This window comes from Typha angustifolia, chromosome 6 (genome assembly GCF_048772165.1).
Source record: "Typha angustifolia cultivar Huaian chromosome 6, ASM4877216v1, whole genome shotgun sequence".
Classification (NCBI taxonomy): domain Eukaryota; kingdom Viridiplantae; phylum Streptophyta; class Magnoliopsida; order Poales; family Typhaceae; genus Typha; species Typha angustifolia.
The window spans coordinates 7,201,513-7,258,938 of record NC_133244.1 but is presented as its reverse complement, the minus strand read 5'-3'; the positions used below and the strand labels follow the sequence as shown (position 1 = coordinate 7,258,938).

Here is a 57,426-nt window from a genome sequence, read left to right as displayed (position 1 = left end):
TTTTAAGGGAAAAAATAGAGAAGCTTTTAGATTAATTTTCACGAGCACAAAATGCTCCCTAAAACACGATCTAATGAATGAAGACTAAATACTAAATAAATTCAGAAAAAAGAAAAAACTTTGCTAAGACTTTAAAAGAAGAAAAGAATTCAGAGATCCTAATAATAATCCATACGGTAGAGTTCATGTGAGAAAGACAGAAGAAGAAGTCATGAGAGTTGGGCATCTACTAAAATAAGGGCAATTTACCCTAAGGGTGATTATGAACTATATCAACTATTAGGTTAAGTTAATTAGAAATAAATTCTCACGAAATTACATTTTAAATCATTTGATTTCTTTATGTATTGAGATCCATCAACATCATTCCAAACTGGTAGGACTCCTCTCGTTATAACATTCAGCTTGAATTTTATTTCTGGTCAAAGCGGCTGGTCGTTGGTTTTGTTTGCTGACGATTTTGCACGACTCGACTGAACTTAGAAAATTTGTAGAAATGTGGGAAAACTTGGAAAAGTTTGTAGAAAAGTGGGACAAAACTTAGAAACGTACTATAAATTTTAGAGGCTAGGTAGAATAAAGTTACAGACAAAGAAGGAGGAGGAAGCCATGGAAAAGAACAGCAGAGCTCAGAGATGGTCTCTTGCCGGCATGACGGCTCTCGTCACCGGAGGCACCAAAGGAATCGGGTATTTTATTTTTCTTCTTTTTCTTTTGTCCCCCTCATTAATCTTATTATCATTCACAAGTGTTCATAGCAACATTAATCTTGTAATCGTTTATAAAAGACTAAGAGAAAAGAGATTGCAGGCATGCTATAGTTGAAGAGTTAGCAGGGCTTGGAGCTTCAGTCCACACTTGTTCACGGAACGAAGCAGAGCTGAAGAAATGTTTGCAGGAATGGGCAGATATGAATCTTGTTGTAACTGGATCAGTTTGCGATGTCTCCTCTCGAGCTGAGAGAGAGAGATTAATGGAGAGGGTCAGTTCCATTTTTCAAGGGAAACTCACTATCCTAGTAAGTTCTCGGGTTATTAAAACTTCTTACATATTTAGATACTGTTACTAGACTCAATTTGCAAATTAGTTATAACAAGAGTGGCTCATTAAAACTTTGCCTCTCAATTTGTAGATTAATAACGCAGGAACTGGCATTGTAAAACCGGCTCTGGATTGTACTGCCGAAGAATACTCCTACTTAATGGCTACTAATTTGGAGTCTTCCTTCCATTTGAGCCAAATGGCTCACCCTCTTCTCAAGGCATCAGGAAAAGGGAGCATTGTGTTTATCTCCTCAATTGCAGGGTTGAAGGGTTTCAAAAATATGTCCATTTACTCAGCAACCAAGGGTAGATAAATAACTATAAGGCAAATTTGCATATAATACTTTATTTTTTAATGAAATTATAGTTTAGTGTCTATATTTTTACTACTTATAAATCAAGCTATATGATTTAGTAAAATACGTGTAAAAAATATTTTGGATTAGATTTGAACTAACATTATGACAAGATTTCATTACATATAAATATTTTATTTCTAAAATACTCTTAATATGACTTGATTGAGGATATTTTTATAATTTATAGTACAATTAACGTAACTTAGAGGTTTGATTAAGTTCAACCGACAGATCTAGTAACATGGTGTTTTTTTTTTTACATATTTAATAAATTATATGGCTCAATTTGTAAATAGTAAAAATATAAATTGTAAATTATAATTTCGTTAAAAAACATAGTGTTATATGCAAATTTTCCTAACTACTGATAGCATAGTTTTATTTATTTTTTTATATGAAACAAGATTAGCACGAATTTATTAGTTCTATATTTATAATTATATCAGGAGGACTAAATCAACTCACAAAGAACCTCGCATGCGAGTGGGCAAATGATAGTATTCGAACAAACTGCATAGCACCAGGTCCCATCACAACCTCCCTATTGAAGTCGGTAAGATTTCTCATTAAGATTAAATATATTTTGCTTCATTCTACTATCTTAAATTTTTAATCTACATTACAAGTACTATTAATAGAGACAATAGAATAACTTAATAGCATTGCTTCTATTAAATAAATAAGTAAGTACTCAAAGAGAAAATTCATGGTAGCTTTGACTCTTTGTGATGCCAACAAAAAGAAATGATGTTAAGAGGATACAATAGTTTTTATCCAAAGTAGAGTAGTTGAATTATATTTAACCTTGCAAATAAATATTGTATGTGAATTTAAACTTTCTAACTTTAATCCAGGAGGTATTTCCTAACGAAGAGATCAAAGCGAAAGCAGTGTTACGTATTCCTTTGAGGCGTGTGGGTGAGCCGGAAGAAGTGGCGTCTCTCACAGCTTTTCTTTGCATGCCAGTTTCTTCTTATATAAATGGTCAAGTTATTTGTGTTGACGGAGGTCTAACCATTTATGACTCATAGAAATTAGTAATAGGTGTAAGATGATGTAGTTGTAAACTGTGCTTGATTGGTTAACTCTTCTGCGTAGATAAAGGTCGAGCTATTTGTAACTTCTAAATAAATAATACGAGCTAGGTCATCATGTATGTTAGAGTGAAACCCAATTCAAATTCTGTCTCTAGTGATGATCGATGCAGATATAATGATATTTGATATGATGCAGAATAAAATTATTTTTTAAAAACTTACATTTTAGACCTTTATACAATCCAATGCCCCTCTAAAATCTACCATCTTCCCATGTGTTTACATGCCAATATTCATTGCACATTTTGCCCTAATGCCCCACTGCAATATTTATATCAATGGTTATTATATGGTACAAACAACTCTAGTTATAGAGAAACTTTTTATGTCCAATGCGGAAGTAATTAGCACTAATGACATTAGTGACCAGTAACACAAGTTAAACTATAAGAGAATTCTAGAAACCACATCCTATATTTTTTTTTCTATATTTTTATTAACATTCTGTATTCGAATATTTTGTAACATGACCTCTTTTCTATAATTTTTAAATAATGTTCTGATATTATTTTGACTAACTAATATTAATCCTATTACATATATATAACTTTATTGATGAAATTACTAAAATATTCTTAATTTTTTTTATCTAATCCACGCTAGCCAAATCAAAATTGTCTTCCCCAAAATTAAACAAACTCTTATCCAAAACTAAACCATTCCCTACTAAATTCTAAGTACTCTGTTTCAAAACTAAACTCTACCAAATTAAATCTAAATTCTCTTCCTCAAAACTAAATTCTACACTTATAAAATTAAAATCTTTTTCCCTAGGAGATAATTTATATATTTTATAAATTACTTAGTATATCTTAATAAAATACTTTTTTTTGCTGGTACACTTCTATTTAGTTATAAAATGCTAAAAAATAGAGTGTTAATCAATAAATAGAGAATATATAGTGTGATTTGTAGAAAAATATCATTTGTTAGGTTTATTTGTACTTATGTAATTGGCAAATTATATTTCAAAACATAATTTATATTCATATAATGTGTCTATATTTTATATATGAGCATATGCTTAAGATATAAGATATTTAATAAATAATATTAAAGTGAAAGATTAATTTTGAAATCAAAGTATTCAAAATGATTTTAAAATCGTTATTGAAATGCTTAAACGGTGTCATGATAGTTGAAGAAGTATGCAATTTTACATAAAGGCACAGGAGAAACACTCTGCATTCAAATGTTTAGTCCGTCGTTTGAACATTCGAATGCACATGGGGAGCATTCGAACGCAACCCGCAGACGTTCACACATACAAAGATTCATATTTGGCCGTTTAGCGTGTTCACAAAAGTCTACAAAAGTCTCACTTTATCATATTTGTAGCATTTAATTCAAGCATCATAGAATTGTTTTAGTGTCAACATTTGGGCAACTCGTTAAGGGCTCGAGAGCATTAATTGATGGACGTGTAATTAAGACTCCAAGATTTAGGTTAGAGCCTACGCAATAACTAACTAACGCACACTAAAATTTAATCTAGATTAGTGCGTTGTTAAGCATGCCTTAATTGGTCACCAACAAACGAAAGGATAAGAGGAAATCATTCTCGAAATCAATCCTCCCCTCTCCTAAAGCTAATCAAATAATGTAATTTCGAACCCAGTTTGGTTTGGGCAGCGCATGTGTAAAAGGATTAGAATGAGAGAATTGTGTGTTTCACTAAAATGAATCAAGTACATAAATAGGAGGAGATTACAACAATCTCTCCTATAATTAAGCTTGTCTATCCAACATATTAGAATAGTGTTGCTATATACAAGGAAAGTAAATAACAAACAGATTAACCAAATCAATAATAATAGTAATAAAATTTGATTTTGAAATTTATTTCCTGATTTTGATATTTCTTTCCAATACTCCCCTTCAAGTTGGAACCAAATCTGATTTCAATATTTCTTTCCAACAAACATCATTCTTAAGTTGGAATCAAATATGTTTTCAATATTTTTTTCCAACACTCCCCCTCAAGTTGGAGAGTGGATATCCTACACGCCCAACTTGCGTACCATAGGTATAAATATTTCCTTTCCCAAAGGTTTAGTTAACAAATCTGCCAATTGATTTGCTGAGCCAATATGCTTGGTAATTATTGAACTATCTTGAATCTTGTCTCGAATCTAGTGACAGTCCATTTCTATGTGCCTTGTGCGTTCATGAAAGATTGGGTTTGCTGCTATATGGAGAGCAGCCTTGTTGTCACAATATAAGGAAGCAGGTCCATGGTGAATAAGGCCTAAGTCTCCTAATAGGCATCGAAGCCATGTTAACTCACAGTAAGCTCCTGTCATTGCGCGGTATTCCGCTTCGGCTGAAGATAATGATACAGTTTTCTATCATTTTGATTTCCATGAAATTAGTGAGGACCCAAGGAACACATAATACCCTGTAGTGGACAGTCTAGTGAGAGGACAATCTCCCCAATCTGAATCACAGTAGGCCCGGAATTTCAAATCATTTTTTAAAGAAAAGAATAGACCTTGACCTGGAGCACCCTTTAGATATCGAACAACGCGTAAGGCCGCCTCCATATGATGTCTTCTAGGTTGATGCATGAATCTACTCAAGACATGAACAGAATAAGTGATATCAGGTCTTGAAACTGTCAAATATATCAGGCGGCCCACCAATCTTCTATATCTGCCTGGATCTTTAAGCAATTCATCTTTATCTGATAGTTTTAAGCCTCTTTCCATAGGAGTATCCACTGGAGCAGCATTTAATAGACCTGCATCTTTGATTATTTCTAATACATATTTTTTTTGTGACATAAAAAATCTCATTCCTAGATGCAGAGATTTTTAATCCTAGAAGATATTTCAACTCACCAAGGTCTTTAAGATTGAAATTTTTATGCAAATGCTTCTTGATGGTAGCAATACTGTTTGGATCATTTCTAGTGATCAAAATGTCGTTGACATAAATTAGGAGAATGGTAAAGGACTTGCCTTTCTTTTTGGTGAAGAGGGAGTAGTCGGCTCGTGATTGTATAAAGCCAGCGGAAGTGATGACAGAAGAAAACTTTGAAAACCACTAGGGGGAGGCTTGCTTCAATCTATAGAGCGATTTGTGTAGACAGCAGACGAGATGTTCCTCCCCTTGTCTCCGAAGCCCTGGTGGTGGAGACATGTAAATTTCTTCAGTCAGGTCACCGTGGAGGAATGCATTGTGGACATCAAGCTGATGAAGTGGCCAGCCCCTGGCAGCAGCTAAGGCAAGAAGACAGCAAACAGAAATAATTTTTGCTGTGGGAGAGAAAGTCTCGTGGTAGTCGATGCCCTCCATTTGGGTGAATCCTTGAGCAACCAAGCGCGTCTTATGTCGCTCTATTGTGCTATCAGAGCGACGTTTGATCTTGTAAACCCACCGACATCCTATAGGTTTCTTGCCAGCCGGAAGAGATGTCAGACTCCATGTGTCGTTGGCAGCAAGAGCATCTAACTCAAGCTTCATTGCATCACGCCATTGAGGGTTGGTGATAGCTTCATTGTAAGAGGTCGGTTCTCGCTCTTGACTGATAGAAGCAATAAACGATTTGTGTGCAGGTGTATAGCGATGATAAGAAAGGTAATTGGTCAGTGGGTACCTTGTCCCTTTGCGCGAATCTGGAGAGGAGAAGGTGACTGGATCAGAGGGAGGATGCGTGACGGTAGAGCAGAGGTAATCGTTGAACCTCACAGGTGGATTAGATTGTCGAGTGGAGCGGCGGAGAGGAACATTGGTTTGTGGTGGTGGATCGGATGTTCCGGTAGAGGGAATGGTGGTAGTATGGCAAGGTGGTGGTGGCGGGGAGAAGGTTCATGGGTGAACAAATTTCAGGTGGTTGTATGTGTGATGGTGGTGGTAGAGTTGTGGTGGAGGGTGGTGAGGTGGGTGGGTTAGGTTCAAATGATGGTAATGTGGTTGAGTTGGGTTCAAAAGAATGGTCATATGGGCTTATGGGACTTGCATCATCTCCCTTTGATGGGCTTGTTGTTTGGATCAAAGGAAAGGGTAGAGAATAGGTATTATTTGGAGAATAAGGAAAAATATCTTCTTTAAAATGGACATCTCTACTTGTGAAAATTTTTTGTGTTAATAAATCAAAAAGTTTGTAACATTTTTGACCTATCGGGTATCCAATGAAAATGGAAGGTGTAGCTCGGCAGTTAAATTTATGAGAGGTATGAATGTTTGTGGCATAAGCCAAACAACCAAAAACTCGTAGATGGGAAAAAGTAGGAGATTTTGAGTAAAGAAGCTCAAATGGTGTCTTATCGGCTAAGATTAGGGAAGGTAGCCGATTAATGATATGAACAACAGTAAGAACACATTCTCCCCAAAATTGGGAAGGAAGATTAGCTTGAAATTTTAATGCTCTTGCTACTTGAAGAATGTGACGGTGTTTGCGTTCCACAACCCCATTTTGTTGAGGTGTGTATATGCAAGAATGTTGAAAAATAACATCGTTATCTTGAAAAAAAGAACGAAGAGAGATAAATTCGCCATCATTATCACTTCGAACAGTTTTGATGCGAGTTTCAAATTGAGTAGAAACATAACTGAAAAAACGTTTTAAAAGCAGTTATGTTTCATCTTTATGTTGCATCAAAAATATTCAAGTAAAACGTGAAAAATCATCGGCAATGGTAAGAAAATAATGAGAACCAGAAAAGGAAGGATGTCGATAACGACCCCAAATATCACAATGAATAACATCAAATGATTTAATAGAGAAAATATTACTGACATTAAAAGGTAAACGGCTTTGTTTGGCAAGTGGACAAATAGAGCAAGATTTATTGAAATTAGCAGAAAAATTTTAAAAATTTCAATTTAATAGTCCACTAAAGCCTTGGTCTCTTAAAGGAAAGAGATCACTAAAGCCTTGGTCCATTGTATTAAATCAGTAGAGATTTAATATGGGTAGACTTATCTGAATTAATTTAATATAATAGTCGTGTATATTTAATGGTTGTGATTTATGCTCAAAGTTAGTTAAATACAAATTAGTCTCTCATGAATCATGATTGTTCAAAATGAATGTGATGGGAGCTAAGTAGATATGCATGATTAAATGCGAAAGGGAAAGAAGATAAGCATCACATTGCAGAGATGTGAAGCTTAATAAGACCTTTCAACTACTTGGTGGTGGTCACTTCTAAAGACTTTTTGCAAAAAGAAATACTTCAAATCAGAATCAAGCTAAATGGTTAAACTGTAATTTAGTAATTCTTAATCCCTATAAACATAATGGATACTGTTGTGCTTAATTGAGCCGGTTTGATTATCTAATTTTAGATAGTTTACTCTTAATTGTCTAACACTCGGTAGATATTGGAAGAGGACATTAGAGTCGGGCATTTACCACAATAAGGACAATTTACACTAAGGATAATTATAAAATATAAAAATTATTAGGTTAAGTTCGAAATAAATTATCGTGAAATTATTACATCTTGAATCATCTAATTTCGCTACGTCTAAGTGATCTGAGTGAGAAGGAAGGCATGGAGAAGAGCTGAGAGAGAGAGATTAATGGAGCGGGTCAGTTCTATTTTCCAAGGGTAGCTCACTATCTTGGTAGGTCAGAAAAAGTCATAGAAATTATATATTTGATTTTTATAAATTTAATCCATCCATTTCGCTTTCAGTGGGCAAGTACCATGTTGATGAATTAAATTAATAATAAGTGTAAATAACTTAATATAATTGAGTAATTAACTAAAATTAAAGGACAAACTATGATTTTTTTAATTCTTAGAGAAGTGAGAGTGTCGAACTCTGGAGACTCATACAATATAAATTTCTTTAACTTATTGTGCACAATTCCATTAGTGATAAATTAAGAGTATTTTAGATTTTTTAATTATTAACTGTTTAAAAGTAATAAAATATTTTTTATTTCGTTAGCTTCAGTTATGTGAAAATTACGTAGTATCTTTTTTTGAGATATTAAAATTAAAATATAAGGTGAAATGAAAAATATCCATACCGTACTACTGTATGTGAATGATAATAGTATTTAAATTTCTCAAAGTGTTCTTAGAAATCCTTATTTATTTCAATACCATTACTGGACTGAACTTGCAAATTTTGGTATTTGAGAAAAGAAGCTTCTCGTAATACTTTGCATCTTTGCAGATTAATAACGCAGGAACGTCCATTGCAAAACCGACTCTGGATTGTAATGCCGAAGAACACTCCTACTTAATGTCTACTAATTTGGAGTCTTCCTTCCATTTGAGCCAAATGGCTCACCCTCTTCTCAAGGCATCAGGAAGAGGAAGCATTGTGTTTATCTCCTCAATTACAGGGGTGATGGCTTTCAAAATTTTTTCTATTTACTCAGCAATCAAGGGTAGGTAAATAACTATTAATAACAAAGTTATATATATTTTTTATGAAACAAGATTAGCACAAATTTATAAATCATAACTTTATGATATTATATAGGAGCACTTAATCAACTTATAAAGAACCTCGCGTGCGAATGGGTAAATGATAGCATTCGAACAAACTGCATAGCACCAGGTCCCATCGCAATCTCGCTATTGAAGTCGGTAAGATTTCTCATTAAAATTAAATATGTTTTGCTTCATTCTACCCTCTTAAAATTTTAATTAAATTACATTATAAGTTTTATTAATAGAGACAATAGAATAACTTTATAGCATTGTTTCTGTTAAATAAATAAATATTTAAAAGATCCAAAGTAGAGGGGTTGAAATGTATCTAATTGTATAAATAAATATTATATGATAATTTAAACTTTCTAACTTTAACTTAACAGGTGTGTAATGACGAGGAGCTCCTAGCAAAATTAGTGTCACGTATTCCTTTAGGGCGCGTGGGTGAGCCAGAGGAGGTGGCGCCTCTCACGGCTTTTCTTTGCATGCCGGTTGCTTCCTATATTAATGGTCAGGTTATTTGCGTTGACGGAGGCCGAGTCATTTATGACTCTTGAATAAAGAATACGTGCAAGATAATAATAGTGCTAACTTTAAAATTTTAAATAAATGTTCGAGTGGGTCATTCATTGGACACTATTACTCATCAATAATATTTCGTATGTCACTTTTACTCTCTTGTTTCATAGGCCAATGCATTGATCACATTACATAATTGTCACTCAATTATTTTTAAAATATTATATAGCCACTGCATTCTTTAATATAATATAATTGCCGATATCATATCATCTTGTTAGTTAAATCTAACTAATTATTTTTAAAAAGCTATTTTACCCTTGCATAAGTTATTTAAAATAGTTATATACAAGAAAGAAAAAGTTACTTTTTATAAAATATGTTCACTTTCTTAACTATATATTAAGAATATTCGGTCATATTCTACCTAAAACAATTCTAAAAGAGCCGAAGGACTCCAGTGGCAACCATAATATTTTATAAATATAACGGAAACTATAATATTTTAAAAAAATTTGGTAGTAATTATGTAAGAAAAAGTTCAAATATTATTTGAAACTTACATTTTGGCCCTACATATATTCCAAATGGCAAATTTTTTTTTTAAATACTATGTTATTTTCTTTAACTCCTTTATAATAAAATCTTTCGCCTAAATCCTCGTTGCGTCTTCTACGCCTCCTCATTCAATCACTCTCGTCGCCTTTACTACTTCTACTGATCTCCTTATTGAAAGAGAAGAGAGAAGAGAGAAGAGAGAAGAGAGGAGAAGAGGAGAGGTTATTAGGAAGTATACAAACAACTCTGGTTATAAGAAAATTTGTATGTCCAAGGTGGAATAACACCAAAATAGCATACGGTAAACTGAAAGAACATCATTCTTAACAACTTAAGTTTTTAAATTAATTAATATAATTAAATAATTATCCATTTAAAAATTTTCTACACTCGGGTGTAGGCGGTGGTTTTATTTTCTGGGGGTGGAATTCGTGTCAGCTGTTTGCTTTCTAAGTAATAATATATTATTTTATTAAAATAATATTAAATAGAAAGGTACCAAATTTGATTGATAGACCGCAGTAGCTGAGAAATTGTGTCATTGACTTTTGGGCGTCACTTGGACAATAGTTGGAAAAATAATTGCTATTCTAGAGGCTGAGTTATAAGTTTGAGATGGAGACGAAGGAGACGGAGATGGAGACGAAGAAGGAGACGGAGGAGAAGAAGATGGAGAAGAGTGGCAGAGCTCAGAGATGGTCTCTTGCTGGCACGACGGCTCTCGTCACCGGAGGTTCCAAAGGAATCGGGTAATTTTTCCCCAAGTAATAAAGTGCAAAGTTATATATGATATGAATAAGATCTCGTTCAATCTTTTTTTTTTTTTTGAGACCTGATCCAAGCCGTTGCGTTGTCAAGCTGTTCTTCCAAATTAACCGCACTGCTGAGTTATCAACCGAATCAAGCCAAGCCATCAAACCACCCACCACCAAACTCATGACCTTCTTGGTCATGAGCAAGATACCTACCAACTCTACTAGAGTTGGTTGGTGATCTCGTTCAATCTAGGCATAAGAAAATTATAAAAATTTAAGTAGCGATAGCCTCACGAGATAAGATTTTAATGACTCTATTTTACATCAATCGGATGTCTAGATAAAAAGATATACTTAAAATACTATAGCAATATCAAAACGGGGTAGAACGGTCAATATTCGATGTTATGGCAGTTGTCGGAAAGTGACAAACGGTCGTACGACAGGGTGGCTCGTTGAGGTGATTGTGGCTGCAGGTTAAAGGTAAAATTAGAATTTCCAACTTAGATATACTCATAGGAAAATAAATGACTATAATTAATTTACTTCTACTCCTATATTTTTATTATTTATAAATCAAGTTCTATGATTTAACAAATATGTGCAAAAAAAATATTATTCTGTTAGATTTAAACTAATACCGTGAAAATATTATGTTAATTAAAAATATTTTATTTTGAAAAGACCTAAAATTCCCTTAGTATAAGTTATCGTTAGTTTAATTGGGTTGAGTTTATTTTAGTTAGGTTGAGATTGTATATGTCTTGATTGAGAATATTTTTATAATTTTCTTAGTATAAGTAATTTAATATAGATATTTGATTAAATTTAGCTAGCGTATATAATAGCAATGTGTTTTCTACGCTAAATTATAGGGCTTGATTTATAAACAATAAAAATATAGAAAATCTTTAAAAGAAAATAAATGAGCTACACATGTAGTTTATTAAATATGCTAAACTTAAACTAAAAAACAGAGAGGCTAGTTTAGGCCTAGTTATATATATATTCATAACTACTAGATTTTTGATTTAATTGTTTAAAATTTGGACTTGGTCAAGACTCGAGCTTGACTCAATTTGAGCTGAGTCAGCATAGTAGAAGCCTCTCGTATTTAACACATTTGTAGGTGTCCATAGCAATAGTAATCTTATTTTTATTTACAAGGACTAAGATTAAAAACCATACAGGTATGCTATAGTTGAAGAGCTAGCAGGATTTGGAGCAACAGTTCATACTTGTTCACGGAACGAAGCAGAGCTCAACAAATGTTTGCAAAAATGGGCAGATATGAATCTTCTCGTTACTGGATCAGTTTGCGATGTCTCCTCTCGAGCTGAGAGAGAGAAATTAATGGAGAAGGTCGGTTCCATCTTCCAAGGGAAGCTCACTATCTTGGTAAGTTATTAAAAGTCATGGGAATTTATCAAAAATATCATATGTTTTACTTTTATTATTATTCACACCCTCCCATTGTAGATGTTTATCAATTCAATCCATGCATTTTCCTTCCCGTGGACAGTTATTATATAGAGGTAAATAACTTAAATATCATTGAGTTAAGTATTTTAAGGTCACTAGAAAAGTTAAAAAGAGAACTAGAATTAAAGACAAATTATGAAATTTTTTTTAACAAGTGAAAATTTAACAACATAAGCTCCATTAGTGCTCTTTTAGATCTTTTTAGATATATTTTAATTATCAATATCTAGAAGTAATAAAAAATTATATATTTCTTTAGCTTAAGTTATGTGAAAATTAGGTCATAGTATTTTTGTTGAGGTGTTATAAATACCGTAGTGCTGTATGTGAATGACAATAAAAGAAAATAGCAGGGTTTGTTATTATTTAAATATCTCAAAATGTTCTTAGAAATCCTTATTTATTTCATTACTACTGCTGGACTTTGGTATTTTAAAAAAGAAGCAGCTCGTAATACTTTGCCTCTCAATTTGTAGATTAATAACGCAGGAACTGGCATTGGAAAGCCGACTCTGGATTTTAGTGCCGAAGAATACTCCTACTTAATGGCTACTAATTTGGAGTCTGGCTTCCATTTGAGCCAATTGGCTCACCCTCTTCTCAAGGAATCAGGAAAAGGGAGCATTGTGTTTATCTCCTCAATTGCAGGGGTGGTAGCTATCAAAAATTTATCTATTTACTCAGCAACTAAGGGTACATAAATAACTATTAGTAGCATAGTTGTATTTTTTTTTTATTATGAAACAAGATTAGCACAAATTTACTTGTCCCAATTTTGTGACATTATATCAGGAGCACTTAATCAACTAACGAAGAATCTTGCATGTGAGTGGGCAGAGGATGGCATTCGAACAAACTGCATAGCACCAGGTCCGATCACAACTCCGTTAATGAAGTTGGTAAGATTTTTCGTTAAAATTGAATATATTTTGCTTTATTTTACCCTATTAAATTTTAAATTAAACTATGATTACAAGTATTATTAATAGAGATAATAAAATAATTTAATAGGGTTGCTTTTGTTAAATAAATAAATATTTAAAGAGAAAGTTTATGGTAGCTTCGATACTTGGTGATACCCCCAAAAAGAATGTTCAGAGGGTAAAATAGTTTTATCCTAACTTTTCTAATTTTTAACTTAATAGGAGCTTGAAAACGTGGAGTACAAATCAAAAGAAGTGTCACGTATTCCTTTGGGGCGTGTGGGTGAGCCAGAGGAGGTGGCATCTCTGACGGCTTTTCTTTGCATGCCGGTTTCTTCTTACATAAATGGCCAAGTTATTTGTGTCGACGGAGGTCGAACCATTTATGACTCTTAGAAATAAGTAATATGTATAACTAAATGCAGACTTCATTCTGAGAAGGGAGCCCAATATCATATTAATTATGAACTTTGTATCGCATAAGCTAAACCGAAGCTTAATCCAAATCCTAAATCTGTGCACCTGCACTTTGATTTTGATTTTGATTTTTTTAAAAAAATTTGGATGTTACATCTACTACTCAAAGATAAAATTACTTTTAGAGAAAAGAATTTCATAGGTGGGCATTTACTACAGGGCTTTTGTACTTCAAAACTTAGTGTCTCTTTTAGTCACTTCTCTTGGGCCAAATTATGGACGAGGCCTAGATTAATTTAAGCAATCTTTTGGTTAAAATCGTGCCTATGATTTAGGTGTCTAGGAACAAACTGCATAGCACCAGCTCTCTCGTAACATTTCTTATTAAGATTAAATATATTTTACTTCATCTATCCTCTTAAATTTTAAATTAAACTACGATTGCAAATATTATTAATAGAGATAATAGAATAACTTAATAGTGTTGCTTCTGTTAAATTAAAAAAATAAATAAAGAGACTTTTTTTTGGTAGCTTTGACTCTTTGTGATACCAACAAAAAAAAATGATGGTATTCTAGTTTTTATCCAAAGTAGAGTAGTTGAATTATATTTAACCCTGTAAATAAATATTCTATGTCAATTAAATTTTTTTAAACTTCAACCCACCATATGTGCTTGTCAATTTAAACCCATCATATTCGTTTGGCATGCTAGTGAGCCGGAGGAGGTGACGCCTCTTACGGCTTTTCTTTACATTCCAGTTTCTTTTTATATAAACAGACAAGTCATTTGCGTGTAGCCAACTCTTAAAAATAAGTAATACTTTTTAGGTGATTGATTAAGATCACATGAAGAAGTTCGAGCTATTTATGATTCCTAAATAAATAATACATGCAAAATGATAATATATGTTAGAGTGAAACTTCGATTCAAATTCTAAGTCTATTGCTGACTGATGCAGATATGATGAAGATAAAAATTGTTAATTAAAACTTACATTTTTGACCTTAGTCTATCCATTTAATTAAGTGGTATTACTTATGACTAAAAATAATTTTTAAAAATAATTAGTGTAAATTTTACGGTAAAAAGGGGGTAAATTTCAATTTAAAAGATAAGATATCTATTTTTTGGATAATTTAACCTTAGTTGTCTAACCATAATATGGACCGGTGTTAGGTGCCAAATTCCTTATCCGAGTAGATATTTGTAGTGCAATTCACCCTCCAAAGATTATATATATATATATATTCAGGAAAAAGTCATTAGAGTTGGGCATCTACTACAATAAGGATAATTTACACTAAGGGTAATTAAGAAATATAAGAATTATTAGGTTAAGTTAGGGACAATTTCTCGCGAAATCTTCACATCTTAAATCAGCTAATTGGGTCGCGTATTGAGAATTTGAGATCCATCAACATCATCCCAAACCGATTGGATTCCTCTAGTCAAATGTTAGAACATTCAACTTGAATTTTAAATCTTGTCAAATGTTTGAATATATCCATGAGATCGGCAGTTGGTGACAATTTTTGTTTGCTAGACTAAACTCGGAAAAAATTGTAGAAAAGTGGGAAAAACTTGAAAAGTTTGTAGAAAAGTGGGACAGAACTTAGAAACTTACTATAAATTTTAGAAGCTAGGTGGACGACGATGGAGGAGGAAGCCATGGAGAAGAGCAACAGAGCACAGAGATGGTCTCTTGCCGGCATGACAGCTCTCGTCACCGGAGGCACCAAAGGAATCGGGTATTCTTTCTTCTTTTTTTTTTTTGTTTCTTTGTACCCTTTATTAATCTTGTTATCATTGTCAAGTGTTCATAGCAACGTTAATCTTGTAATCATTTATAAAAGACTAAGATTAAAGAGCTTGCAGGCATGCTATAGTTGAAGAGCTAGCAGGATTTGGAGCTACAGTTCATACTTGTTCACGGAACGAAGCAGAGCTGAAGAAATGTTTGCAGGAATGGGCAGATATGAATCTTGTTGTAACTGGATCAGTTTGCGATGTCTCCTCTCGAGCTGAGAGAGAGAGATTAATGGAGAGGGTCAGTTCCATTTTTCAAGGGAAACTCACTATCCTCGTAAGTTCTCGGGTTATTAAAACTTCTTATATATTTAGATACTGTTACTAGACTCAATTTGCAAATTAGTTATAACAAGAGTGGCTCATTAAAACTTTGCCTCTCAATTTGTAGATTAATAACGCAGGAACTGGCATTGTAAAACCGGCTCTGGATTGTACTGCCGAAGAATACTCCTACTTAATGGCTACTAATTTGGAGTCTTCCTTCCATTTGAGCCAAATGGCTCACCCTCTTCTCAAGGCATCAGGAAAAGGGAGCATTGTGTTTATCTCCTCAATTGCAGGGTTGAAGGGTTTCAAAAATATGTCCATTTACTCAGCAACCAAGGGTAGATAAATAACTATAAGGCAAATTTGCATATAATACTTTATTTTTTAATAAAATTATAGTTTAGTGTCTATATTTTTACTACTTATAAATCAAGCTATATGATTTAGTAAAATACGTGTAAAAAATATTTTGGGTTAGATTTGAACTAACATTATGACAAGATTTCATTACATATAAATATTTTATTTCTAAAATAACTAAAATACTCTTAATATGACTTGATTGAGGATATTTTTATAATTTATAGTACAATTAACGTAACTTAGAGGTTTGATTAAGTTCAACCGACAGATCTAGTAACATGGTGTTTTTTTTTTACATATTTAATAAATTATATGGCTCAATTTGTAAATAGTAAAAATATAAATTGTAAATTATAATTTCGTTAAAAAACATAGTGTTATATGCAAATTTTCCTAACTACTGATAGCATAGTTTTATTTATTTTTTTATATGAAACAAGATTAGCACGAATTTATTAGTTCTATATTTATAATTATATCAGGAGGACTAAATCAACTCACAAAGAACCTCGCATGCGAGTGGGCAAATGATAGTATTCGAACAAACTGCATAGCACCAGGTCCCATCACAACCCCCCTATTGAAGTCGGTAAGATTTCTCATTAAGATTAAATATATTTTGCTTCATTCTACTATCTTAAATTTTTAATCTACATTACAAGTACTATTAATAGAGACAATAGAATAACTTAATAGCATTGCTTCTATTAAATAAATAAGTAAGTACTCAAAGAGAAAATTCATGGTAGCTTTGACTCTTTGTGATGCCAACAAAAAGAAATGATGTTAAGAGGATACAATAGTTTTTATCCAAAGTAGAGTAGTTGAATTATATTTAACCTTGCAAATAAATATTGTATGTGAATTTAAACTTTCTAACTTTAATCCAGGAGGTATTTCCTAACGAAGAGATCAAAGCGAAAGCAGTGTTACGTATTCCTTTGAGGCGTGTGGGTGAGCCGGAAGAAGTGGCGTCTCTCACAGCTTTTCTTTGCATGCCAGTTTCTTCTTATATAAATGGTCAAGTTATTTGTGTTGACGGAGGTCTAACCATTTATGACTCATAGAAATTAGTAATAGGTGTAAGATGATGTAGTTGTAAACTGTGCTTGATTGGTTAACTCTTCTGCGTAGATAAAGGTCGAGCTATTTGTAACTTCTAAATAAATAATACGAGCTAGGTCATCATGTATGTTAGAGTGAAACCCAATTCAAATTCTGTCTCTAGTGATGATCGATGCAGATATAATGATATTTGATATGATGCAGAATAAAATTATTTTTTAAAAACTTACATTTTAGACCTTTATACAATCCAATGCCCCTCTAAAATCTACCATCTTCCCATGTGTTTACATGCCAATATTCATTGCACATTTTGCCCTAATGCCCCACTGCAATATTTATATCAATGGTTATTATATGGTACAAACAACTCTAGTTATAGAGAAACTTTTTATGTCCAATGCGGAAGTAATTAGCACTAATGACATTAGTGACCAGTAACACAAGTTAAACTATAAGAGAATTCTAGAAACCACATCCTATATTTTTTTTTTCTATATTTTTATTAACATTCTGTATTCGAATATTTTGTAACATGACCTCTTTTCTATAATTTTTAAATAATGTTCTGATATTATTTTGACTAACTAATATTAATCCTATTACATATATATAACTTTATTGATGAAATTACTAAAATATTCTTAATTTTTTTTATCTAATCCACGCTAGCCAAATCAAAATTGTCTTCCCCAAAATTAAACAAACTCTTATCCAAAACTAAACCATTCCCTACTAAATTCTAAGTACTCTGTTTCAAAACTAAACTCTACCAAATTAAATCTAAATTCTCTTCCTCAAAACTAAATCCTACACTTATAAAATTAAAATCTTTTTCCCTAGGAGATAATTTATATATTTTATAAATTACTTAGTATATCTTAATAAAATACTTTTTTTTGCTGGTACACTTCTATTTAGTTATAAAATGCTAAAAAATAGAGTGTTAATCAATAAATAGAGAATATATAGTGTGATTTGTAGAAAAATATCATTTGTTAGGTTTATTTGTACTTATGTAATTGGCAAATTATATTTCAAAACATAATTTATATTCATATAATGTGTCTATATTTTATATATGAGCATATGCTTAAGATATAAGATATTTAATAAATAATATTAAAGTGAAAGATTAATTTTGAAATCAAAGTATTCAAAATGATTTTAAAATCGTTATTGAAATGCTTAAACGGTGTCATGATAGTTGAAGAAGTATGCAATTTTACATAAAGGCACAGGAGAAACACTCTGCATTCAAATGTTTAGTCCGTCGTTTGAACATTCGAATGCACATGGGGAGTATTCGAACGCAACCCGCAGACGTTCACACATACAAAGATTCATATTTGGCCGTTTAGCGTGTTCACAAAAGTCTACAAAAGTCTCACTTTATCATATTTGTAGCATTTAATTCAAGCATCATAGAATTGTTTTAGTGTCAACATTTGGGCAACTCGTTAAGGGCTCGAGAGCATTAATTGATGGACGTGTAATTAAGACTCCAAGATTTAGGTTAGAGCCTACGCAATAACTAACTAACGCACACTAAAATTTAATCTAGATTAGTGCGTTGTTAAGCATGCCTTAATTGGTCACCAACAAACGAAAGGATAAGAGGAAATCATTCTCGAAATCAATCCTCCCCTCTCCTAAAGCTAATCAAATAATGTAATTTCGAACCCAGTTTGGTTTGGGCAGCGCATGTGTAAAAGGATTAGAATGAGAGAATTGTGTGTTTCACTAAAATGAATCAAGTACATAAATAGGAGGAGATTACAACAATCTCTCCTATAATTAAGCTTGTCTATCCAACATATTAGAATAGTGTTGCTATATACAAGGAAAGTAAATAACAAACAGATTAACCAAATCAATAATAATAGTAATAAAATTTGATTTTGAAATTTATTTCCTGATTTTGATATTTCTTTCCAATACTCCCCTTTAAGTTGGAACCAAATCTGATTTCAATATTTCTTTCCAACAAACACCATTCTTAAGTTGGAATCAAATATGTTTTCAATATTTTTTTCCAACACTCCCCCTCAAGTTAGAGAGTGGATATCCTACACGCCCAACTTGCGTACCATAGGTATAAATATTTCCTTTCCCAAAGGTTTAGTTAACAAATCTGTCAATTGATTTGCTGAGCCAATATGCTTGGTAATTATTGAACTATCTTGAATCTTGTCTCGAATCTAGTGACAGTCCATTTCTATGTGCCTTGTGCGTTCATGAAAGATTGGGTTTGCTGCTATATGGAGAGCAGCCTTGTTGTCACAATATAAGGAAGCAGGTCCATGGTGAATAAGGCCTAAGTCTCCTAATAGGCACCGAAGCCATGTTAACTCACAGTAAGCTCCTGTCATTGCGCGGTATTCCGCTTCGGCTGAAGATAATGATACAGTTTTCTGTCATTTTGATTTCCATGAAATTAGTGAGGACCCAAGGAACACATAATACCCTGTAGTGGACAGTCTAGTGAGAGGACAACCTCCCCAATCTGAATCACAGTAGGCCCGGAATTTCAAATCATTTTTTAAAGAAAAGAATAGACCTTGACCTGGAGCACCCTTTAGATATCGAACAACGCGTAAGGCCGCCTCCATATGATGTCTTCTAGGTTGATGCATGAATCTACTCAAGACATGAACAGAATAAGTGATATCAGGTCTTGAAACTGTCAAATATATCAGGCGGCCCACCAATCTTCTATATCTGCCTGGATCTTTAAGCAATTCATCTTTATCTGACAGTTTTAAGCCTCTTTCCATAGGAGTGTCCACTGGAGCAGCATTTAATAGACCTGCATCTTTGATTATTTCTAATGCATATTTTCTTTGTGACATAAAAAATCTCATTCCTAGATGTAGAGATTTTTAATCCTAGAAGATATTTCAACTCACCAAGGTCTTTAAGATTGAAATTTTTATGCAAATGCTTCTTGATGGCAGCAATACTGTTTGGATCATTTCTAGTGATCAAAATGTCGTTGACATAAATTAGGAGAATGGTAAAGGACTTGCCTTTCTTTTTGGTGAAGAGGGAGTAGTCGGCTCGTGATTGTATAAAGCCAGCGGAAGTGATGACAGAAGAAAACTTTGAAAACCACTAGGGGGAGGCTTGCTTCAATCTATAGAGCGATTTGTGTAGACAGCAGACGAGATGTTCCTCCCCCTATCTCCGAAGCCCTGGTGGTGGAGACATGTAAATTTCTTCAGTCAGGTCACCGTGGAGGAATGCATTGTGGACATCAAGCTGATGAAGTGGCCAGCCCCTGGCAGCAGCTAAGGCAAGAAGACAGCAAACAGAAATAATTTTTGCTGTGGGAGAGAAAGTCTCGTGGTAGTCGATGCCCTCCATTTGGGTGAATCCTTGAGCAACCAAGCGCGTCTTATGTCGCTCTATTGTGCTATCAGAGCGACGTTTGATCTTGTAAACCCACCGACATCCTATAGGTTTCTTGCCAGCCGGAAGAGATGTCAGACTCCATGTGTCGTTGGCAGCAAGAGCATCTAACTCAAGCTTCATTGCATCACGCCATTGAGGGTTGGTGATAGCTTCATTGTAAGAGGTCGGTTCTCGCTCTTGACTGATAGAAGCAATAAACGATTTGTGTGCAGGTGTATAGCGATGATAAGAAAGGTAATTGGTCAGTGGGTACCTTGTCCCTTTGCGCGAATCTGGAGAGGAGAAGGTGACTGGATCAGAGGGAGGATGCGTGACGGTAGAGCAGAGGTAATCGTTGAACCTCACAGGTGGATTAGATTGTCGAGTGGAGCGGCGGAGAGGAACATTGGTTGGTGGTGGTGGATCGGATGTTCCGGTAGAGGGAATGGTGGTAGTATGGCAAGGTGGTGGTGGCGGGGAGAAGGTTCATGGGTGAACAAATTTCAGGTGGTTGTATGTGTGATGGTGGTGGTAGAGTTGTGGTGGAGGGTGGTGAGGTGGGTGGGTTAGGTTCAAATGATGGTAATATGGTTGAGTTGGGTTCAAAAGAATGGTCATATGGGCTTATGGGACTTGCATCATCTCCCTTTGATGGGCTTGTTGTTTGGATCAAAAGAAAGGGTAGAGAATAGGTATTATTTGGAGAATAAGGAAAAATATCTTCTTTAAAATGGACATCTCTACTTGTGAAAATTTTTTGTGTTAATAAATCAAAAAGTTTGTAACATTTTTGACCTATCGGGTATCCAATGAAAATGGAAGGTGTAGCTCGGTAGTCAAATTTATGAGAGGTATGAATGTTTGTGGCATAAGCCAAACAACCAAAAACTCGTAGATGGGAAAAAGTAGGAGATTTTGAGTAAAGAAGCTCAAATGGTGTCTTATCGGCTAAAATTGGGGAAGGTAGCCGATTAATGATATGAACAACAGTAAGAACACATTCTCCCCAAAATTGGAAAGGAAGATTAGCTTGAAATTTTAATGTTCTTGCTACTTGAAGAATGTGACGGTGTTTGCGTTCCACAACCCCATTTTGTTGAGGTGTGTATACGCAAGAATGTTGAAAAATAACACCGTTATCTTGAAAAAAAGAACGAAGAGAGATAAATTCGTCACCATTATCACTTCGAACAGTTTTGATGCGAGTTTCAAATTGAGTAGAAACATAACTGAAAAAACGTTTTAAAAGCAGTTGTGTTTCATCTTTATGTTGCATCAAAAATATCCAAGTAAAACGTGAAAAATCATCGGCAATGGTAAAAAAATAATGAGAACCAGAAAAGGAAGGATGTCGATAACGACCCCAAATATCACAATGAATAACATCAAATGATTTAATAGAGAAAATATTACTGACATTAAAAGGTAAACGGCTTTGTTTGGCAAGTGGACAAATAGAGCAAGATTTATTGAAATTAGCAGAAAAATTTTAAAAATTTCAATTTAATAGTCCACTAAAGCCTTGGTCTCTTAAAGGAAAGAGATCACTAAAGCCTTGGTCCATTGTATTAAATCAGTAGAGATTTAATATGGGTAGACTTATCTGAATTAATTTAATATAATAGTCGTGTATATTTAATGGTTGTGATTTATGCTCAAAGTTAGTTAAATACAAATTAGTCTCTCATGAATCATGATTGTTCAAAATGAATGTGATGGGAGCTAAGTAGATATGCATGATTAAATGCGAAAGGGAAAGAAGATAAGCATCACATTGTAGAGATGTGAAGCTTAATAAGACCTTTCAACTACTTGGTGGTGGTCACTTCTAAAGACTTTTTGCAAAAAGAAATACTTCAAATCAGAATCAAGCTAAATGGTTAAACTGTAATTTAGTAATTCTTAATCCCTATAAACATAATGGATACTGTTGTGCTTAATTGAGCCGGTTTGATTATCTAATTTTAGATAGTTTACTCTTAATTGTCTAACACTCGGTAGATATTGGAAGAGGACATTAGAGTCGGGCATTTACCACAATAAGGACAATTTACACTAAGGATAATTATAAAATATAAAAATTATTAGGTTAAGTTCGAAATAAATTATCGTGAAATTATTACATCTTGAATCATCTAATTTCGCTACGTGTTGAGTATTTGAGATCCTTCAACAGCATCCTAAACGGATAGAATTCCTCCGGCAATTTATCCAATTGAATTTTAAATCTTGTCAACTTTTTGAGTGTATCCATGAGACAAGTAGTTGCTTGTACGTTTTGTTTGCAGACCTTTCTGCACCACTCGACTGAACTTTTAGAGAATATGTAGATAAGTGAGAAAATACTTAGAAATTTTCTATAAATTTTATAGTCTAAGTGATCTGAGTGAGAAGGAAGGCATGGAGAAGAGCAAGAGAGCTCAGAGATGGTCTCTCTCCGGTATGACTGCTCTCGTCACCGGAGGCACCAAAGGGATTGGGTATTAATTATTATTTTGTTCCCCTTATTAATCTTATTATTGTTCTCCAGTGTTTATATGGTAACATTAATCTTGTAATCATTTACAAAAGACTAAGATTAAAGAGCTTGCAGGCATGCTATAGTTGAAGAGCTAGCAGGGCTTGGAGCAGTAGTTCATACTTGTTCACGGAGTGAAGCAGAGCTGAACAAATGTTTGCAAAAATGGGCAGATATGGATCTCCTTGTAACTGGATCCGTTTGCGATGTCTCCTCTCGAGCTGAGAGAGAGAGATTAATGGAGCGGGTCAGTTCTATTTTCCAAGGGAAGCTCACTATCTTGGTAAGTCAGAAAAAGTCATAGAAATTATATATTTGATTTTTATAAATTTAATCCATCCATTTCGCTTTCAGTGGGCAAGTACCATGTTGATGAATTAAATTAATAATAACTGTAAATAACTTAATATAATTGAGTAATTAACTAAAATTAAAGGACAAACTATGATTTTTTAATTCTTAGAGAAGTGAGAGTGTTGAACTCTGGAGACTAATACAATATAAATTTCTTTAACATATCAAGTACAATTCCATTAGTGATAAATTAAGAGTATTTTAGATTTTTTAATTATTAACTGTTTAAAAGTAATAAAATATTTTTTATTTCGTTAGCTTCAGTTATGTGAAAATTACGTAGTAATAATTTTTTTTTGAGATATTAAAATTAAAATATAAGGTGAAATGAAAAATATCCATACCGTACTACTGTATGTGAATGATAATAGTATTTAAATTTCTCAAAGTGTTCTTAGAAATCCTTATTTATTTCAATACCATTACTGGACTGAACTTGCAAATTTTGGTATTTGAGAAAAGAAGCTTCTCGTAATACTTTGCATCTTTGCAGATTAATAACGCAGGAACGTCCATTGCAAAACCGACTCTGGATTGTACTGCCGAAGAATACTCCTACTTAATGTCTACTAATTTGGAGTCTTCCTTCCATTTGAGCCAAATGGCTCACCCTCTTCTCAAGGCATCAGGGAGAGGAAGCATTGTGTTTATCTCCTCAATTGCAGGGGTGATGGCTTTCAAAAATTTATCTATTTACTCAGCAACCAAGGGTAGATAAATAACTATTAATAACAAAGTTATATATATATTTTTTAATGAAATAAGATTAGCATAAATTTATAAATCTTAACTTTGTGGTATTATATCAGGAGCACTTAATCAACTTACAAAGAACCTCGCGTGCGAATGGGCAAATGATAGCATTCGAACAAACTGCATAGCACCAGGTCCCATCGCAACCTCGTTATTGAAGTCGGTAAGATTTCTCATTAAAATTAAATATGTTTTGCTTCATTCTACTCTCTTAAAATTTTAATTAAATTACATTATAAGCTTTATTAATAGAGACAATAGAATAACTTTATAGCATTGTTTCTGTTAAATAAATAAATATTCAAAAAATCCAAAGTAGAGGGGCCTGAAATGTATCTAATTGTATAAATAAATATTCTATGATAATTTACTTTAATTTAACAGGTGTGTAATAACGAGGAGCTCCTAGCAAAATCAGTGTCACGTATTCCTTTAAGACGCGTGGGTGAGCCAGAGGAGGTGGCACCTCTCACGGCTTTTCTTTGCATGCCGGTTGCTTCCTATATTAATGGTCAGATCATTTGCGTTGATGGAGGTCGAGTCGTTTATGACTCTTAAACGAAGAATAAGTGCAAGTTAATAATAGAGTTAACTTTAAATTTTTAAATAAATGTTCGAGTGGGTCATTCATTCATTGGACACTATTACTCATCAATAACATTTCGTATGTCCCTTTTACTCTCTTGTTTTATAGGCCAATGCATTGATCACATTACATAATTGTCACTCAATTATTATTAAAATATTATAATAGCCACTGCATTCTTTAATATAATATAATTGCCACTATCATATCATCTCGTTAGTTAAATCTAACTAATTGTTGTTAAAAAGCTACAACAAGATAAGAAAAAAGATACTTTTTATAAAATATGTTCCCTTTCTTAACTATATATTAAGAATATTCGGTCATATTCTACCTAAAACAATTCTAAAAGAGCCGAAGGACTCCAGTGGCAACCATAATATTCTATAAATATAATGGAAACTATAATATTTAAAAAAAAAATTGGTTAGTAATTATGTAAGAAAAAGTTCAAATATAAATTAAAACTTACATTTTTGGCCCTTCATATATTCCAAATGGCAAAAAAAATTTAAAATACTATGTTATTTTCTTTAACTCCTTTATAATAAAATCTTTCGCCTAAATCCTCGTTGCGTCTTCTACGCCTCCTCGTTCAATCACTCTCGTCGCCTTTACTTCTTCTACTGATCTCCTTATTGAAAGAGAAGAGAGAAGAGAGAAGAGAGAAGAGAGAAGAGAGAAGAGAGGAGAGGTTATTAGGAAGTATACCAAACAACTCTGGTTATAAGAAAATTTGTATGTCCAAGGTGGAATAACACCAAAAGAGCATACGGTAAACTGAAAGAATATCATTCTTAACAACTTAAGTTTTTGAATTAATTAATATAATTAAATAATTATCCATTAATAAAATTTCTACACTCGGGTGTGGGCGGTGGTTTTTTCTTTCTGGGAGTGGAATTCGTGTCAGCTGTTTGCTTTCTAAGTAGTAATAATAATATTATTTTATTAAAGTAATATTGAATAGAAAGGTCCCAAATTTGATTGATAGACCGCAGTAGGTGAGAAATTATGCTGTTGACCTTTTGGGCGCCACTTGGACACTAGTTGGAAAAATGATTGCTATTCTAGAGGCTAAGTAGAGTTATAAGTTTGAGATGGAGACGAAGTAGGAGATGGAGACGGAGACGGAGATGGAGATGGAGACGGAGACGATGACAGAGGAGAAGAGGATGGAGAAGAGCAGCAGAGCTCAGAGATGGTCTCTTGCTGGCACGACGGCTCTCGTCACCGGAGGTTCCAAAGGAATCGGGTAATTTTTCCCTAATTAATAAAGTGCAAAGTAATATATGTTACGAACTAGATCCCCTTCAATCTAAACATAAGTAAATTATAAAAATTTAAATAGTGACTATAATTTTATATCAATAGGATGTCTGAATAAAAATATATACTTAAAATACTAAAGCAATATTAATACGGGATGAAATGGTCAATATTCAATGTTTGTGGCTACAAGATAAAAGGTAAAATTAGAATTTTCAATTTAGATATACTCATTGGAAAATGAACGACTATGATTAATTCATTTATACTCCTATAATTTTATTATTTATAAATCGAGTTCTATAATTTAACAAATAAATCGAGTTTTATAATTTAATAAATATACGCAAAGAAAATATTATTCGATTAGATTTAAACTAATACCGTAAGAATATTATGTTAATTAAAAATATTTTATTTTAAAAAGACCTAAAATTCGCTTAGTATAAGTTATCTTTAGTTTAATTGGGTTGAGTTTATTTTGGTTGGGCTGAGATTGTATATGCCTTAGTTGAGAATATTTTTATAATTTTCTTAGTATAAATAATTTAATATAGATATTTGATTAAATTTAGCTAACGTATATAATAGCAATGTGTTTTCTACGCTAAAATTATAGGACTTGATTTATAAATAATAAAAATATAAAAAATCTTTAAAAAAAAATAGAAGAGCTAAGTCTAAATGAAAAACAAATGTAGTTTATTAAATATGCTAAACTTAAACTAAAAAAAAAGAGAGGCTAGTTTAGGCCTAGTTATATATATATATATATTCATAACTACTAGATTTTTGATTTAATTGTTTAAAGTTTGGACTTGGTCAAGACTCGAGCTTGACTCAATTTGAGCTGAGTCAGCATAGTAGAAGCCTCTCGTATTTAACACATTTGTAGGTGTCCATAGCAATAGTAATCTTATTTTTATTTACAAGGACTAAGATTAAAAACCTTACAGGTATGCTATAGTTGAAGAGCTAGCAGGATTTGGAGCAACAGTTCATACTTGTTCACGGAACGAAGCAGAGCTCAACAAATGTTTGCAGAAATGGGCAGATATGAATCTTGTTGTAACTGGATCAGTTTGTGATATCTCCTCTCGAGCTGAGAGAGAGAAATTAATGGAGAAGGTCGGTTCCATCTTCCAAGGGAAGCTCACTATCTTGGTAAGTTATTAAATGTCGTGGGAATGTATTAAAAATATCATATGTTTTACTTTTATTATTATTCACACCCTCCCATTGTAGAAGTTTATCAATTCAATCCATGCATTTTCCTTCCCGTGGCAATAACTTAAATATCACTGAGTTAAAAAGTGAACTAGAATTAGAGACAAATTATGATTTTTTTTTTTAACAAGTGAAAATTTAACAACATAAGCTCCATCAGTGCTCTTTTAGATCTTTTTAGATATATTTTAATTATCAATGTCTAGAAGTAATAAAAAATTCTATATTTCTTTAGCTTAAGTTATGTGAAAATTAAGTCATAGTATTTTTCTTGAGGTGTTATAATTTAAATGTAAAGTGCTGTATGTGAATGACAATAAAAGAAAATAGCAGGGTGTTGTTATTATTTAAATTTCTCAAAATGTTGTTAGAAATCCTTACTTATTTCATTACTACTGCTGGACTTTGTTGGTATTTTAAAAAAGAAGCAGCTCGTAATACTTTGCATCTTTGTAGATTAATAATGCAGGAACGTCCTTTGCAAAACCAACTCTGGATTGTACTGCCGAAGAATACTCCTACTTAATGGCTACTAATTTGGAGTCTTCCTTCCATTTGAGCCAAATGGCTCACCCTCTTCTCAAGGCATCAGGAAAAGGGAGCATTGTGTTTATCTCCTCAATTGCAGGGGTGGTAGCTATCAACAATTTATCTATTTACTCAGCAACCAAGGGTAGTAGATAAATAACTAATAGTAGCGTAGTTGTATTTTTTTTTTAATTATGAAACAATATTAGCACAAATTTATTAGTCCCAATTTTGTGATATTATATCAGGAGCGCTTAATCAACTCACGAAGAATCTTGCATGTGAGTGGGCAAAGGATGGCATTCGAACAAACTGTATAGCACCGGGTCCGATCACAACTCCGTTAATGAAGTCGGTAAGATTTCTCGTTAAGATTGAATATATTTTGCTTCATTCTACCCTCTTAAATTTTAAATTTTAAATTAAACTATGATTACAAGTATTATTAATAGAGATAATAGAATAACTTAATAGTTTTACTTTTGTTAAATAAATAAATATTTAAAGAGAGAGTTTATAGTAGCTTTGATACTTGGTGATACCCCAAAAAGAATGTTCCGAGGGTAAAATAGTTTTATCCTAACTTTCTAATTTTTAACATAGCAGGTGCTTGAAAATGTGGAGTACAAATCAAAGGAAGTGTCACGTATTCCTTTGGGGCGTGTGGGTGAGCCAGAGGAGGTGGCACCTCTGACGGCTTTTCTTTGCATGCCGGTTTCTTCTTACATAAATGGTCAAGTTATTTATGTCGATGGAGGTCGAACAATCTATGACTCTTAGAAATAAGTAATATGTATAACCAAATGCAGACTTCATTTTGAGAGGGGAGCCCAATATCATATTAATTATAAACTTTGTATCGTTGAGCTATTTATAAGCATAAATAACTAATAAATGCCGATTTCTTCTTACATGAATGGTCAAATTATTTATGTAGTCAGAGGTGGAACCATTTATGACTCTTAGAAATAAGTAAATATGCATATAGGCAAATGCAGACTTCATTTTGAGAGGGGAGCCCAATATCATATTAATTATAAACTTCGTATTGCATAAGCTACAGTGAAGCTTATCCAAATCCTAAATCTCGTGCACCTGCACTCGATTTTGATTTTAATTTTTTTTTAAAATTTTTGGATGTTACATCTACTACTCAACAGATAAAATTATTTTTAGAAAAAAGAATTTTAAAACTTAGTGTTTATTGTTAATATTCCACGTCACTTTTAGAGCAACTACAACCAGGCTCTAAAGCTAACTCTAAATTTGGAGCTAGCAACAGTGGAGCTTTAAATTTGGAGTCCTGCTCCATTTGTCATTTCAACCTTTTGAAAATACTAAAATTATCTAATAATTATTATTTTCAATAATTTTAATTCTATTTGTATTTTTTATTAAATAATTTAGTTAGTTAAACTGAGTATATAATTAGTTTTACTAATCGGTTTTTAACAAAAATAAACCATTGAAAATGTCTTATCGAGAATTTTAAAATGAGTCTAATATTAAATTATTTTTGAGTTAATTTAAATTTATATTTTATTATTATTTATAAAATTGAGTTTAATAAATTACGTGTCATAAAATATAATTACTCAAAATTATTTTCCAATGTAATTTTGATATTTTTAGTTAATGACATGTAATGCTTATTTCGATGTTTATTTCGTGTAATGTAATTTCGATGCGTTTAATTATAAATTTAGTAATTTAAAATTACTTCCAAAACTATTGAATATTAGTCTTATTTTAAAGATCTCGATGAGAGTTTTCTAACAATATATTTTTTTATTAAAAAATAATAACACTAAGATGACATATTAAATAATTTAAAATATGTAATATAATAATATATATTATATTATTATTTTAATAAATATGAAAGTCGGTGCGTTGGAGTGCATCGAGCTCTTGCTCCATTTCTCGCTCCATATTTGTAGCCTTTGTGGTTAAAGATCTCTTAGTCACATCTCTTGGGCGAATATATGGACTAGGCTTAGATTTAAGTAATGTTTTGGTTAAAATCGTGCCTATGATTTAGGTGTTTAGAAACAAACAGCATAGCACCAGCTCTCGTCACAACCCTACTAATAAACTCAGTAACATTTCTTATTAAGATTAAATATATTTTACTTCATCTATCCTCTTAAATTTTAAATTAAACTAGGATTGCAAGTATTATAAATAGAGATAATAGAATAACTTAATAGCGTTGCTTCTGTTAAATTAAAAAATAAATAAAGAGAGAATTTTTGGTAGCTTTTACTCTTTCTGATACCAACCAAAAAATGATGTTTAGAGGGTATTCTAGTTTTTATCCAAAGTAGAGAAGTTGAATTATATTTAACCCTGTAAATAAATATTCTATGTCAATTTAAACTTTTTAAACATCAACCCACTGTCAATTTAAATCCATCACATTACGGCTTTTCTTTACATGCTAATTTCTTTTTATATAAATGGTCAAGTCATTTGCGTCGAGCCAACTCTTAAAAATAAGTAATACTAATTAAGGCAGGTGTGTTGAAGAAGTTCGAGGTATTTATAATTCCTAAATAAATAATACATGCAAAATGATAATATATGTTATTGAAACTTACATTTTTGACCTTACTCTATCCGTTTAATTAAGTGGTATTACTTATGACTAAAAATATTTTTTAAAAATAATTAGTGTAAATAAATTGCAATTTTAAAAATAAGATATCTATTTTCAGGACAAAGTCATTAAGAGTTGGGCATCTATTACAGTAAGGATAATTTACACTAAGGGTAATTAAGAAATATAAGAATTATTAGGTTAAGTTAGAAACAATTTCTCTGAATCTTCACATCTTAAATCAGCTAATTGCGTCACGTAATGAGAATTTGAGATCCATCAACATCATCCCAAACCGATTGGATTCCTCTTGTCAAATGTTAGAACAGTCAGCTTGAATTTTAGATCTTGTCAAATGTTTGAATATATCCATGAGATCAGCAGTTGGTGACAGATTTTGTTTGCTAACCATTTTGCACCACTGACTGAACTTGGAAAGAAAAGTGGGAAAAACTTGAAAAGCTTGTAGAAAAGTGGGACAGAACTTAGAAACGTACTATAAATTTTAGAAGCTAGGTGGAAGACGAAGGAGGAGGAAGCCATGGAAAAGAACAACAGAGCTCAGAGATGGTCTCTTGCCGGCATGACTGCTCTCGTCACAGGAGGCACCAAAGGAATCGGGTATTCTTTGTTTTTTTTTTCTTTCTTTCTTTGTACCCCTTATTAATTTTGTTATCATTGTCAAGTGTTCATAGCAACGTTAATCTTGTAATCATTTATAAAGGACTAAGATTAAAGAGCTTGCAGGCATGCTATAGTTGAAGAGCTAGCAGGATTTGGAGCTACAGTTCATACTTGTTCACGGAACGAAGCAGAGCTGAAGAAATGTTTGCAGGAATGGGCAGATATGAATCTTGTTGTAACTGGATCAGTTTGCGATGTCTCCTCTCGAGCTGAGAGAGAGAGATTAATGGAGAGGGTCAGTTCCATTTTCCAGGGGAAGCTCACTATACTAGTAAGTTCTTGGGTTGTTAAAACTTCTTATATATTTAGATACTGTTACTAGACTCAATTTGCAAATTAGTTATAACAAGAGTGGCTCATTAAAACTTTGCCTTTCAATTTGTAGATTAATAACGCAGGAACTGGCATTGTAAAACCGACTCTGGATTGTACTGCCGAAGAATACTCCTACTTAATGGCTACTAATTTGGAGTCTTCCTTCCATTTGAGCCAAATGGCTCACCCTCTTCTCAAGGCATCAGGAAAAGGGAGCATTGTGTTTATCTCCTCAATTGCAGGGTTGAAGGGTTTCAAAAATATGTCCATCTACTCAGCAACCAAGGGTAGATAAATAACTATAAGGCAAATTTGCATATAATACTTTATTTTTTAATGAAATTATAGTTTACTGTCTATATTTTTACTACTTATAAATCAAGCTATATGATTTAGTAAAATACGTGTAAAAAATATTTTAGATTGGATTTAAACTAACATTATGAGAAGATTTCATTAGGTATAAATATTTTATTTTTAAAATGACTAAAATGCTCTTAGTATGACTTTGTTGAGGATATTTTTATAATTTATAGTACAATTAACGTAACACAGAGGTTTGGTTAAGTTTAATTGACAGATCTAACAATATAGTGTTTTTTTGTACATATTTAATAAATTATATGGCTCAATTTGTAAATAGTAAAAATATAAGTTGTAAATTATAATTTCGTTAAAAAACATAGTGTTATATGCAAATTTTCCTAACTACTGATAGCATAGTTTTAATTTTTTTTATATATGAAACAAGATTAGCACAAATTTATTAGTTCTATATTTATAATTATATCAGGAGGACTAAATCAACTCACAAAGAACCTCGCATGCGAGTGGGCAAATGATAGTATTCGAACAAACTGCATAGCACCAGGTCCCATCACAACCCCCCTATTGAAGTCGGTAAGATTTCTCATTAAGATTAAATATATTTTGCTTCATTCAACTATCTTAAATTTTTAATCTACATTACAAGTACTATTAATAGAGACAATAGAATAACTTAATAGCATTGCTTCTATTAAATAAATAAGTAAGTACTCAAAGAGAAAGTTCATGGTAGCTTTGACTCTTTGTGATGCCAACAAAAAGAAACGATGTTAAGAGGATACAATAGTTTTTATCAAAAGTAGAGTAGTTGAATTGTATTTAACCTTGTAAAAAAAATATTCTACGTGAATTTAAACTTTCTAACTTTAATTCATTCAGGTGGTACTTCTTAATGAAGAGCTCAAAGCGAAAGAAGTGTTACGTATTCCTCTAAGACGTGTGGGTGAGCCGGAAGAGGTGGCGCCTCTCACGGCTTTTCTTTGCATGCCAGTTTCTTCTTATATAAATGGTCAAGTTATTTGTGTTGATGGAGGTCGAACCATTTATGACTCCTAGAAATTAGTAATACTTGTGAGATGACGTAGTTGTAAACTGTGCATGATTGGTCAAGCTATTTATAACTTCTAAATAAATAATACAAGCTAGGTCATCACATATGTTAGAGTGAGACAGAATAAAATTATTTTTTTTAAACTTACATTTTAGACCTTCATACAATCCAATGCCCCTCTAAATTTTAAATAGCTGTCGTTATTTTCTCTTTTTGACTTTTTTTTTATAAAGGATTTTTTTCATATGTATACATAATAAAAATCTACCATCTTCCCATATGTTAACTAGCTATCAGGCTTGACTAGCGGCTCGGGCTCCACTCGACTGAAGGTCGAGTCCGGCTTGGCTCGGTCAGAGCTGATCCGAGCCCGAGCCGTTGTAACAGGCTCGAAATTAATACCAAGCCGAGCCTGAGCTGGAGTGGGCTCTCTCAGGGTCGGCTAGATAAGCTCGATAGCCTGACTAGTTATAACTAAAGACACGTGGCATAAAGAAATATTGCCACGTGTCCATCACTAACCCATACGCTCACCATCCATCACCCTCACCTATCCCACCCTCACCCATCACGTCACGCACCCCGTCACGTCACCTTCCCCATCCTCACCCATCAGGCCATCACCCTCAAGTCCCTCACCCACCCTACCCTCACCTTCACCCTCACCCTCATCCACCCGATCACCACTCTTAGCCTCACCCCAAGCGCCGTCACCTCCTCCCTTTCCGTCGAGCTCCATCAACAAGCCACCACCACAGCACCACATCCTCCTCTCCGTCGGCCTCGTCCTCGTCCACTCCGTCGGCTTCCTCCTCCACCTTCATTCACCATCTCCTCGTCGTCGCCTCCTCCTCTATCTGTCTCCAACTCTGACAAGCCGCCATCCACGCAGGCACCGCCTCATCCTCTAATCGAGCCCGAGTTAGGCTCGGTTCGAGTTGAGCTGAGCCGAGCCTGAGCAAAATTCGGTTCATTCAAACTCAGCTCGTTTACACCCCTAGTGTTAACTTGCCAATATTCATTGCACATTTTGCCCTAATGCCCCGCTGCAATATTTATATCAATGGGTATTATATGGTACAAACAACTCTAGTTATAGAGAAACTTTTTATGTCCAATGCGGAGTAATTAGCACTAATGACATTAGTGACTAGTAACACAAGTTAAACTATAAGAGAATTTTAGAAAACACACCCTATATTTTTTTTCTATTTTTTTTAACATTTTGTATTTGAATATTTTGTAACACAACCTCTTTTCTTTCCTATAATTTTTAAATAATATTCTAAAATTATTTTGACTAACTAACATTAATCTTGTTATATATATAACTTTATTGGTCAAATTACTAAAATAATCTTAATTTATTTTATCTAATCCACGCTGGCCAAATCAAAATCGTCTTCCCGAGAATTAAACACTCTTCCCCAAAACTAAACCATACCGTACTAAATTCTAAGTCCTCTGTTTCAAAACTGAACTCTACCAAATTAAATCAAAATTCTTTTTCTCAAAACTAAATCCTACACTGTTAAAATTAAAATCTTCTTCCTAGGAGATAATTTAGATATTTTATAAATTACTTAGTATATTTTAATATAATACTTTTTTTGTTGATACTTTTTTATTTAGTTATAAATGCTCAAAAATAGAGTGTTAATCAACAAATAGAGAATATATAATTTGTGATTTGTACAATTTTCAAACTAGAAAGAATATCATTTGTTAGGTTTATTTGTGCTTATGTAATTAGCAAATTGTATTTCAAAATATTATTTATATTAATATAATGTGTCTAGATTTTATGTATGAGCATATGTACAAAATATGAGGTATTTAATGAAGAATATTAAAATATAAGATTAATTTTAAAATCAAAGTATTCGAAATGATTTTAGAATCGTTATTGAAGTGCTTAAATGGTGTCATAATGGTTGAAAAAGTACGTAATTTTACCTAAAGGCACAAGAAAAAGCACTCTGTATTCAACTGTTTAGTTTGTCATTTGAACAGGGCGTTAGAATGCACTTGGCGCGTTCGAACGCAACCCGCCGACGTACACACATACAGAGGTAGCATTCACATATACAAAGGTTCATATTTGACCCTTCACGCATGTTCATACTTCAAGTTATCATGTTCGAACACAATTAAACTGCAATCGAACACACCGACGTAATTTGCAATTTCTAGAGTTATATGAGACATGTTTTGAATATGATAACTTGAAATGTGAACAAGCTGTGAACGATCAAATATGAACATTTGTATGTGTGAACACTATATCTGTATGTGTTCTAACCCTAGATTAGGGCTGTCAGGCTTGACGAGCAGCTCGGGCTCGGCTCGGGTGAAGCTCGGGTGAAGCTCGAGTCCGGCTCGGCTCGATCAGAGCTGAGCCGAGCCCGAGCCATTATAATAGGCTCGAAATTAATATCGAGCCGAGCCTGAGCTAGAGCCGGCTCGCTCAGGCTCGGCTCGATAGGCTCGATAGCCTGAGTCCCTATGACTAAGGACACGTGGCATAAGGAAATATTGCCACGTTTCCTTCACTAACTCATTCTCACCCGTAACCTACCTCAACATTCATCATCCTCACCTACCCCACCCTCACCTACCCCACCCTCATTAATTACTTCACATTTCCCATCACATCACCTTCCCCATCATCAATTCCCCCACCCTCACCTTCACTCTCACCCTCATCCACCCGATCACCTTCATTCTTCCCTCCCCGTCGGTCTCCATCGGCAACGACGGCAAACCACCACCACGGCGCCACACCTTCCTCCGTCGTCGGCCTCCTCCTCCTCCTCCTCCGTCGTCGGCCTCCTCCTCCGTCGTCGGCCTCCTCCTCCTCCTCCTCCTCCTCCTCCGTCGTCGGCCTCCTCCATTCGTCTCCGACTCCTTCGGCAAGCCGCCGCCCACGTCACCACCGCCCACGTCACCACCGCCTTATCCTCTAATCGAGCTCGAGCTTTGCTCGGGCTCGGCTCGAGCTCGGTTAGGCTCAGCTCGAGCTCGGCTCGGGTTGAGCTGAGCCGAGCCTGAGCAACATTGTGAGGCTCGAAACTAATTTCGAGCCGAGCCTGAGCTAGAGCCGGCTCGCTCAGGCTCGGCTCGTTTACACCCCTACCCTAGATTGAGTACCGCCAATTATTAATCTGGATATCACCATTTGGAGGCTATTGAAGATCAATTCTTAATTTTAGACAGAACATGTTGAATCATTCTCATCCATCTACATCCGATTTGTGAAAAACTACGTTTTGAGAGTCACCGAGACGAAAAAATCAACTTCAATGGTCACTGAGGTTTGAAAACCTATCACGAAAAGTAGTGTTTTGCAGTGTCTAACGAGCAAGGTCGGTACAGATTGAGTCGTGGGGATCGACGGGTGATCTATATGCTTCTTGTTAACTATTATAGGTTTTAGTGATTGATTTAGATCTGAGTTTGGATCCGTACTTTTTTTACCCAGTCGTGGGTTTTTCCAAGTAAAAACTTTTGTATTTTGCGATCGTCTTTTTCAAGCTTTATTTTTCGCATATTATTATCGATAACGTGTGATAGATCTCATATTTAAGAGCGTTTCTTACTTTTTCAATTAGTATAAGAGCATACCTAAAGATTGACGTAAATCTTAATTTTTTTCATCATTTATTAGAAAAAATATTAATACATCACTCACATTGTTATGTACATATATTTTTATTAAAGGATATGATATACATTATTAGTCGGTTATCAAACAACATCAAATTTTAAGTTATTTGATTATTTAGCATAATATTAGAGTCTAATATTAGTCTTACCATTTGAACATTATCTCAATGGCAATTTTGTGATGATAATTACTCTTATATGGATCGACTTTTAGTAATTATAACTTTAAAAATGGATACTACATCTAGACCTCTTGAACTGCAATTCGTTTCCATATACATCTTAATTTATTTTTCACGACATATTAACCCCCATAATTAGTGAAAACCTCTTACATACCCACTATGTTAGTTATCCGCTAAATATTTTTATTAAAAGCTAATGTGCGAATATTACATGATCAATTTTATGTCATGGAAAGATTATTTTACTCTAAAAAAAGGCATGACACCTTTTTTAAGGGAAAAAATAGAGAAGCTTTTAGATTAATTTTCACGAGCACAAAATGCTCCCTAAAACACGATCTAATGAATGAAGACTAAATACTAAATAAATTCAGAAAAAAGGAAAAACTTTGCTAAGACTTTAAAAGAAGAAAAGAATTCAGAGATCCTAATAATAATTCATACGGTAGAGTTCATGTGAGAAAGACAGAAGAAGAAGTCATGAGAGTTGGGCATCTACTAAAATAAGGGCAATTTACCCTAAGGGTGATTATGAACTATATCAACTATTAGGTTAAGTTAATTAGAAATAAATTCTCGCGAAATTACATTTTAAATCATTTGATTTCTTTATGTATTGAGATCCATCAACATCATTCCAAACTGGTAGGACTCCTCTCGTTATAACATTCAGCTTGAATTTTATTTCTGGTCAAAGCGGCTGGTCGTTGGTTTTGTTTGCTGACGATTTTGCACGACTCGACTGAACTTAGAAAATTTGTAGAAATGTGGGAAAACTTGGAAAAGTTTGTAGAAAAGTGGGACAAAACTTAGAAACGTACTATAAATTTTAGAGGCTAGGTAGAATAAAGTTACAGACAAAGAAGGAGGAGGAAGCCATGGAAAAGAACAGCAGAGCTCAGAGATGGTCTCTTGCCGGCATGACGGCTCTCGTCACCGGAGGCACCAAAGGAATCGGGTATTTTATTTTTCTTCTTTTTCTTTTGTCCCCCTCATTAATCTTATTATCATTCACAAGTGTTCATAGCAACATTAATCTTGTAATCGTTTATAAAAGACTAAGAGAAAAGAGATTGCAGGCATGCTATAGTTGAAGAGTTAGCAGGGCTTGGAGCTTCAGTCCACACTTGTTCACGGAACGAAGCAGAGCTGAAGAAATGTTTGCAGGAATGGGCAGATATGAATCTTGTTGTAACTGGATCAGTTTGCGATGTCTCCTCTCGAGCTGAGAGAGAGAGATTAATGGAGAGGGTCAGTTCCATTTTTCAAGGGAAACTCACTATCCTAGTAAGTTCTCGGGTTATTAAAACTTCTTACATATTTAGATACTGTTACTAGACTCAATTTGCAAATTAGTTATAACAAGAGTGGCTCATTAAAACTTTGCCTCTCAATTTGTAGATTAATAACGCAGGAACTGGCATTGTAAAACCGGCTCTGGATTGTACTGCCGAAGAATACTCCTACTTAATGGCTACTAATTTGGAGTCTTCCTTCCATTTGAGCCAAATGGCTCACCCTCTTCTCAAGGCATCAGGAAAAGGGAGCATTGTGTTTATCTCCTCAATTGCAGGGTTGAAGGGTTTCAAAAATATGTCCATTTACTCAGCAACCAAGGGTAGATAAATAACTATAAGGCAAATTTGCATATAATACTTTATTTTTTAATGAAATTATAGTTTAGTGTCTATATTTTTACTACTTATAAATCAAGCTATATGATTTAGTAAAATACGTGTAAAAAATATTTTGGATTAGATTTGAACTAACATTATGACAAGATTTCATTACATATAAATATTTTATTTCTAAAATACTCTTAATATGACTTGATTGAGGATATTTTTATAATTTATAGTACAATTAACGTAACTTAGAGGTTTGATTAAGTTCAACCGACAGATCTAGTAACATGGTGTTTTTTTTTTTACATATTTAATAAATTATATGGCTCAATTTGTAAATAGTAAAAATATAAATTGTAAATTATAATTTCGTTAAAAAACATAGTGTTATATGCAAATTTTCCTAACTACTGATAGCATAGTTTTATTTATTTTTTTATATGAAACAAGATTAGCACGAATTTATTAGTTCTATATTTATAATTATATCAGGAGGACTAAATCAACTCACAAAGAACCTCGCATGCGAGTGGGCAAATGATAGTATTCGAACAAACTGCATAGCACCAGGTCCCATCACAACCCCCCTATTGAAGTCGGTAAGATTTCTCATTAAGATTAAATATATTTTGCTTCATTCTACTATCTTAAATTTTTAATCTACATTACAAGTACTATTAATAGAGACAATAGAATAACTTAATAGCATTGCTTCTATTAAATAAATAAGTAAGTACTCAAAGAGAAAATTCATGGTAGCTTTGACTCTTTGTGATGCCAACAAAAAGAAATGATGTTAAGAGGATACAATAGTTTTTATCCAAAGTAGAGTAGTTGAATTATATTTAACCTTGCAAATAAATATTGTATGTGAATTTAAACTTTCTAACTTTAATCCAGGAGGTATTTCCTAACGAAGAGATCAAAGCGAAAGCAGTGTTACGTATTCCTTTGAGGCGTGTGGGTGAGCCGGAAGAAGTGGCGTCTCTCACAGCTTTTCTTTACATGCCAGTTTCTTCTTATATAAATGGTCAAGTTATTTGTGTTGACGGAGGTCTAACCATTTATGACTCCTAGAAATTAGTAATAGGTGTAAGATGATGTAGTTGTAAACTGTGCTTGATTGGTTAACTCTTCTGCGTAGATAAAGGTCGAGCTATTTGTAACTTCTAAATAAATAATACGAGCTAGGTCATCATGTATGTTAGAGTGAAACCCAATTCAAATTCTGTCTCTAGTGATGATCGATGCAGATATAATGATATTTGATATGATGCAGAATAAAATTATTTTTTAAAAACTTACATTTTAGACCTTTATACAATCCAATGCCCCTCTAAAATCTACCATCTTCCCATGTGTTTACATGCCAATATTCATTGCACATTTTGCCCTAATGCCCCACTGCAATATTTATATCAATGGTTATTATATGGTACAAACAACTCTAGTTATAGAGAAACTTTTTATGTCCAATGCGGAAGTAATTAGCACTAATGACATTAGTGACCAGTAACACAAGTTAAACTATAAGAGAATTCTAGAAACCACATCCTATATTTTTTTTTTCTATATTTTTATTAACATTCTGTATTCGAATATTTTGTAACATGACCTCTTTTCTATAATTTTTAAATAATGTTCTGATATTATTTTGACTAACTAATATTAATCCTATTACATATATATAACTTTATTGATGAAATTACTAAAATATTCTTAATTTTTTTTATCTAATCCACGCTAGCCAAATCAAAATTGTCTTCCCCAAAATTAAACAAACTCTTATCCAAAACTAAACCATTCCCTACTAAATTCTAAGTACTCTGTTTCAAAACTAAACTCTACCAAATTAAATCTAAATTCTCTTCCTCAAAACTAAATCCTACACTTATAAAATTAAAATCTTTTTCCCTAGGAGATAATTTATATATTTTATAAATTACTTAGTATATCTTAATAAAATACTTTTTTTTGCTGGTACACTTCTATTTAGTTATAAAATGCTAAAAAATAGAGTGTTAATCAATAAATAGAGAATATATAGTGTGATTTGTAGAAAAATATCATTTGTTAGGTTTATTTGTACTTATGTAATTGGCAAATTATATTTCAAAACATAATTTATATTCATATAATGTGTCTATATTTTATATATGAGCATATGCTTAAGATATAAGATATTTAATAAATAATATTAAAGTGAAAGATTAATTTTGAAATCAAAGTATTCAAAATGATTTTAAAATCGTTATTGAAATGCTTAAACGGTGTCATGATAGTTGAAGAAGTATGCAATTTTACATAAAGGCACAGGAGAAACACTCTGCATTCAAATGTTTAGTCCGTCGTTTGAACATTCGAATGCACATGGGGAGTATTCGAACGCAACCCGCAGACGTTCACACATACAAAGATTCATATTTGGCCGTTTAGCGTGTTCACAAAAGTCTACAAAAGTCTCACTTTATCATATTTGTAGCATTTAATTCAAGCATCATAGAATTGTTTTAGTGTCAACATTTGGGCAACTCGTTAAGGGCTCGAGAGCATTAATTGATGGACGTGTAATTAAGACTCCAAGATTTAGGTTAGAGCCTACGCAATAACTAACTAACGCACACTAAAATTTAATCTAGATTAGTGCGTTGTTAAGCATGCCTTAATTGGTCACCAACAAACGAAAGGATAAGAGGAAATCATTCTCGAAATCAATCCTCCCCTCTCCTAAAGCTAATCAAATAATGTAATTTCGAACCCAGTTTGGTTTGGGCAGCGCATGTGTAAAAGGATTAGAATGAGAGAATTGTGTGTTTCACTAAAATGAATCAAGTACATAAATAGGAGGAGATTACAACAATCTCTCCTATAATTAAGCTTGTCTATCCAACATATTAGAATAGTGTTGCTATATACAAGGAAAGTAAATAACAAACAGATTAACCAAATCAATAATAATAGTAATAAAATTTGATTTTGAAATTTATTTCCTGATTTTGATATTTCTTTCCAATACTCCCCTTCAAGTTGGAACCAAATCTGATTTCAATATTTCTTTCCAACAAACACCATTCTTAAGTTGGAATCAAATATGTTTTCAATATTTTTTTCCAACACTCCCCCTCAAGTTGGAGAGTGGATATCCTACACGCCCAACTTGCGTACCATAGGTATAAATATTTCCTTTCCCAAAGGTTTAGTTAACAAATCTGCCAATTGATTTGCTGAGCCAATATGCTTGGTAATTATTGAACTATCTTGAATCTTGTCTCGAATCTAGTGACAGTCCATTTCTATGTGCCTTGTGCGTTCATGAAAGATTGGGTTTGCTGCTATATGGAGAGCAGCCTTGTTGTCACAATATAAGGAAGCAGGTCCATGGTGAATAAGGCCTAAGTCTCCTAATAGGCACCGAAGCCATGTTAACTCACAGTAAGCTCCTGTCATTGCGCGGTATTCCGCTTCGGCTGAAGATAATGATACAGTTTTCTGTCATTTTGATTTCCATGAAATTAGTGAGGACCCAAGGAACACATAATACCCTGTAGTGGACAGTCTAGTGAGAGGACAACCTCCCCAATCTGAATCACAGTAGGCCCGGAATTTCAAATCATTTTTTAAAGAAAAGAATAGACCTTGACCTGGAGCACCCTTTAGATATCGAACAACGCGTAAGGCCGCCTCCATATGATGTCTTCTAGGTTGATGCATGAATCTACTCAAGACATGAACAGAATAAGTGATATCAGGTCTTGAAACTGTCAAATATATCAGGCGGCCCACCAATCTTCTATATCTGCCTGGATCTTTAAGCAATTCATCTTTATCTGACAGTTTTAAGCCTCTTTCCATAGGAGTGTCCACTGGAGCAGCATTTAATAGACCTGCATCTTTGATTATTTCTAATGCATATTTTCTTTGTGACATAAAAAATCTCATTCCTAGATGCAGAGATTTTTAATCCTAGAAGATATTTCAACTCACCAAGGTCTTTAAGATTGAAATTTTTATGCAAATGCTTCTTGATGGCAGCAATACTGTTTGGATCATTTCTAGTGATCAAAATGTCGTTGACATAAATTAGGAGAATGGTAAAGGACTTGCCTTTCTTTTTGGTGAAGAGGGAGTAGTCGGCTCGTGATTGTATAAAGCCAGCGGAAGTGATGACAGAAGAAAACTTTGAAAACCACTAGGGGGAGGCTTGCTTCAATCTATAGAGCGATTTGTGTAGACAGCAGACGAGATGTTCCTCCCCCTATCTCCGAAGCCCTGGTGGTGGAGACATGTAAATTTCTTCAGTCAGGTCACCGTGGAGGAATGCATTGTGGACATCAAGCTGATGAAGTGGCCAGCCCCTGGCAGCAGCTAAGGCAAGAAGACAGCAAACAGAAATAATTTTTGCTGTGGGAGAGAAAGTCTCGTGGTAGTCGATGCCCTCCATTTGGGTGAATCCTTGAGCAACCAAGCGCGTCTTATGTCGCTCTATTGTGCTATCAGAGCGACGTTTGATCTTGTAAACCCACCGACATCCTATAGGTTTCTTGCCAGCCGGAAGAGATGTCAGACTCCATGTGTCGTTGGCAGCAAGAGCATCTAACTCAAGCTTCATTGCATCACGCCATTGAGGGTTGGTGATAGCTTCATTGTAAGAGGTCGGTTCTCGCTCTTGACTGATAGAAGCAATAAACGATTTGTGTGCAGGTGTATAGCGATGATAAGAAAGGTAATTGGTCAGTGGGTACCTTGTCCCTTTGCGCGAATCTGGAGAGGAGAAGGTGACTGGATCAGAGGGAGGATGCGTGACGGTAGAGCAGAGGTAATCGTTGAACCTCACAGGTGGATTAGATTGTCGAGTGGAGCGGCGGAGAGGAACATTGGTTGGTGGTGGTGGATCGGATGTTCCGGTAGAGGGAATGGTGGTAGTATGGCAAGGTGGTGGTGGCGGGGAGAAGGTTCATGGGTGAACAAATTTCAGGTGGTTGTATGTGTGATGGTGGTGGTAGAGTTGTGGTGGAGGGTGGTGAGGTGGGTGGGTTAGGTTCAAATGATGGTAATATGGTTGAGTTGGGTTCAAAAGAATGGTCATATGGGCTTATGGGACTTGCATCATCTCCCTTTGATGGGCTTGTTGTTTGGATCAAAAGAAAGGGTAGAGAATAGGTATTATTTGGAGAATAAGGAAAAATATCTTCTTTAAAATGGACATCTCTACTTGTGAAAATTTTTTGTGTTAATAAATCAAAAAGTTTGTAACATTTTTGACCTATCGGGTATCCAATGAAAATGGAAGGTGTAGCTCGGTAGTCAAATTTATGAGAGGTATGAATGTTTGTGGCATAAGCCAAACAACCAAAAACTCGTAGATGGGAAAAAGTAGGAGATTTTGAGTAAAGAAGCTCAAATGGTGTCTTATCGGCTAAAATTGGGGAAGGTAGCCGATTAATGATATGAACAACAGTAAGAACACATTCTCCCCAAAATTGGAAAGGAAGATTAGCTTGAAATTTTAATGTTCTTGCTACTTGAAGAATGTGACGGTGTTTGCGTTCCACAACCCCATTTTGTTGAGGTGTGTATACGCAAGAATGTTGAAAAATAACACCGTTATCTTGAAAAAAAGAACGAAGAGAGATAAATTCGTCACCATTATCACTTCGAACAGTTTTGATGCGAGTTTCAAATTGAGTAGAAACATAACTGAAAAAACGTTTTAAAAGCAGTTGTGTTTCATCTTTATGTTGCATCAAAAATATCCAAGTAAAACGTGAAAAATCATCGGCAATGGTAAGAAAATAATGAGAACCAGAAAAGGAAGGATGTCGATAACGACCCCAAATATCACAATGAATAACATCAAATGATTTAATAGAGAAAATATTACTGACATTAAAAGGTAAACGGCTTTGTTTGGCAAGTGGACAAATAGAGCAAGATTTATTGAAATTAGCAGAAAAATTTTAAAAATTTCAATTTAATAGTCCACTAAAGCCTTGGTCTCTTAAAGGAAAGAGATCACTAAAGCCTTGGTCCATTGTATTAAATCAGTAGAGATTTAATATGGGTAGACTTATCTGAATTAATTTAATATAATAGTCGTGTATATTTAATGGTTGTGATTTATGCTCAAAGTTAGTTAAATACAAATTAGTCTCTCATGAATCATGATTGTTCAAAATGAATGTGATGGGAGCTAAGTAGATATGCATGATTAAATGCGAAAGGGAAAGAAGATAAGCATCACATTGTAGAGATGTGAAGCTTAATAAGACCTTTCAACTACTTGGTGGTGGTCACTTCTAAAGACTTTTTGCAAAAAGAAATACTTCAAATCAGAATCAAGCTAAATGGTTAAACTGTAATTTAGTAATTCTTAATCCCTATAAACATAATGGATACTGTTGTGCTTAATTGAGCCGGTTTGATTATCTAATTTTAGATAGTTTACTCTTAATTGTCTAACACTCGGTAGATATTGGAAGAGGACATTAGAGTCGGGCATTTACCACAATAAGGACAATTTACACTAAGGATAATTATAAAATATAAAAATTATTAGGTTAAGTTCGAAATAAATTATCGTGAAATTATTACATCTTGAATCATCTAATTTCGCTACGTGTTGAGTATTTGAGATCCTTCAACAGCATCCTAAACGGATAGAATTCCTCCGGCAATTTATCCAATTGAATTTTAAATCTTGTCAACTTTTTGAGTGTATCCATGAGACAAGTAGTTGCTTGTACGTTTTGTTTGCAGACCTTTCTGCACCACTCGACTGAACTTTTAGAGAATATGTAGATAAGTGAGAAAATACTTAGAAATTTTCTATAAATTTTATAGTCTAAGTGATCTGAGTGAGAAGGAAGGCATGGAGAAGAGCAAGAGAGCTCAGAGATGGTCTCTCTCCGGTATGACTGCTCTCGTCACCGGAGGCACCAAAGGGATTGGGTATTAATTATTATTTTGTTCCCCTTATTAATCTTATTATTGTTCTCCAGTGTTTATATGGTAACATTAATCTTGTAATCATTTACAAAAGACTAAGATTAAAGAGCTTGCAGGCATGCTATAGTTGAAGAGCTAGCAGGGCTTGGAGCAGTAGTTCATACTTGTTCACGGAGTGAAGCAGAGCTGAACAAATGTTTGCAAAAATGGGCAGATATGGATCTCCTTGTAACTGGATCCGTTTGCGATGTCTCCTCTCGAGCTGAGAGAGAGAGATTAATGGAGCGGGTCAGTTCTATTTTCCAAGGGAAGCTCACTATCTTGGTAAGTCAGAAAAAGTCATAGAAATTATATATTTGATTTTTATAAATTTAATCCATCCATTTCGCTTTCAGTGGGCAAGTACCATGTTGATGAATTAAATTAATAATAACTGTAAATAACTTAATATAATTGAGTAATTAACTAAAATTAAAGGACAAACTATGATTTTTTAATTCTTAGAGAAGTGAGAGTGTTGAACTCTGGAGACTAATACAATATAAATTTCTTTAACATATCAAGTACAATTCCATTAGTGATAAATTAAGAGTATTTTAGATTTTTTAATTATTAACTGTTTAAAAGTAATAAAATATTTTTTATTTCGTTAGCTTCAGTTATGTGAAAATTACGTAGTAATAATTTTTTTTTGAGATATTAAAATTAAAATATAAGGTGAAATGAAAAATATCCATACCGTACTACTGTATGTGAATGATAATAGTATTTAAATTTCTCAAAGTGTTCTTAGAAATCCTTATTTATTTCAATACCATTACTGGACTGAACTTGCAAATTTTGGTATTTGAGAAAAGAAGCTTCTCGTAATACTTTGCATCTTTGCAGATTAATAACGCAGGAACGTCCATTGCAAAACCGACTCTGGATTGTACTGCCGAAGAATACTCCTACTTAATGTCTACTAATTTGGAGTCTTCCTTCCATTTGAGCCAAATGGCTCACCCTCTTCTCAAGGCATCAGGGAGAGGAAGCATTGTGTTTATCTCCTCAATTGCAGGGGTGATGGCTTTCAAAAATTTATCTATTTACTCAGCAACCAAGGGTAGATAAATAACTATTAATAACAAAGTTATATATATATTTTTTAATGAAATAAGATTAGCATAAATTTATAAATCTTAACTTTGTGGTATTATATCAGGAGTACTTAATCAACTTACAAAGAACCTCGCGTGCGAATGGGCAAATGATAGCATTCGAACAAACTGCATAGCACCAGGTCCCATCGCAACCTCGTTATTGAAGTCGGTAAGATTTCTCATTAAAATTAAATATGTTTTGCTTCATTCTACCCTCTTAAAATTTTAATTAAATTACATTATAAGCTTTATTAATAGAGACAATAGAATAACTTTATAGCATTGTTTCTGTTAAATAAATAAATATTCAAAAAATCCAAAGTAGAGGGGCCTGAAATGTATCTAATTGTATAAATAAATATTCTATGATAATTTACTTTAATTTAACAGGTGTGTAATAACGAGGAGCTCCTAGCAAAATCAGTGTCACGTATTCCTTTAAGACACGTGGGTGAGCCAGAGGAGGTGGTGGCACCTCTCACGGCTTTTCTTTGCATGCCGGTTGCTTCCTATATTAATGGTCAGATCATTTGCGTTGATGGAGGTCGAGTCGTTTATGACTCTTAAACGAAGAATAAGTGCAAGTTAATAATAGAGTTAACTTTAAATTTTTAAATAAATGTTCGAGTGGGTCATTCATTCATTGGACACTATTACTCATCAATAACATTTCGTATGTCCCTTTTACTCTCTTGTTTTATAGGCCAATGCATTGATCACATTACATAATTGTCACTCAATTATTATTAAAATATTATAATAGCCACTGCATTCTTTAATATAATATAATTGCCACTATCATATCATCTCGTTAGTTAAATCTAACTAATTGTTGTTAAAAAGCTACAACAAGATAAGAAAAGAGATACTTTTTATAAAATATGTTCCCTTTCTTAACTATATATTAAGAATATTCGGTCATATTCTACCTAAAACAATTCTAAAAGAGCCGAAGGACTCCAGTGGCAACCATAATATTCTATAAATATAATGGAAACTATAATATTTAAAAAAAAAATTGGTTAGTAATTATGTAAGAAAAAGTTCAAATATAAATTAAAACTTACATTTTTGGCCCTTCATATATTCCAAATGGCAAAAAAAATTTAAAATACTATGTTATTTTCTTTAACTCCTTTATAATAAAATCTTTCGCCTAAATCCTTGTTGCGTCTTCTACGCCTCCTCGTTCAATCACTCTCGTCGCCTTTACTTCTTCTACTGATCTCCTTATTGAAAGAGAAGAGAGAAGAGAGAAGAGAGAAGAGAGAAGAGAGGAGAGGTTATTAGGAAGTATACCAAACAACTCTGGTTATAAGAAAATTTGTATGTCCAAGGTGGAATAACACCAAAAGAGCATACGGTAAACTGAAAGAATATCATTCTTAACAACTTAAGTTTTTGAATTAATTAATATAATTAAATAATTATCCATTAATAAAATTTCTACACTCGGGTGTGGGCGGTGGTTTTTTCTTTCTGGGAGTGGAATTCGTGTCAGCTGTTTGCTTTCTAAGTAGTAATAATATTATTATTTTATTAAAGTAATATTGAATAGAAAGGTCCCAAATTTGATTGATAGACCGCAGTAGGTGAGAAATTATGCTGTTGACCTTTTGGGCGCCACTTGGACACTAGTTGGAAAAATGATTGCTATTCTAGAGGCTAAGTAGAGTTATAAGTTTGAGATGGAGACGAAGTAGGAGATGGAGACGGAGACGGAGATGGAGATGGAGACGGAGACGATGACAGAGGAGAAGAGGATGGAGAAGAGCAGCAGAGCTCAGAGATGGTCTCTTGCTGGCACGACGGCTCTCGTCACCGGAGGTTCCAAAGGAATCGGGTAATTTTTCCCTAATTAATAAAGTGCAAAGTAATATATGTTACGAACTAGATCCCCTTCAATCTAAACATAAGTAAATTATAAAAATTTAAATAGTGACTATAATTTTATATCAATCGGATGTCTGAATAAAAATATATACTTAAAATACTAAAGCAATATTAATACGGGATGAAATGGTCAATATTCAATGTTTGTGGCTACAAGATAAAAGGTAAAATTAGAATTTTCAATTTAGATATACTCATTGGAAAATGAACGACTATGATTAATTCATTTATACTCCTATAATTTTATTATTTATAAATCGAGTTCTATAATTTAACAAATAAATCGAGTTTTATAATTTAATAAATATACGCAAAGAAAATATTATTCGATTAGATTTAAACTAATACCGTAAGAATATTATGTTAATTAAAAATATTTTATTTTAAAAAGACCTAAAATTCGCTTAGTATAAGTTATCTTTAGTTTAATTGGGTTGAGTTTATTTTGGTTGGGCTGAGATTGTATATGCCTTAGTTGAGAATATTTTTATAATTTTCTTAGTATAAATAATTTAATATAGATATTTGATTAAATTTAGCTAACGTATATAATAGCAATGTGTTTTCTACGCTAAATTATAGGACTTGATTTATAAATAATAAAAATATAAAAAATCTTTAAAAAAAAATAGAAGAGCTAAGTCTAAATGAAAAACAAATGTAGTTTATTAAATATGCTAAACTTAAACTAAAAAAAAAAGAGAGGCTAGTTTAGACCTAGTTATATATATATATATATTCATAACTACTAGATTTTTGATTTAATTGTTTAAAGTTTGGACTTGGTCAAGACTCGAGCTTGACTCAATTTGAGCTGAGTCAGCATAGTAGAAGCCTCTCGTATTTAACACATTTGTAGGTGTCCATAGCAATAGTAATCTTATTTTTATTTACAAGGACTAAGATTAAAAACCTTACAGGTATGCTATAGTTGAAGAGCTAGCAGGATTTGGAGCAACAGTTCATACTTGTTCACGGAACGAAGCAGAGCTCAACAAATGTTTGCAGAAATGGGCAGATATGAATCTTGTTGTAACTGGATCAGTTTGTGATATCTCCTCTCGAGCTGAGAGAGAGAAATTAATGGAGAAGGTCGGTTCCATCTTCCAAGGGAAGCTCACTATCTTGGTAAGTTATTAAATGTCGTGGGAATTTATTAAAAATATCATATGTTTTACTTTTATTATTATTCACACCCTCCCATTGTAGAAGTTTATCAATTCAATCCATGCATTTTCCTTCCCGTGGCAATAACTTAAATATCACTGAGTTAAAAAGTGAACTAGAATTAGAGACAAATTATGATTTTTTTTTTTTAACAAGTGAAAATTTAACAACATAAGCTCCATCAGTGCTCTTTTAGATCTTTTTAGATATATTTTAATTATCAATGTCTAGAAGTAATAAAAAATTCTATATTTCTTTAGCTTAAGTTATGTGAAAATTAAGTCATAGTATTTTTCTTGAGGTGTTATAATTTAAATGTAAAGTGCTGTATGTGAATGACAATAAAAGAAAATAGCAGGGTGTTGTTATTATTTAAATTTCTCAAAATGTTGTTAGAAATCCTTACTTATTTCATTACTACTGCTGGGCTTTGTTGGTATTTTAAAAAAGAAGCAGCTCGTAATACTTTGCATCTTTGTAGATTAATAATGCAGGAACGTCCTTTGCAAAACCAACTCTGGATTGTACTGCCGAAGAATACTCCTACTTAATGGCTACTAATTTGGAGTCTTCCTTCCATTTGAGCCAAATGGCTCACCCTCTTCTCAAGGCATCAGGAAAAGGGAGCATTGTGTTTATCTCCTCAATTGCAGGGGTGGTAGCTATCAACAATTTATCTATTTACTCAGCAACCAAGGGTAGTAGATAAATAACTAATAGTAGCGTAGTTGTATTTTTTTTTTAATTATGAAACAATATTAGCACAAATTTATTAGTCCCAATTTTGTGATATTATATCAGGAGCGCTTAATCAACTCACGAAGAATCTTGCATGTGAGTGGGCAAAGGATGGCATTCGAACAAACTGTATAGCACCGGGTCCGATCACAACTCCGTTAATGAAGTCGGTAAGATTTCTCGTTAAGATTGAATATATTTTGCTTCATTCTACCCTCTTAAATTTTAAATTTTAAATTAAACTATGATTACAAGTATTATTAATAGAGATAATAGAATAACTTAATAGTTTTACTTTTGTTAAATAAATAAATATTTAAAGAGAGAGTTTATAGTAGCTTTGATACTTGGTGATACCCCAAAAAGAATGTTCCGAGGGTAAAATAGTTTTATCCTAACTTTCTAATTTTTAACATAGCAGGTGCTTGAAAATGTGGAGTACAAATCAAAGGAAGTGTCACGTATTCCTTTGGGGCGTGTGGGTGAGCCAGAGGAGGTGGCACCTCTGACGGCTTTTCTTTGCATGCCGGTTTCTTCTTACATAAATGGTCAAGTTATTTATGTCGATGGAGGTCGAACAATCTATGACTCTTAGAAATAAGTAATATGTATAACCAAATGCAGACTTCATTTTGAGAGGGGAGCCCAATATCATATTAATTATAAACTTTGTATCGTTGAGCTATTTATAAGCATAAATAACTAATAAATGCCGATTTCTTCTTACATGAATGGTCAAATTATTTATGTAGTCAGAGGTGGAACCATTTATGACTCTTAGAAATAAGTAAATATGCATATAGGCAAATGCAGACTTCATTTTGAGAGGGGAGCCCAATATCATATTAATTATAAACTTCGTATTGCATAAGCTACAGTGAAGCTTATCCAAATCCTAAATCTCGTGCACCTGCACTCGATTTTGATTTTAATTTTTTTTTAAAATTTTTGGATGTTACATCTACTACTCAACAGATAAAATTATTTTTAGAAAAAAGAATTTTAAAACTTAGTGTTTATTGTTAATATTCCACGTCACTTTTAGAGCAACTACAACCAGGCTCTAAAGCTAACTCTAAATTTGGAGCTAGCAACAGTGGAGCTTTAAATTTGGAGTCCTGCTCCATTTGTCATTTCAACCTTTTGAAAATACTAAAATTATCTAATAATTATTATTTTCAATAATTTTAATTCTATTTGTATTTTTTATTAAATAATTTAGTTAGTTAAACTGAGTATATAATTAGTTTTACTAATCGGTTTTTAACAAAAATAAACCATTGAAAATGTCTTATCGAGAATTTTAAAATGAGTCTAATATTAAATTATTTTTGAGTTAATTTAAATTTATATTTTATTATTATTTATAAAATTGAGTTTAATAAATTACGTGTCATAAAATATAATTACTCAAAATTATTTTCCAATGTAATTTTGATATTTTTAGTTAATGACATGTAATGCTTATTTCGATGTTTATTTCGTGTAATGTAATTTCGATGCGTTTAATTATAAATTTAGTAATTTAAAATTACTTCCAAAACTATTGAATATTAGTCTTATTTTAAAGATCTCGATGAGAGTTTTCTAACAATATATTTTTTTATTAAAAAATAATAACACTAAGATGACATATTAAATAATTTAAAATATGTAATATAATAATATATATTATATTATTATTTTAATAAATATGAAAGTCGGTGCGTTGGAGTGCATCGAGCTCTTGCTCCATTTCTCGCTCCATATTTGTAGCCTTTGTGGTTAAAGATCTCTTAGTCACATCTCTTGGGCGAATATATGGACTAGGCTTAGATTTAAGTAATGTTTTGGTTAAAATCGTGCCTATGATTTAGGTGTTTAGAAACAAACAGCATAGCACCAGCTCTCGTCACAACCCTACTAATAAACTCAGTAACATTTCTTATTAAGATTAAATATATTTTACTTCATCTATCCTCTTAAATTTTAAATTAAACTAGGATTGCAAGTATTATAAATAGAGATAATAGAATAACTTAATAGCGTTGCTTCTGTTAAATTAAAAAATAAATAAAGAGAGAATTTTTGGTAGCTTTTACTCTTTCTGATACCAACCAAAAAATGATGTTTAGAGGGTATTCTAGTTTTTATCCAAAGTAGAGAAGTTGAATTATATTTAACCCTGTAAATAAATATTCTATGTCAATTTAAACTTTTTAAACATCAACCCACTGTCAATTTAAATCCATCACATTACGGCTTTTCTTTACATGCTAATTTCTTTTTATATAAATGGTCAAGTCATTTGCGTCGAGCCAACTCTTAAAAATAAGTAATACTAATTAAGGCAGGTGTGTTGAAGAAGTTCGAGGTATTTATAATTCCTAAATAAATAATACATGCAAAATGATAATATATGTTATTGAAACTTACATTTTTGACCTTACTCTATCCGTTTAATTAAGTGGTATTACTTATGACTAAAAATATTTTTTAAAAATAATTAGTGTAAATAAATTGCAATTTTAAAAATAAGATATCTATTTTCAGGACAAAGTCATTAAGAGTTGGGCATCTATTACAGTAAGGATAATTTACACTAAGGGTAATTAAGAAATATAAGAATTATTAGGTTAAGTTAGAAACAATTTCTCTGAATCTTCACATCTTAAATCAGCTAATTGCGTCACGTAATGAGAATTTGAGATCCATCAACATCATCCCAAACCGATTGGATTCCTCTTGTCAAATGTTAGAACAGTCAGCTTGAATTTTAGATCTTGTCAAATGTTTGAATATATCCATGAGATCAGCAGTTGGTGACAGATTTTGTTTGCTAACCATTTTGCACCACTGACTGAACTTGGAAAGAAAAGTGGGAAAAACTTGAAAAGCTTGTAGAAAAGTGGGACAGAACTTAGAAACGTACTATAAATTTTAGAAGCTAGGTGGAAGACGAAGGAGGAGGAAGCCATGGAAAAGAACAACAGAGCTCAGAGATGGTCTCTTGCCGGCATGACTGCTCTCGTCACAGGAGGCACCAAAGGAATCGGGTATTCTTTGTTTTTTTTTTCTTTCTTTCTTTGTACCCCTTATTAATTTTGTTATCATTGTCAAGTGTTCATAGCAACGTTAATCTTGTAATCATTTATAAAGGACTAAGATTAAAGAGCTTGCAGGCATGCTATAGTTGAAGAGCTAGCAGGATTTGGAGCTACAGTTCATACTTGTTCACGGAACGAAGCAGAGCTGAAGAAATGTTTGCAGGAATGGGCAGATATGAATCTTGTTGTAACTGGATCAGTTTGCGATGTCTCCTCTCGAGCTGAGAGAGAGAGATTAATGGAGAGGGTCAGTTCCATTTTCCAGGGGAAGCTCACTATACTAGTAAGTTCTTGGGTTGTTAAAACTTCTTATATATTTAGATACTGTTACTAGACTCAATTTGCAAATTAGTTATAACAAGAGTGGCTCATTAAAACTTTGCCTTTCAATTTGTAGATTAATAACGCAGGAACTGGCATTGTAAAACCGACTCTGGATTGTACTGCCGAAGAATACTCCTACTTAATGGCTACTAATTTGGAGTCTTCCTTCCATTTGAGCCAAATGGCTCACCCTCTTCTCAAGGCATCAGGAAAAGGGAGCATTGTGTTTATCTCCTCAATTGCAGGGTTGAAGGGTTTCAAAAATATGTCCATCTACTCAGCAACCAAGGGTAGATAAATAACTATAAGGCAAATTTGCATATAATACTTTATTTTTTAATGAAATTATAGTTTACTGTCTATATTTTTACTACTTATAAATCAAGCTATATGATTTAGTAAAATACGTGTAAAAAATATTTTAGATTGGATTTAAACTAACATTATGAGAAGATTTCATTAGGTATAAATATTTTATTTTTAAAATGACTAAAATGCTCTTAGTATGACTTTGTTGAGGATATTTTTATAATTTATAGTACAATTAACGTAACACAGAGGTTTGGTTAAGTTTAATTGACAGATCTAACAATATAGTGTTTTTTTGTACATATTTAATAAATTATATGGCTCAATTTGTAAATAGTAAAAATATAAGTTGTAAATTATAATTTCGTTAAAAAACATAGTGTTATATGCAAATTTTCCTAACTACTGATAGCATAGTTTTAATTTTTTTTATATATGAAACAAGATTAGCACAAATTTATTAGTTCTATATTTATAATTATATCAGGAGGACTAAATCAACTCACAAAGAACCTCGCATGCGAGTGGGCAAATGATAGTATTTGAACAAACTGCATAGCACCAGGTCCCATCACAACCCCCCTATTGAAGTCGGTAAGATTTCTCATTAAGATTAAATATATTTTGCTTCATTCAACTATCTTAAATTTTTAATCTACATTACAAGTATTATTAATAGAGACAATAGAATAACTTAATAGCATTGCTTCTATTAAATAAATAAGTAAGTACTCAAAGAGAAAGTTCATGGTAGCTTTGACTCTTTGTGATGCCAACAAAAAGAAACGATGTTAAGAGGATACAATAGTTTTTATCAAAAGTAGAGTAGTTGAATTGTATTTAACCTTGTAAAAAAAATATTCTACGTGAATTTAAACTTTCTAACTTTAATTCATTCAGGTGGTACTTCTTAATGAAGAGCTCAAAGCGAAAGAAGTGTTACGTATTCCTCTAAGACGTGTGGGTGAGCCGGAAGAGGTGGCGCCTCTCACGGCTTTTCTTTGCATGCCAGTTTCTTCTTATATAAATGGTCAAGTTATTTGTGTTGATGGAGGTCGAACCATTTATGACTCCTAGAAATTAGTAATACTTGTGAGATGACGTAGTTGTAAACTGTGCATGATTGGTCAAGCTATTTATAACTTCTAAATAAATAATACAAGCTAGGTCATCACATATGTTAGAGTGAGACAGAATAAAATTATTTTTTTTAAACTTACATTTTAGACCTTCATACAATCCAATGCCCCTCTAAATTTTAAATAGCTGTCGCTATTTTCTCTTTTTGACTTTTTTTTTATAAAGGATTTTTTTCATATGTATACATAATAAAAATCTACCATCTTCCCATATGTTAACTAGCTATCAGGCTTGACTAGCGGCTCGGGCTCCACTCGACTGAAGGTCGAGTCCGGCTTGGCTCGGTCAGAGCTGATCCGAGCCCGAGCCGTTGTAACAGGCTCGAAATTAATACCAAGCCGAGCCTGAGCTGGAGTGGGCTCTCTCAGGGTCGGCTAGATAAGCTCGATAGCCTGACTAGTTATAACTAAAGACACGTGGCATAAAGAAATATTGCCACGTGTCCATCACTAACCCATACGCTCACCATCCATCACCCTCACCTATCCCACCCTCACCCATCACGTCACGCACCCCGTCACGTCACCTTCCCCATCCTCACCCATCAGGCCATCACCCTCAAGTCCCTCACCCACCCTACCCTCACCTTCACCCTCACCCTCATCCACCCGATCACCACTCTTAGCCTCACCCCAAGCGCCGTCACCTCCTCCCTTTCCGTCGAGCTCCATCAACAAGCCACCACCACAGCACCACATCCTCCTCTCCGTCGGCCTCGTCCTCGTCCACTCCGTCGGCTTCCTCCTCCACCTTCATTCACCATCTCCTCGTCGTCGCCTCCTCCTCTATCTGTCTCCAACTCTGACAAGCCGCCATCCACGCAGGCACCGCCTCATCCTCTAATCGAGCCCGAGTTAGGCTCGGTTCGAGTTGAGCTGAGCCGAGCCTGAGCAAAATTCGGTTCATTCAAACTCAGCTCGTTTACACCCCTAGTGTTAACTTGCCAATATTCATTGCACATTTTGCCCTAATGCCCCGCTGCAATATTTATATCAATGGGTATTATATGGTACAAACAACTCTAGTTATAGAGAAACTTTTTATGTCCAATGCGGAGTAATTAGCACTAATGACATTAGTGACTAGTAACACAAGTTAAACTATAAGAGAATTTTAGAAAACACACCCTATATTTTTTTTCTATTTTTTTTAACATTTTGTATTTGAATATTTTGTAACACAACCTCTTTTCTTTCCAATAATTTTTAAATAATATTCTAAAATTATTTTGACTAACTAACATTAATCTTGTTATATATATAACTTTATTGGTCAAATTACTAAAATAATCTTAATTTATTTTATCTAATCCACGCTGGCCAAATCAAAATCGTCTTCCCGAGAATTAAACACTCTTCCCCAAAACTAAACCATACCGTACTAAATTCTAAGTCCTCTGTTTCAAAACTGAACTCTACCAAATTAAATCAAAATTCTTTTTCTCAAAACTAAATCCTACACTGTTAAAATTAAAATCTTCTTCCTAGGAGATAATTTAGATATTTTATAAATTACTTAGTATATTTTAATATAATACTTTTTTTGTTGATACTTTTTTATTTAGTTATAAATGCTCAAAAATAGAGTGTTAATCAACAAATAGAGAATATATAATTTGTGATTTGTACAATTTTCAAACTAGAAAGAATATCATTTGTTAGGTTTATTTGTGCTTATGTAATTAGCAAATTGTATTTCAAAATATTATTTATATTAATATAATGTGTCTAGATTTTATGTATGAGCATATGTACAAAATATGAGGTATTTAATGAAGAATATTAAAATATAAGATTAATTTTAAAATCAAAGTATTCGAAATGATTTTAGAATCGTTATTGAAGTGCTTAAATGGTGTCATAATGGTTGAAAAAGTACGTAATTTTACCTAAAGGCACAAGAAAAAGCACTCTGTATTCAACTGTTTAGTTTGTCATTTGAACAGGGCGTTAGAATGCACTTGGCGCGTTCGAACGCAACCCGCCGACGTACACACATACAGAGGTAGCATTCACATATACAAAGGTTCATATTTGACCCTTCACGCATGTTCATACTTCAAGTTATCATGTTCGAACACAATTAAACTGCAATCGAACACACCGACGTAATTTGCAATTTCTAGAGTTATATGAGACATGTTTTGAATATGATAACTTGAAATGTGAACAAGCTGTGAACGATCAAATATGAACATTTGTATGTGTGAACACTATATCTGTATGTGTTCTAACCCTAGATTAGGGCTGTCAGGCTTGACGAGCAGCTCGGGCTCGGCTTGGGTGAAGCTCGGGTGAAGCTCGAGTCCGGCTCGGCTCGATCAGAGCTGAGCCGAGCCCGAGCCATTATAATAGGCTCGAAATTAATATCGAGCCGAGCCTGAGCTGGAGCCGGCTCGCTCAGGCTCGGCTCGATAGGCTCGATAGCCTGAGTCCCTATGACTAAGGACACGTGGCATAAGGAAATATTGCCACGTTTCCTTCACTAACTCATTCTCACCCGTAACCTACCTCAACATTCATCATCCTCACCTACCCCAC

The 57,426-nt window shown here is 33.4% G+C and overlaps 7 protein-coding genes and 2 pseudogenes across 13 annotated transcripts; all 9 read left to right on the top strand.

Moving 5' to 3' along the window:
- The first annotated feature begins 445 nt into the window (after positions 1 to 445).
- LOC140761203 (noroxomaritidine/norcraugsodine reductase-like) lies at positions 446 to 2,651 on the top strand. The gene is made up of 5 exons (XM_073098444.1): positions 446 to 689; positions 811 to 1,018; positions 1,133 to 1,349; positions 1,849 to 1,955; positions 2,257 to 2,651. Exons 1-5 carry the CDS (start codon positions 610 to 612, stop codon positions 2,431 to 2,433), a joined length of 789 nt encoding a protein of 262 aa, XP_072954545.1. The 5' UTR covers positions 446 to 609; the 3' UTR covers positions 2,434 to 2,651.
- Positions 2,652 to 6,066: 3,415 nt separating this feature from the next.
- On the top strand, positions 6,067 to 9,586 carry LOC140761273 (tropinone reductase homolog At5g06060-like; annotated as a pseudogene).
- Positions 9,587 to 10,470: 884 nt separating this feature from the next.
- On the top strand, positions 10,471 to 17,189 carry LOC140761202 (noroxomaritidine/norcraugsodine reductase-like). 3 transcript variants are annotated; one of them, XM_073098440.1, is made up of 9 exons: positions 10,471 to 10,726; positions 11,923 to 12,130; positions 12,691 to 12,907; positions 13,007 to 13,084; positions 15,195 to 15,306; positions 15,434 to 15,641; positions 15,756 to 15,972; positions 16,480 to 16,586; positions 16,888 to 17,189. In XM_073098440.1, exons 1-9 carry the CDS (start codon positions 10,593 to 10,595, stop codon positions 17,062 to 17,064), a joined length of 1,458 nt encoding a protein of 485 aa, XP_072954541.1. In that variant the 5' UTR covers positions 10,471 to 10,592; the 3' UTR covers positions 17,065 to 17,189. The 3 variants fall into 3 exon arrangements, with proteins under 3 accessions (XP_072954541.1, XP_072954544.1, XP_072954542.1); XM_073098443.1 differs by lacking the exons at positions 15,195 to 15,306; positions 15,434 to 15,641; positions 15,756 to 15,972; positions 16,480 to 16,586; positions 16,888 to 17,189 and adding an exon at positions 13,360 to 13,601 and having other exon boundaries at positions 10,493 to 10,726; XM_073098441.1 differs by lacking the exons at positions 15,195 to 15,306; positions 15,434 to 15,641; positions 15,756 to 15,972; positions 16,480 to 16,586; positions 16,888 to 17,189 and adding an exon at positions 13,360 to 13,676 and having other exon boundaries at positions 10,500 to 10,726; positions 13,007 to 13,113.
- Positions 17,190 to 22,742: 5,553 nt separating this feature from the next.
- LOC140761149 (tropinone reductase homolog At1g07440-like) lies at positions 22,743 to 24,758 on the top strand. Of its 2 annotated transcripts, none has more exons than XM_073098354.1 (5): positions 22,743 to 22,935; positions 23,049 to 23,256; positions 23,821 to 24,037; positions 24,137 to 24,214; positions 24,465 to 24,607. In XM_073098354.1, the coding sequence occupies exons 1-5, from the start codon at positions 22,856 to 22,858 to the stop codon at positions 24,470 to 24,472; spliced, it is 591 nt and encodes a 196-aa protein (XP_072954455.1). In that variant the 5' UTR covers positions 22,743 to 22,855; the 3' UTR covers positions 24,473 to 24,607. The 2 variants fall into 2 exon arrangements, with proteins under 2 accessions (XP_072954455.1, XP_072954454.1); XM_073098353.1 differs by having other exon boundaries at positions 22,746 to 22,935; positions 24,137 to 24,243; positions 24,465 to 24,758.
- An 867-nt stretch (positions 24,759 to 25,625) lies between these two features.
- On the top strand, positions 25,626 to 28,601 carry LOC140761147 (noroxomaritidine/norcraugsodine reductase-like). 2 transcript variants are annotated; one of them, XM_073098349.1, is made up of 5 exons: positions 25,626 to 25,921; positions 26,892 to 27,099; positions 27,619 to 27,835; positions 27,939 to 28,045; positions 28,294 to 28,601. In XM_073098349.1, the coding sequence occupies exons 1-5, from the start codon at positions 25,785 to 25,787 to the stop codon at positions 28,468 to 28,470; spliced, it is 846 nt and encodes a 281-aa protein (XP_072954450.1). In that variant the 5' UTR covers positions 25,626 to 25,784; the 3' UTR covers positions 28,471 to 28,601. The 2 variants fall into 2 exon arrangements, with proteins under 2 accessions (XP_072954450.1, XP_072954451.1); XM_073098350.1 differs by having other exon boundaries at positions 25,633 to 25,921; positions 28,297 to 28,601.
- A 1,064-nt stretch (positions 28,602 to 29,665) lies between these two features.
- On the top strand, positions 29,666 to 39,344 carry LOC140761150 (tropinone reductase 1-like). Its single transcript, XM_073098355.1, has 11 exons — positions 29,666 to 30,910; positions 31,037 to 31,244; positions 31,359 to 31,575; positions 32,082 to 32,188; positions 32,495 to 32,648; positions 34,979 to 34,982; positions 37,422 to 37,475; positions 37,597 to 37,804; positions 37,919 to 38,135; positions 38,635 to 38,741; positions 39,043 to 39,344. Exons 1-11 carry the CDS (start codon positions 30,831 to 30,833, stop codon positions 39,217 to 39,219), a joined length of 1,533 nt encoding a protein of 510 aa, XP_072954456.1. The 5' UTR covers positions 29,666 to 30,830; the 3' UTR covers positions 39,220 to 39,344.
- A 5,542-nt stretch (positions 39,345 to 44,886) lies between these two features.
- LOC140761148 (tropinone reductase homolog At1g07440-like) lies at positions 44,887 to 47,949 on the top strand. 2 transcript variants are annotated; one of them, XM_073098351.1, is made up of 5 exons: positions 44,887 to 45,090; positions 45,204 to 45,411; positions 45,976 to 46,192; positions 46,292 to 46,398; positions 46,620 to 46,916. In XM_073098351.1, the coding sequence occupies exons 1-5, from the start codon at positions 45,011 to 45,013 to the stop codon at positions 46,794 to 46,796; spliced, it is 789 nt and encodes a 262-aa protein (XP_072954452.1). In that variant the 5' UTR covers positions 44,887 to 45,010; the 3' UTR covers positions 46,797 to 46,916. The 2 variants fall into 2 exon arrangements, with proteins under 2 accessions (XP_072954452.1, XP_072954453.1); XM_073098352.1 differs by lacking the exon at positions 46,620 to 46,916 and adding an exon at positions 47,812 to 47,949 and having other exon boundaries at positions 44,891 to 45,090.
- Positions 47,936 to 50,753, top strand: LOC140761146 (noroxomaritidine/norcraugsodine reductase-like). Of its 2 annotated transcripts, none has more exons than XM_073098348.1 (5): positions 47,936 to 48,072; positions 49,043 to 49,250; positions 49,771 to 49,987; positions 50,091 to 50,197; positions 50,449 to 50,753. In XM_073098348.1, the coding sequence occupies exons 1-5, from the start codon at positions 47,936 to 47,938 to the stop codon at positions 50,620 to 50,622; spliced, it is 843 nt and encodes a 280-aa protein (XP_072954449.1). In that variant the 3' UTR covers positions 50,623 to 50,753. The 2 variants fall into 2 exon arrangements, with proteins under 2 accessions (XP_072954449.1, XP_072954447.1); XM_073098346.1 differs by having other exon boundaries at positions 50,446 to 50,753.
- A 1,039-nt stretch (positions 50,754 to 51,792) lies between these two features.
- LOC140761757 (noroxomaritidine/norcraugsodine reductase-like) lies at positions 51,793 to 54,985 on the top strand (annotated as a pseudogene).
- Positions 54,986 to 57,426: the final 2,441 nt, after the last annotated feature.

Coding starts and splice junctions, on each gene's coding strand:
- LOC140761203 (XM_073098444.1), top strand. CDS start 610: ATGGAAAAGAACAGCAGAGCTCAGAGATGGTCTCTTGCCGGCATGACG. Junction 1,019..1,132: donor AAGGGAAACTCACTATCCTA/GTAAGTTCTCGG, acceptor CTCAATTTGTAG/ATTAATAACGCAGGAACTGG. Junction 1,350..1,848: donor CATTTACTCAGCAACCAAGG/GTAGATAAATAA, acceptor TAATTATATCAG/GAGGACTAAATCAACTCACA.
- LOC140761202 (XM_073098440.1), top strand. CDS start 10,593: ATGGAGACGAAGGAGACGGAGATGGAGACGAAGAAGGAGACGGAGGAG. Junction 15,307..15,433: donor GGAGGCACCAAAGGAATCGG/GTATTCTTTCTT, acceptor AAGAGCTTGCAG/GCATGCTATAGTTGAAGAGC. Junction 15,642..15,755: donor AAGGGAAACTCACTATCCTC/GTAAGTTCTCGG, acceptor CTCAATTTGTAG/ATTAATAACGCAGGAACTGG.
- LOC140761149 (XM_073098353.1), top strand. CDS start 22,856: ATGGAGAAGAGCAAGAGAGCTCAGAGATGGTCTCTCTCCGGTATGACT. Junction 22,936..23,048: donor GGAGGCACCAAAGGGATTGG/GTATTAATTATT, acceptor AAGAGCTTGCAG/GCATGCTATAGTTGAAGAGC. Junction 24,244..24,464: donor CAACCTCGTTATTGAAGTCG/GTAAGATTTCTC, acceptor TTAATTTAACAG/GTGTGTAATAACGAGGAGCT.
- LOC140761147 (XM_073098349.1), top strand. CDS start 25,785: ATGGAGACGGAGACGGAGATGGAGATGGAGACGGAGACGATGACAGAG. Junction 27,100..27,618: donor AAGGGAAGCTCACTATCTTG/GTAAGTTATTAA, acceptor GCATCTTTGTAG/ATTAATAATGCAGGAACGTC. Junction 28,046..28,293: donor CAACTCCGTTAATGAAGTCG/GTAAGATTTCTC, acceptor TTTTTAACATAG/CAGGTGCTTGAAAATGTGGA.
- LOC140761150 (XM_073098355.1), top strand. CDS start 30,831: ATGGAAAAGAACAACAGAGCTCAGAGATGGTCTCTTGCCGGCATGACT. Junction 31,576..32,081: donor CATCTACTCAGCAACCAAGG/GTAGATAAATAA, acceptor TAATTATATCAG/GAGGACTAAATCAACTCACA. Junction 37,805..37,918: donor AAGGGAAACTCACTATCCTA/GTAAGTTCTCGG, acceptor CTCAATTTGTAG/ATTAATAACGCAGGAACTGG.
- LOC140761148 (XM_073098351.1), top strand. CDS start 45,011: ATGGAGAAGAGCAAGAGAGCTCAGAGATGGTCTCTCTCCGGTATGACT. Junction 45,091..45,203: donor GGAGGCACCAAAGGGATTGG/GTATTAATTATT, acceptor AAGAGCTTGCAG/GCATGCTATAGTTGAAGAGC. Junction 46,193..46,291: donor TATTTACTCAGCAACCAAGG/GTAGATAAATAA, acceptor GTATTATATCAG/GAGTACTTAATCAACTTACA.
- LOC140761146 (XM_073098346.1), top strand. CDS start 47,936: ATGGAGACGGAGACGGAGATGGAGATGGAGACGGAGACGATGACAGAG. Junction 48,073..49,042: donor GGAGGTTCCAAAGGAATCGG/GTAATTTTTCCC, acceptor AAAACCTTACAG/GTATGCTATAGTTGAAGAGC. Junction 49,251..49,770: donor AAGGGAAGCTCACTATCTTG/GTAAGTTATTAA, acceptor GCATCTTTGTAG/ATTAATAATGCAGGAACGTC.